Here is a 72,089-nt window from a genome sequence, read left to right as displayed (position 1 = left end):
TTTATCTAGGCTTTTTGTGTTGGTTGGAGAATTCAACATCACTATTTGTTAGTCCTCTATTTCCTCATATTTGGAGATCTTTAATTTCCTCCTATAGGGTTTTGTCAGAAAATTCATCAAAATGGTTCTTAGATTCCTTTTTTTCCCCAGAAGGATTTTGTTGTTGTTTCCTTCCTGTTTTACTCTTTGCACTCACTATTGTGAAACTATAAGATTCCTTGTATGAATGAGATCTTGGCTACTATACCTTAACATTGAAAGGTCGTTACCAAAACAATTGCCCATGTTCTGATCATGGTTAGTGCTCTGTGACCAGATTTCATCTTGGAATTCCAGAGTTACCGAATCTAGGAGAGCACCTGATATATCCATTTTGACAAAGATCCAGGCATATGTGATGTACATTCCCTTTTGGGTTTCCTTCAACAGCTTCACAAAGTAACCTAGTGAATTGTCGATAAATTCTAGATTTTGCAGTAGCTAGTAATCTAAGGGAAAAGAATATAATGTTATCCAAACCAGAATGGAGGTAAATGTTTCTTGATCTAGTGTAAAATTTTCCTTCTTGGGTCGCATCTATAGCATCACTGAGGAAATAAAGTATGGTCCTCTGTCAAAGACCATATCTCTGGCTCCCATGTTAGAAAATACAACCATAAAGAATACTTTAGAACCTCGACTGAGGTCAAATTCTAGCCTGGGTTTCCAGATGTAATGAATTAATATGGCCTTTGTGGGCTTGGGTTTGTGGATTCATCAGCACCAGCTTAGGATTCCTTTTTGACGTAGACTTACAGGCCCCATTTGGGCTTGCCTTTGCAGGACCAGGTCCTTTCTCTAAAGGACCCTTTATCTACTGCATTGGAATTTGCACCATTTGGCTATGCATCCTTTGTTGAATCCACCAAGTGTCTCCTTGTATATGCCCCCCTCACCTATCAGTATGGACCCAAAACCCACATTGGGCTCCCCTTTGATCCAGGTGGATATTGGTGGCCACCCGCTAATTCCACTTGGATCCCCTCTAATGCTTGTTACAACTTTTTTCAGTTTCCTTAATTATAGCACAGTTTACTATTTTTAGCAGTTTTTCGGGTCCTAAACTTCTGGAGCCGTTTTGAGGCGCTAAACGACGTTTTTTGGGAAATCCACCGCTGAGATTTTTCTGATAAAAATCGTCTTTTCCGTCGTAGTCCTCGGAGAGATCTTTCCAACGGGCTATCATGCATGTCAAATGGAGATAGTACGACCAATTCGCGACCCCGGGAAGTTGATGTACCAAGTTACCCAAAACCGGGGCCCACAATGTGGCGTTTCATCTTCTAGGGTTAGGTTTTGGAATGTGAAGGGTTTTCCATTGTTTCTCAACAATAAATAGGCCTTCGAGCCTCATTGTAAGACAGTTCAGAGGCATGTAGCCACCACATCTCTTCTCAGAGATAAGCTACCATCGCCCTAGCTGGTTCATTTCCATTTCTGTTTGTAAGCATATTTCAGTATTTTACAGTAATGAATTGAGGTATTATTTCCGCTGCATATCTGTCTTTATGGTTATCTTTGTATTTTATTGCGTTCCTTTTTAAATCCGGATCACCCTTCCTCTGTCAACCATGACATTTCAATAAAAGGGAGCAATTCTTCCTCCTCCTATTACTGCCATGTAAACTCAAAACTTGCAGACTTTGGATCTCCCACCTTCTCTTGGTGTTCTCCCCCTTTCTTGTAGATTCCATTTATTTCCATTTATATAGTACCTTTTTCTTTTTTAAATTATGACTTTGTACTTATTTCTCCTCTTAGAGTTTAAGGACTCATTAGAAGCATCCTTGATGAATTTTATAGTAATAATAAACTCTCCCGTATGAAGGGTTAGCCATTTTATTACCCTTTTTGACCTATCATCTTGTTAGAGTACTTGCTAATGGAAACATAGAGGGTTATTATAAAGTAATGATATTTCAATATTTTGCTTAATTTATAGGAGATTTAATTATCTATTTAAATCCTCTAGAAAATCATTATCTTTCTTTTTCTCTAAGATCACATGCTTTTAGTTATTAAAATTATATTCTATGAGAATTTTGTGTATGATAAAGTTTAGAGTAAGGATTAAAGGTCTATGATCCACATTAGGCTCATCGTTATGAAACCAACTCACAAGCCAGCGATTTTTTTGATAAAAATCGTATTTTCCGTCGTATTCCTCGGAGAGATCTTTCTAACGGGCTATCATGCACGTCAAACGGAGATAGTACGACCAATTCGCGACCCCGGGAAGTTGATGTACCAACTTACCCAAAAACGGGGCCCACAATGTGGCGTTTCATCTTCTAGGGTTAGGTTTTGGAATGTGAAGGGTTTTCCATTGTTTCTCAACAATAAATAGGCCTTCGAGCCTCATTGTAAGACAGTTCAGAGGCATGTAGCCACCACATCTCTTCTCAGAGATAAGCTACCATCGCCCTAGCTGATTCATTTCCATTTCTGTTTGTAAGCATATTTCAGTATTTTACAGTAATGAATTGAGGTATTATTTCCGCTGCATATCTGTCTTTATGGTTATCTCTGTATTTTATTGCGTTCCTTTTTAAATCCGGATCACCCTTCCTCTGTCAACCATGACATTTCAATAAAAGGGAGCAATTCTTCCTCCTCCTATTACTTCCATGTAAACTCAAAACTTGCAGACTTTGGATCTCCCACCTTCTCTTGGTGTTCTCCCCCTTTCTTGTAGATTCCGTTTATTTCCATTTATATAGTACCTTTTTCTTTTTTAAATTATGACTTTGTACTTATTTCTCCTCTTTGATTTTAAGGACTCATTAGAAGCATCCTTGATGAATTTTATAGTAATAATAAACTCTCCCATATGAAGGGTTAGCCATTTTATTACCCTTTTTGACCTATCATCTTGTTAGAGTACTTGCTAATGGAAACATAGAGGGTTATTATAAAGTAATGATATTTCAATATTTTGCTTAATTCATAGGATATTTAATTATCTATTTAAATCCTCTAGAAAACCATTATCTTTCTTTTTCTCTAAGATCACATGCTTTTAGTTATTAAAATTATCTTCTATGAGAATTTTGTGTATGATAAAGTTTAGAGTAAGGATTAAAGGTCTATGATCCACATTAGGCTCGTCGTTATGAAACCAACTCACAAGCCAACGATTTTTTTGATAAAAATCGTATTTTCCGTCGTATTCCTCGGAGAGATCTTTCCAACGGGCTATCATGCACGTCAAATGGAGATAGTATGACCAATTCGCGACCCCGGGAAGTTGATGTACCAACTTACCCAAAAACGGGGCCCACAATGTGGCGTTTCATCTTCTAGGGTTAGGTTTTGGAATGTGAAGGGTTTTCCATTGTTTCTCAACAATAAATAGGCCTTCGAGCTTCATTGTAAGACAATTCAGAGGCACGTAGCCACCACATCTCTTCTCAGAGATAAGCTACCATCGCCCTAGCTGGTTCATTTCCATTTCTGTTTGTAAGCATATTTCAGTATTTTATAGTAATGAATTGAGGTATTATTTATGCTGCATATCTATCTTTATGGTTATCTCTGTATTTTATTGCGTTCCTGTTTAAATCCGGATCACCCTTCCTCTGTCAACCATGACATTTCAATAAAAGGGAGCAATTCTTCCTCCTCCTATTACTGCCATGTAAACTCAAAACTTGCAGACTTTGGATCTCCCACCTTCTCTTGGTGTTCTCCCCCTTTCTTGTAGATTCCGTTGATTTCCATTTATATAGTACCTTTTTCTTTTTTAAATTATGACTTTGTACTTATTTCTCCTCTTAGAGTTTAAGGACTCATTAGAAGCATCCTTGATGAATTTTATAGTAATAATAAACTCTCCCATATGAAGGGTTAGCCATTTTATTACCCTTTTTGACCTATCATCTTGTTAGAGTACTTGCTAATGGAAACATAGAGGGTTATTATAAAGTAATGATATTTCAATATTGTCCTTAATTCATAGGAGATTTAATTATCTATTTAAATCCTCTAGAAAATCATTATCTTTCTTTTTCTCTAAGATCACATGCTTTTAGTTATTAAAATTATCTTCTATGAGAATTTTGTGTATGATAAAGTTTAGAGTAAGGATTAAAGGTCTATGATCCACATTAGGCTCATCGTTATGAAACCAACTCACAAAAAGATAGAAAAGATAGATGAACGCCATAGAAATAAGCATGTTCGAGGGGGCAACCTCCTTTACATTACAAAAATGAACAATTCTTAGATGATACAAATGACAAGACCTCCTTTATATATATGGGAGTCTAAGGGGTCATAATATAATCAGAGCCAAAATAACATCAATAATGTAAGGGCAAAATAATAACAATAGTGGGCTTCTATGGGGCACAATAATAACAATATGGGGACTACATGGGCACAACAATATAATAAGGGGGTTGTACTAATAACAATAAGGGGTTACACTAGTAGTATAGGGGCCTAACACGCCCCTCTCCTTCAAAAAGTGTTGTCCTCAATGCTTGAGTAGTTCTTAATGCTTTTGTATAAAATTCTTGTCCTCCCATGTGGAATATTCAGCGGGTAAGTTCTTCTACTTGATGAGATACTCTAAAATTGATCGATTTCGTAGCTATTGGGTTCTTGTTTCTATGATTTCTCCAAGTTATAATATGATTTTTCCTTCCTCTTCAAGTTCTAACAATATTGTTTGAATTGGGATATTCTGTAACTTTTGAATGAGTGGCCACACTTCTTCATCCTTCGATTCATCCCTTGGTTTGTTTATCCAATCTGTTTGGATAATAGAAATAGCACAAAAAATTCTTCCACATCCTCATCCTTTCTTGAGAGTGCATCTGCAACAAAATTTTGCTCCCCTTTTCTATAGATGATGCCAAAGTCATAACCCAACATATTTGTGACCCATTTTTTTGGTTTTCTAAACATAATATTTGTTCTAAAAATTATTTAAGGCTATCATGATCCTATTTTACCTTGAAGTGTCTTCTCATTGGGTAAGTTTGCTATTTCTTAAGTGCATGTAGTATTTCCAACATTTCCTTCTCATAAACAACTTGCTTGAGATGTAGCCATAAAAATACCCAATCACCTACATCAAAACATTTTTCACTGTGATGTTGATCTACCTATTGTTTCATTCGATTCTGCACCAAAGTGGAGTTATCCTTTAAAAGTTGGAGTTCTTTTTGTTGATGCTCGATGTGATCTTTCACTGGTTGAACCTTTTTCTTCTTGATATGTCCTTCTATCTTTAGAGTTTGAGGAGTGGTAATTTCATCCAATGCTTTACAAGAGATGGTCGAATTCATTTCTTGATGCTCAATGTGATCTTTCACTTCTTGAACATTTTTCTTCTTGATATGTCCTTCTATCTTGATAGTTTGAGGAGTGGTAATTCCAACCAATGCATTACAAAATATGGTTGGATGCATTTCTTCTTTCTCCATGTCATCTTTCACTTCTTGATATGTCCTTCTATCTTGAGAGTTTCAGGAGTGGTAATTCTTGCCAATGCTTGACAAGATATGGTCAGATTCATTTCTTATTTCTCTCGGGTTGGTTCTTGGTGTATATCCTCTTCTTTTGATGTTTCTTGATCCTTTTCTTCCTCCTCTTCATACTCTATGTAAAATAATTTCTTCTCAACACACTTATGACCTTTAGTGCATTTCCTATCACAATTGTAACAAAGCCTTTTTTCTCTTTTTTCTTCCAATTGTTGTGGTGTAAACCTTGTAGGTTATGGAAGGCTAGGAGAACAAACACTTCCATAATTATAGTCATGAGTAGTTGGATTCCTTGCTTCCGTAATTTCTCTTTCAATTTTTCTTGCCCACCTAAATGCCTTCTCCAATGAATCAGGTTCCCAAAGACGAACCTCATATTGAATGTTATCCTTTAAAGTACCTGTGAAGGAATCAATCCTTTGCTTCTCTAGAATAACATTTACCCTTATATTCAATTTTTGAAATTCCTCAATGTGCTCTTTCATTGAACACTTTTGTTTGAGATTTATTAATTGGGTAAACAAGGTGTTTCTCTTTGTATCCTCATAATGTGCTATCATTTCCTCCGTGAAAATTGACCACGTAACAAGTGGTTTACGAGAACAAAGCCCTTTATACCATAAAAATTGGATTGGTTATAAATAATTAGATGCAATACATACCATTTGTAACAGTGGTACACCATGTAGATCAAATCATTTCTCCATATGTAGTATCCAATTTATCGGATCCTTGCCATCAAACTTCCTCATCTCGCTTTTTCTTGATTTTAGGAGCTCAATCTTGAAATGAATGTAACTCTATACTTTTAGATATTTAAGTTCTGAAATTTTAGTTTGTAATAGCCGTCTGGGTCCTCTTTCCAACTCCGCAAGTCTGATCAAGATTGGATTCTCCAATGAAGAGTTATGCCAAATCTCCTCCGATGACCTGAGTATAGACTTGTTCAGTAGAGCAAATTTGTATGACGTGTCGCAGGTCCCTGTTTTGACCTTTGGATCTAAAAAATACACACAAAAGACTAAAGTTCATTCTCTTTCTAAATCTTATTACAAAAATTCAATCTAATGCTCAGAGAGAAAGTTATGAAAATTTTCCCAAGGTGACCTGTTTGGAATGTAATTTGGGGGTCTACAAAAACCCTAACTTCCTCATATTATATCTCCGAAACTATAGCGAGAAAAGATCTGAAATTCGAAGCCTTATTTTAGACCGATTTCGTCTCAAATGGGTGTTTTTTTAACCTCTGAAACTTCATAGTGAAAGAGTTATAGCGAAACTTACACGATCACCTGTTTTAGAGGAAATTTTGGAGCTTGCAAAACCCCTAAATTCCTCAGATCATATCTCCGAAAATATAGCACGAAAAGATCTGAAATTTGGATGCGAGGTTTAGACCGATTTCTTGTCAAATGGGTTCTTTTATAGCTTCTGAAACTTCATAGCAAAAATGCTATAACAAAAATTCCATGATGACCTATTTAGAGCAGCAAAACCCTAGAATCCAAAGCTCTGATACAAAATGTTATGAAACCAACTCACAAAATGATAGAAAAGATAAATGAATGCGTTAGAAATAAGCCGCTTCAAGGGGGCAACCTCCTTTACATTACACGAATGAACAATTCTTAGATGATACAAATGACAAGACCTCCTTTCTATATATAGGAGTCTAGGGGGTCATAATATAATTAGAGCCGACATAACAATAATAATGTAAGGGCACAATAATAACAATAGTGGGCTTCTATGAGGCATAATAATAACAATATGGAGACTACATGGGCACAAAATTATAATAAGGGGGTTGTACTAATAACAATAAGGGGGTTACACTAGTAGTATAGGGGCCTAACACTCATGCTTATGTAAGATTTAAACATTTATTATTTCGTTGTAAATGAATATATCAAATATCATATAATCTAGGACACTGCTCTAAGCCCATAAATACAAGTTATCCACATGAGTTTCTACCACTTTATTAGAGCATTTCACATTACTAAATTTAGAAAACTCTAAAGCTTGATTATCTAAGGCCCAACCATATTCACAACTAAGCCTTCAAACTATCTTTTGCATTTATAATTAAAATAAGATCTATCTTCATGTACCATAAATGATAAAGGATGGGATCATTGCTTAATTAAATTGCTTGGTTAGTTGTTTTTGTTACAAAAGGTAGAATTAATGTGTAAATTAATATATTTATAAATATTTTTTTAATATTAATATCAAAATTCTCTATTTACATATAGAGATTTTTAACCTATAAAAATGATTTCTAACAATCCCATAGCTTATCAATACCACATGCCCAAAAAATAATGACTCATTTCATATCGAACTTTTATTGATTGAAGTTATAGTTTAATAATAAACATTGATGAATTGGACATGGGATGAATTTTAGTTTTATTGCTCAAAGAGAGAGTAATTGCATACTGGATTAATTTTTATCATATATTCTTTTGCAGCTTGGATTTACCAACTGCCATATTTTATAATTGGATAGTTTTCTTCCGCATATTAAAGAAAAATAACAAAGCTAAGCCATTGTTTTGAAATCCTTTTATCAATTTAAAAAAATTATAATTATAATCCTTACAAATCTATTATAAAAAGAGGTGTACTATTTATGAACATTGCATGGTTTTCTTCTGTGTGGAAAAAAATAAAAAAGTCAGGCCATCGTTTTGAAATTATTTTATCAATTTAAAAATACTAAAATTATAATCCTTACAAATCTATTATAAAAAGACTAGGAATACTAGTAATATTATTTATGAAGATTTTTTGGACTTTTCGGTGCTGGAATTATAGGAACTCCTTTTTTGACTCTATATTTGGAGCACCTAAAAAACCCCTAGGGCATTTCCATGAAACATTTATGGTGAAATCTTGATTTGTGATATATAAATTGTTTCTTTTACTGTATATATGGATTCAGCACCCTGAAAAGCCCTAAAATCTCACTAAAAACAATTGATTGTTAATATTCCATACAAACTATCTCAATATTACATTTATTCTGATCTTGTCATATAGAAATGCATATTGTCTGATATGTGTCTTTGGAACTCTAATAAACAATCTCAAATCCCAACATCCTTGGTAGGGATTTGGATCTGTGGCGAAAGGATCTATAGCAGCAAGTTGGAAAACTGTCTCAGGATAGAAACAATATGAAAATGAAAATGCTATGGAAGATGTGGTGCAACGCATTTGAGACATGCCTCCTCACCAATTGAAAATCGATATGGCAAATCCTATTACCAACCTCTAACATAATATTTTTATATTTAAACTTTTTAAAAACCATTAATTTTAACTTGTCAACTTGGAAGGGTTAAATAAATTTAACTTAAATACAACAACCATGCCCTTCAAGTTTGATTCCTGGTTACTATGATAAATAACCACAGGGAGGAATGTATGCCCAGATAACTAGGAAGGATCTGGATATGTGACCAAATCTACGGCGACACACTGGATAACTATCTTGGGATAATAGCCATCTGCAAATACAACGGGTGTGGTAGATGTGGCCGCAATGCATTTGAGAGATATTCTCGCCCAATTGAAAACCGATATGACAAATTGGGCAACTTGAACTTATACTATTACTGTCATTGATATGCTCCTCTGAAATGCTTATTCTATGCAACCCCATTAAGCTCAATTGCTCCTCCATTGGTAACTTCCCCTCTTTGGTTGTGGGAGGCAACTGCTCCACAGTTATAGTTAAAGTTATGTGTTGACACTGCTCCCCAGCAACTGTGTCTATCTGCTCATTTGGAAATTGCTCCTCGGCAACTCTATCTGTGTCTCCAGTTTGTACGAATTCAAGCCAAGTAGGCACATCTTCAGTATTTGCATCTATTAGCTCATTGTGAGTGACAGTATTATTATCAGTGGGGGACGAGTTGCAGTTGTTGTGCTACTCCTCCTGTGCCGTTTTACTGATGTTGATCTGTTGTTGCTCCCATTGCGCCACTTTCCTAATCTTCGTATTTCATTTTCCATTTTGAAGATAAATTAAAATGAATGGAGTGTTGTTTGTTAAGTGATGAGATGAACAATCGAAGACGTTATGCAATTTCAAAAAGAATAGTTATTTTTATTGATAGACTATGAGACCAGCCCCATCTAGCCGGCACCTTCTTCAGTGTATTTGATTACATTGATACTCCAAAGAGAAAGTTTCTCACAAATCACTAGTTTAAGTGATTAACACGACCAAAATTAGCGTTAGATGTGATATTTTCCAATACTTTGTGATTTTGGAAACGAAATAAATTTGATAAATATCATAAAATAATAGGGTGGGTCTGGATGTGGGTGTGGGTGTGTGTGTGTGCGATGAGATGGTTAAGGATTCAATAAGGGCTTTAGATTTGGAAGATTTCGTTCACTCCATCTGTTCCTCAATTCATTCAATATCTTCGCATCCAAACTTTTTGTTTATGCAATCTTTACATAATGTAGCCTACATATTTGGCATCTGTACTTATATCTAGGTATTAATGATGTTTGGAGTGGGAATGTTGCTAAGAGGGACAAGCCAAATATATTTAAGAGGGGTGAATTTGGAAGCAGTGGAATTATATTAAGGAACACATTTTTTCATGTTCTCAATCATATTTAGTATAATACCAATGTCATGGAGAATAATGTAGGAGATACAGAGGAGGATTTTGGGCTCTACTCATAAGGGTGGATGAAACTTTGGAGTTTGTAATCACCCTGTTTTCCCACCATTCTGAGCTGATTTTGGTAGAAGCCAAGGTTGAAATTGAAGTTCTCTCCCAAAAGGTATGTTAGATCTAAAGATGGATTGTTTAAAACTTGCAAATGATATGCTTGAATTTCGTGTCGAAAATAAGGAATGAAGGAAGGCGCGGTGGTCATAAGCTCATGCACGAGGATGCAGCCCAATAGGAGCAGACTAAGCAAGCAAGAAAATCAGATGGATGAGGAAGAAGGCATCGAAATCAATGAACATGGATTTATTCCAATTCAGCTCGAAGAAATCGATGAACATGTATTCATTCCAATTCAGCTCGAATAAATCGATGAACATGTATTCATTCCAATTCAACTAAAAGCCGTAGCAGAGGATGTTCAAGTCATCTGCAGGATCTTGATTTCTTTATTATTTTATATTTTTGTCATGTTATGTATATTTTTATTTGTTCATGGTGTTTTTTGGAGAGTATACGGGAGGAACCTGTTTCAAAATGTAGTTTGTAATCTAGGGGTTAATTTTGATAGATGTAGTAGAATATTTTATAAAAGGATATGACCTTCAAACTAGGTTTCTCTAATGCCATCTTTGAAGATGGATAAACTGTTGAACATGCCCCTATTTATAAACAATCAATGCCCAATTGATATACAAGCCCCTGACTGCTCACTATTTATGCTTCCTCGATACATTCTCAAACATCGAGATGAGTCAAAATCAATGAGATTTAAGTGTCCAAGGACCAAAACTGCTACGAACTTTTTTTCACAATACAAGATGGAAAAGTAAATGTAGAAATAAATTCAAAATTATTTTCCTTCACAGACATACAAACTTGTTGATTCTGTAAAACCTCACGAAATTTAACCATTGAATGATAGATCAAGAATAGTTTGACAAAGTGATGCAGGAGCATTCAGCCCAAGAAAATCAATGTAATTTAGTAGACATAGGGCTCTTGTATTTTAGGGAAGTTGGTTTTCCAATTATTGATTTAAAGTAAATATTTAGGCTTTTGAGTGATTTTCAATAAGAATAGGAATTAATTAGACATATTTGTAAATGTTCTCGAATGTAGGAGAACATGAGAGGATTAGGATTAGTTAGGAATTAGTTTAAAGAAACTGTTGAGCAACTGTAAAGAAACTATTTCTAATGTATTGAAAAGAAAAAAAAGGAAGAGGTTGGAGGAGTTAGTTAGCGAGTTAGCTAGCTAGCCAGCTAGGGGGAGTGGGTTTGTAAGCCTGTAGGCAAGAGACGGAGAGAGGCCGTTGTAATCAGAAGGTCAGGCCAAAGAGACAGAGTCTCATTGTGTAATCAATTGTGACTTGTTTATATATGGAAGAAATCAATTTTGAGTTCGAATGTGTGTTTGAATGTTGAGTATTGAATGATGTATTGAATTGGAATTCAATATAAATGCGTGTGCAGACACGTCGAGGAAAATCCATAGCGGAGTAAAAGAGGCAGAGGAGAGGAACGAACCGTAGGTTTCAAATGGACCTTTGAATCCATTAAGGGATCAAGAAATGATCTAGGACGAGATCAATCAAAGGAGCATGAGAGAGTAGTCCAAAAGGAGACGTGCAACGAAAACATCAAAGAACAAAAACCATTAAGGAAACCCCCGAAACCACAGAAGAATGTAAGAGATAGCGTAAAATCCCAAGAAAAGAAGCATACAATGAAATGAAGTATTGAGGCTCAGGGATCGTTGGATCTGGAAGATCAACGGTCGAGATTAAATCGCATCGGCAGAGTCCTATCAAAATTTATCAGAACCGAGCCTTAAAGAGTTGCAATAAGCGATCGCTGATTTATCATGGACCGTTGGATCGGGACCATATCAACGGTCCAAATATAATCACAAGTCGCAAGTCAGAGGTGCCCAGGGTCCGCAACGATGACTCAACAGTTATCAAGATTACCTGTATCGCAATCGCTCCTTGTTCCTCCACAGGGTTTTGTTAACAAAGGCCTATTGCATCCGATATGTGACCAACACAATGTTTGATTTCAAACCATATACAATTGTGCTTATAACAATATCAAATCCTTTCATCCCATGTTGCATTTCTCTTCGATACCGATCAGCGATTCATCAACGATCAACTCATCATTTAATCGCTTATCACATTATCATTGAACCATCGTCCATTAACCCTTGGCTTCTCAAATTTCTGATTGCAATTTAAATCATGACCATTGATCTGGTCCCGATCCAACAGTCCATGATCAATCGGCGATCGCTTATTGCAATTGCGCAAGCATGGTTCCGATAAATTTTAAAAGGATTTTGCTGATGCGATTTAATCCAAACCGTTGATTTTCCAGATCCAATGATTGTTGAGCGTTAACACTTCATTTCTCCGCTCTTCCGCTTCACCTAGATATTACGCCTTTCTTAAGTTTTTTGTGGTTTTTGGATGTATTCAAAGGTTCTGCTCTTTTGCCTTCGTTATTCTGCTGCGACTCCTTTTGGCTTGACCTCTCATGCTCCTTTGGTATATATCATCCGAGATCATTTATAGATCCTTCAATAGATTCAAGGATCTATTACGAATCTCTAATTTGTTCTTCTCCTCTGTGCTCCATCTCGACTATGCCTCTTTGTGTTGTTAAATTATCCTACACACACACACATAGATATATATATATATATATATATATATATAGATATAGATATAGATATATATATATATATATATATATATATATATACATATATATATATATATATCTATATATATATATATATATATATACATAGATATATATATATATATATATATATATATATATATATATATAGATATATATATATATATATATCTATATATATATATATATATATATATATATATATATATATATATATATATATATATATATATTACAGCGAATCCCAATTTACTCATCACTCATTATTCCACACTCAAAACACATTTAAATTAGAATTGAGTTATATGTTGTTAATAAACAAATAATTCCATAAGAGACACCGTCGACCCGATCTCTTGATTACTATGGCCTTTGTTTACAAACGTTGCCCATAGGATTACAACCGTACTTTTGCTATCTGTCTAGCCTATCTAAAACATCTAACCTATCTATCCCTCTTTGCCTTTTAGGATTATGTTTATACATAAGGACTCTAAAACCAATTCCTAGTTTAGATCCATGAAATTCTTAACAAATTTCCTAAATCTCCTTCTTGTTCCTAAAATCATGAACTAACTCCTATTCTATGATTTACAATCAATTCTCAATCCCTCAATCTCTCAACTATCATAAATCTCTTATGTTCTCCTACATTCAAGATCATTTACAATAAAGCCTCACAATATTCAATTAATTCCCTAATTTAGCTTCTCTCATTAAAATCACTCAAAACAGTAATAATTACATTTAATTCATTCTTAGGAATCCAACCTCCTTGTTGGAGAGGTAAATCCCCTCTACGGATAGAGGCGATCCCTACTAGCCCAGCAGGGGTCTAGCAACAATCACACAATGCTGCTACGCATGTTCCTAATTACAATTAAACAAGAGGTAAAGAGCACCTACTTGGATTCCTGCGATGTCGTTTGACGAAGAAATGTTGCCTTCGCTCCTTCGCTTCGGCTGGTCACAATCCTCCGCGATCTCCGCGAATAGATACCTGCACACACGAAGAGGAAACAAACACAAGCGTGAAATCTAGTAAAAGCAACCATACATCAGTCAGAAAAGATGTAATTCACATTTAAACATTGCATAGACAAATGAGAATGGAACAATAATAGCAGTCATCTATTATTAATCAGAATAGAGAAGAGTACAACCAAATGTTCTGACGTCGGTAACCTTCTCAGGAGGGGCCAGTCAGCATGTATCTCAAGCATTCACCTTTGAGGATGATTCTCCCAAGACAAACAACTCTCTCTCACACACAAATAGCACAAAACAACCTTCCCTAAGCAATCAATCACTTCCACACCTAGCACACCAAACCTATAGCAGCAATCTGAGCACTACAAGCTCTGTACAATCCAAGCTATTCCAAGCTAAGTCTAACTAGCTGCTCATGGTAATGGTGAGAGTTTATATAGGAGAAGGAGTCTCCTAAAAAGGGGGAAGGATGAGCTTATCTTCAAGGGAAGTTGTTGGAAAGGGTCGAACAGACATGCCATAGAAGGGAGTCGACATTCACAAAGCTAACAACCAAGCCTGGAGTGATCTGGAAGGCTGGTTGTTTGAACAAATTCGCCCAAACTGGATCAGCGCGGATTATTGGGAAACTGCCGCGCTGTTGCCGCGTCTCAATAACTGGGATAGTCATGTCAGCGCGGAAGCACACGGGAAAGGCGCGCTGTTAGCCATCGCAGAAAAGTGATGTTCTTCCGTGCTGGCAGCACACGGAATACACTACAGGGCGCCTGTCATCACGGTTATTTTAGGAACAGACGCGCTGATGAACAAAACTTTGGAAAAATGGGTTTTTGAGCTAGTTCAGGGAGCAAGAACTTGGTGATTGTGAATTCTGGGCACAGCAGGGTGACTGACAGGAAGGCAGTGACAAATTACTGTGTAACAGATGTCCCCTAAAGCATGAAGACCGAGAGAGTGGGAGGGGTGAAATACTTTACAACACACGCCGAACTGGAACGCCACCAGGAAGGACCGAAAATCTCTGACAATCAAGTACATGCAGTCTAGGCATGGGCGCAGCCATCCAAAAGACATGCGAAAATGGTCTGTGGAATGGACGCAGCCACCCAGCTAAAGAGACCAAAAGACTGATAAGGTATGGTCGCAGCCATCCATGAAGACTCAGGTATGGGCGCAGCCATCCATCAATGAGTCATGTAATGATCATCCACAAATCGCAGCCTGGACCGTAACAGACAAGGATCCAGGGTCTTGTGCTCCATCTCGACCCGAACAAAGTACAAGTCCAAGCATGTGAATACAGGAGTTGAAGTCGAACATGCGTGAACATCGTCTGATTACCAGTCAATGATGGAAACCGTTAACAGACGCGAGAGGTACCACCAATAATGACAATGGTCCTCAAGGTACTATAGGTACAATCCGTGGCATGTGAATCAATGAGTTGGTGTCGAACACCCACGGAATCATTCGATCGAAGGCCAATGATGTAAGCCTTGCGTCGAATACGAAGAACCTGCCATTGAGGCATGCAGGCTCCAAGGCACCTGAAAGGAGTCTCTAAGTCACTTTCCCGGATAATGAGTTGGAGTCGACGGGGAAGGACCTTGATCGAAGGTGGGCCATAATGTTTCCCACATCATCGACACGAGACAGAGGTACAATAGTTTGTGTGAGATAGCGAACGAGGTTGTATTGTGGCAGAGGACAACTTCTCTTGAACATATAGCGGCACTGTAACGGGTTTGGCAGTACTTGACATCAAATGAGCAGAGGATAGGGTGATGATGGCAATGAGCAAATGAGAGGCCAAATAGGATATCCCAAACCCATGGAGGCTAGTGAAAACAAGATGAGATGACCCCACCCAGACACGAAACAGCAGAGTGCCATGTTCAAGAGCGACGTACTGCCGACACGACTGTAATCATAGTTCCATTTTCCCCACCATTTCTGGCAGGTACCCCGATTATTTTTGGATGACAAGCTTGACGGGGATAGCATATGCTTGATGTGCGTCATTTCGACAATACCCGATGTCATTGAGTGTTTAATGAGCCTGACAAAGGAAAAACTCGGCCTCTTTTCTTGTTTCGAGAGTCTGAAAATAATGCGGAAAAGGAGACTCCAGGGGGGGCCTTTTTCGTACAGTTGTGTCTCTCGAGCTCGAAAAAGTATAAAACTATGCTCGAAAGAACCACCCGGCCATTACGACCGAGGAGTACTTTTCGTGAATAGTGCCTTCGACCCGAAAAAGTAAAAAAGCGGTCGAAAACACGTCGTTTTAGAGCCGATATCGAGCGCGAAACGACAAACACCCGGCAATCTTTTTAGTTCAACGGTCGAAAAAAGAGCTTAAAATGACCGCCTTTCCTTCCTTTTAACGAGCTGAAAGGAGGCTCGGCTATCTTCTCTTGTTTAATGTCGGAAAAGAGCTTAGAGACGACATATTTGGGGATCATATGAACGGAGGACCGTCATGACCAAGTTGCTTTATCTGAACCTGCACAAGAGCACTACCCGCATAAATCCATTCGATATGTGTAAAAAACATATTTGAAACATGCATTTAACAAATTCAGGGCTAAAGTCATGGTTAAAAATGGCAAAAACCCAAAAATATGGCAATTTATGAGTTTTTACTATAAATAGGGAGGAGTAAGAAGTCATTTTTACCATTTTACTATTTTGGAACGTGAAGGACGTGGAGAAGCCAGAAAGTTGACGGAGCGATTTCCAGCCCGTACGGACACCATTTCTCGAACCGCTTCTTCCAGGTAGGTTCTCGTTCCCTTGCCCTGCATTTTGGTTGTTTTTGGTAGGATTTTAACGATTAAATTTGCCCAATTGGGTGAATTTTTGGTGCATGGATGCACCCTCGGTCAGCGCGGATATCCCACGCGGGTCCGCGCTAACCGAATTAGAACAAAAAGTGGCCAACTTCGGGTCAGCGCGGAAAACCCGTGTTCTTCCGCGCTGACCTTGAAAATTGACGAAGGGCTGCCATGGCCAGCGCGGCTGTTTTTAAAACAGCCGCGCTGGCGCGGAAAAATTATTTTGTTTTAAAATGAACGTAAAATCTCCAATGCTAGCGCTTCTAATTGGTTTCTATGGCTTGTGCAGGACACCATGGCTTTCCAATGGCAGGAAAGAGTGCACGATGTGGAAGATATAGCCGCTTGGGGGGATGTGAATTGCTGCAATGCTATGCGGGCTTGCGGTTTCATGAAGTTCTTCCTCACGCCGCATCTAAGATCTCAGCATGATCTCCTTGAGCTAGTGATCAGGGCATGGAACCCGGTGGACGGGAAATTCACCATCCGTGGTCATGATATTGAATTCGACCATATGGACATCTTCTTTTTGACCGGGTTGTCACGCCGAGGTGCAAGGCCCATCATAGAGGGGCAGCGACCTAGCGGCGGCACTCTAGATGATCTGATGGCTCGGGTATGTCCGGAGGCTGAGAAAGCGCGAAGTGGGAAAGTTTCGATCCCCACGGTGGGAAACATAGTGCTTCGCACCATTCTGTTCATGGTGACCCGGGCAGCAGGTAGTATGGCCAACCACGAGGCCTCAAAGACTCATCTCTTGTTAGCTCTCGATTGCCTTGAGCCTACAGTGTTTGATTGGTGCACAGCAGTGACCAATAACATGAAGAGGTAGTTGAGCAACTGCTGTCGTGGGGAGACGAAGCAGTTTGGCTACGGGTCAATCCTGATCCCGCTCATTCTAGAGCGAGTGCCTGCTATGCGGTTACAGGTGATGGCCGTGGATGCTCCCAAGGATCCTCGGGAGACGAGGGCCTCACGATGGGCTCGTATCATGCCACGCGGAGGTGGCGGCCGGCCACATAGCTGGGGAGCGTTTTTCCGAGACTGGCTAGATCAGCAGGAGATCTTTGTGGAGGACTGGCCATATGCGGGTATGGATTTCCGCAATGACCCTGATCTGGCACTGCCCCCAGGTGAACAGTGGGATGATGCAGGTATAACACTTTGACTTTTGAATTTTTTAATGTTTTTGGATTTTTTATGTACATGTCTTAACAAATGTCATGGTATGCAGATGTGGGGCCTACTAGACCGATTGGCCTGGCTGCCACGACACGGAGGGAAGGACAGGGAGCTGGGGCCTTGGCCTTAGCCCCTCCAGGGGTTGACACGTCAGAGACTGTGGCTCGCAACCTTGAGGGGTTGCTGGAGGGAGTGCCCGACTACCAGGGGGTCGAGGAGGTCCCCATAGAGCATCAGATCCATACAGTGGGGGTGCAACCCAGGGTGCACCGCCTTCTGAGGCGGGTGGCACGAGCAGCCGTGTATTACAGAGAGCATCATCCGGCTCCTTAGTTGTCTAGGTTTTATTTCCACTGTCATTTTGAGACATATGACTCAGATGTACTGAGATTTTGGACATGCACATCTATTTTTGAGCGCCTTAGTGCGCCACACGATATATATATACATACCAGTTTTTTGGATGGGTCATTGTTACATGTGATGATGTGTTGTTTATGTTATGCATTTATTCAATACAATTGTGATCTTATGTATGGATTTGCACGACACATGACCCATGGATTTTATATTTTTTAATGCAAGCTTAAAAGCACACACATGCAAACTATGCTTGAAATGATTTATTTACATATGCTTATGGTCTTACTATGCTATCTATGCTTTCCTGTATAATGTTTATCTGTTGCGCAAATGTCTATCTAACACATGATTTGCCAATGCATCAGTCAACGTATTTAATCGTCTCGGAATGTGTTGATAAGTAATGTAATCAAAATTCCGTTCCAACAATCTTACACGTAGGTACAACCTTAATATGCGCTGGTCTCTGACGGAATATCGCCCGTTGAGTTGATGGACAACCAGCTGGGAGTCCAGTTTCACCACTAATTCTCGGATGCCGAGATCAACTGCTTCGGCAAGTAATTCAATTACAGCGCTGTACTCGGCAACAATGTTAGTGGTACGACCTAGGCAGACACCCTGAAGGTCTAGCAACTCTCCGTGAGGATCGTAGATCACCCACGCCGCTGAAGACAAATTACAAGTGCTACAACAGGCACCATCAGCGAAACCAACATAAGGTGCACTAGACATCTGCACAGGAAAAAGAAAGCATAATAAGAGGCAAACACGCCTTTATACCTAAGCAAAAACGAAACTCATGCACGAAAAACACAAAACACACGTATATACAAAGTGAATGTGCGAAGCTATGCATAGTATTTCTTCAGATACAGCCCGTTGCGGGGCTTGTCAAGAGGATTTCCTTCATAGTCAATCAACTCATATGCGCCCTTTTGTAAAACTCTTTTCACGATGTAGGGACCTAACCACATGGATTCGAGTTTTCCTACCCCTAGCTTATCCTTAGCTTGATCGTAGAGCAGTACTAAGTCTCCCTCAACAAAGGAACGAGGATGAATATTCTGGTCGAAGTGAGCCTTGACTCTCGTCTTCTGTGCTTCGATAGCCAGAGAAGCCAAACGACGAGTCTCGTCTAACCGTTCTAGGTAAAGAAGTCGTTCCTCCACCGGAGTGGTGTTGGGAAGCAACTCGACAGCTAATTTTAATGAAGGAATCTCGCATTCGACGGGAAGGGTAGCCTCCAGTCCATAGACTAGTTGAAACGGAGTGAAACCGGTGGCATCCTTCACAGAAGTCCGGTAGGCCCACAAGGCCAGGAAAAGCATAAGATGCCAGTTTGACTTGTGTGTATTGACGGTGCGTTGAAGCATGGTGATCAAAACTTTGTTCACGGCTTCGACTTGACCGTTAGATTGAGGATAGTACGGTGACGAACTATCTTGGCGCAAGCCTAGCTGGGTCGTTAATTCCGTCATCATATGATTTCGGAAATTCTTTCCGTGATCTGTAACAATAGCATGAGGGACTCCGAAACGAGTGATGATATGATTGAATAAAAACTGCGCCGCCGTGTGACCATCTTCGTTTAATGTAGGCATCGCTTCGGCCCATTTGGTGAAATAATCCACAGCAACGATAATGTACCCATGCCCCCCGGCCGAACGAGGGTTACAGGACGTATAATCGATGCCCCATTTTGCAAATGGACCTACGGTTACGACAGGGTGTAGTGGTGCAACAGGTGCACGCATCTTTCGGTGGTAAACATGGCACTCGTGACATGCACGTACGGCAAGGATACAATCCTTGAAGATAGAAGGCCAGAAATAACCAGTGCGGAGGATCTTCTGAGCGGTAGCGTATCCGGACATATGGCCGCCACAAGCGCCGGAGTGGTAGTCATTCAAGACTCGCTCAGCCTCCTCGAGGGTTAAGCATCGGCGAAGAACAGAATCGACGCCGAGGCGGTACAGGGTATCGCCCAAAATGCGGTATGGTTGAGCTTGGTGACGAATTCGTCGTCGAGCATCTTTCGATGTATTGGGACGAAACGAAGACGTCTGTAAATATACGATAATGTCCCCGTACCACGTGTCGAAAGTGCTGATGAGGAATAACGTTTCATCCGGAATATGCTCCTCTGAACGAGATGGTGCAGACTGAGATGGTAAGGAGTAGAGCAGTTCAGCGAAGACCAGCGATTTCTTAGACTTGGCAGCAGTGAATTCCAAGTCGAACTCTTGGAGGATTACGATCCACTTCGAGTATTTGCCCCCCAGCAACTGACATGACAAAATGTAGGTCATGGGGTTGCAATCAGAGATCACGGTCGTCGTGCGCAACAGGATGTAATGATGGAAACGTTGGACGGCACAGACAGCTGCTAATGCCAACTTCTCGACGTATGCATAGCGAGTTTCCGTATCCAGAAGGTTGCGGCTAAGATAGTATACAACGTGCTCGGTGCCATCATCGTCGTCTTGCACTAAAACCATGCCGATGGTGGTATCGCTGGCGGCCAAATAAAGGGTGTAGTCATGGTGGTAATTTGGAGGTCTTAGGAGCGGAGCTGAGACCAGAAGGTCTTTAAGACGCTCAAAAGATTGTTGAGCGATAACGTCCCAGCGAAAGGGCGTGTCTCGCTTCAATAATCGTGTGAAACCCTTAGCCACCTCGGCATAATTTGGGATGAATCGTCTGAGAAAATTGGCTTTCCCCTGCAAGCTCTGTAACTGCTGTAGAGAGGCGGGGGGAGGAAGATTCAAAATGGCCTCGACCTTAAGGGGATCCAGGCAGATACCCTCCCGGGAGACGATAAACCCGAGCAGTCGGCCAGATTCTACGCAGAAGACACACTTATGCGGATTGAGTCAAATACGGTAGTGTCGACAGCGAAGAAAAATTTCGCGTAAATGAGATGGGTGGTCTTGACGTTTAGCTGAATGAGCTGGTAGGTCATCCAGGTAAGGCTGTACGATGTGTCGGATATCATGAAAAGCATACGACATCGCACGCTGGAAAGTGGCACCGGCATTTTTAAGACCGAAAGGTAGCTTCTTATAAGCGAAGGTGCCCCAAGGACAAATGAAAGCAGTCTTGTGCTGGTCTGCGGGGGCTATGTTGATCTGGTTGTAACCAGAGAAGCCATCCATGAATGAATAAATTTTGCTTCCTGCGCAATCGTCGATAAGCTGATCAATAAAAGGCGTAGGAAAGTTATCTTTTGGACAGGCACGATTGATGTCGCGATAGTCAACACAAACCCGTATAGTACCTTGTTTTTTATTCACAGGGACTATATTAGATACCCACTCCGTGAGAGGAATGGCATAGATGAAACCAGCTCGAAGGAGTTTTTCGACTTCAGCCTTGATGGCTGCAGCCTTTCGAGGGTGCACTGGGCGTAAACGCTGACGAACAGGCTTAGCGCCGGGATAAGTAGGGATTTCGTGCTCCACGATACTGGGGTCAATGCCGGGCATTTCCTCGTAAGACCATGCGAAAACATCACGGAATTCACGAAATAAATCGGTATAAAGTTGAATTTCCTCAGGAGTGCATGTGACTCCAATGTAAATATTCTCGAAAACCCCTGTTTTGATAGAGATGTCGATAGCCAGAGTTTGCATAATGTTACCCATGTTTCCTTCCGAAGACATTTGATATAACTGAACAGGCGTTTGGAGAGGGATAGATGGGACACATGAAGCAAACTACTCGAGACACGTGGCCATTTCCGAATGAGGAGGGAGAAATGAAGAGCGATGGTGGTAATCTGACCAAGGGAGCTCCTCGGGAGACATAGTCTCAATGATAGCCTCGTCGGAGGGAAATGATTCCTTCAGGGGATCCGAAGTGGCCTCTCCTCCCAACCAAGGGAAGCGGTCATGTGAATCGGGAACGCTGCTTGGAAAAGCAGGTTCAGGAGGTGGAGCCGATGCAGCGACTATCTCGATGTAGTTGAGCTCGGCGGGGCTCAACGGCATCATCTCGCCCCAAGAGTCTTCCTGATTCAAGGGAGGGAGAACCCATGGATCAGAATGCACTGTGATCATATTAACGGAGGCGAGATTCGGAGGCGGGAGGGGAAAGACTCCCATCAAGGAGGGATCTTTAAATAATCCAGCACCCACACTCACTAGCGATTTGGAGGTATGCTCTATGAATGGCACATTCCCTTCAGAAGAGGAAGCGAAAAAGGACAACTGGTCCACTGTGACGATTTTCCCTTGATGGGGGAAGCGAATGACACGAAATAAGGAGGAAGCCACGGCTTGCATGGCATATGTCCAACTTCGTCCAAGGAGGAGGTTGTAAGTGAGATTAGCGTCAACGACTTCAACCTCGACTTCTACCGTCTTCCCTTCTAAAGAGATAGGCAATCGTGGGAGGATACCATATGGACGAGATTCTCTTCCATCGAAAGCCTCTAGGGTGGTAGGAGACTGGCTCAGAGCAGGAGAACCAATAGCCTTCCAACAAGCAACCGACATGATGCAGGTTGAGGCACCTTCATCAATGACCGTACGATGGATCGTTTTGCCATTGATGAGAACCTGTATAAGGAAGGCCACCTGGTGAGGCAATCTCTGCGTGAAACCCTCGAGATCAAAAGAGATTAAATCCGAATCTGCCGGGTCTATGCCACCAATCGCTGATAGCAGGGACTTCCTCTGGGAGGGGCAACTCTGGAGGACTTCTAATGCGGACATAGCAGACGGAGCCTGAGCTAAGTCCTCGACAATGCTATAATGCTGGGCAGCACGAGCATTGGGGTTATAAGATGACTTCCTGAGTACACCTTTGGGAGGGGGTCGGGGGATCGTCTCGGTGCTGGGCCGTTCGATGTGAAGGGGACCAGAACTGGACGGAGGAGCGCTGGAGGGAACCTCCGGCTCTTTCCCGACTGAAGATGGATAATCTTTCGCTCGAGTCGTGACATGGATGGGGATGGTTCCAGCCATGAACACTTGAGAACCGAACGAGGAAGAGGATTGAGAGGGATCTGCCACCTGATGCGTCTGCTGGGACGGGAAAGGCTCTTTAAGCACGGCAGGGGACCCTGGAGCACCTTTCAAAAGCCGACTAACCTCGGACCGCCTGGGGCAATCCTTGGTGTAGTGATCCTCCTCGCAAATGAGACAAGGATACTTAGGCTTCCGTTTGGCTCCTTCCTCGGAGGGAGGTTTAGGAGGGTTCTGCTTGGGCTGTCCAGATTTTTCTTTGGCCTTTCCTTTCTTTTTGCCTTTCGAGGATTTGTCTGCCGCGGTGGACTGAACGGCATTTACCTCGGAGGTATTCCCAGGAATAGATTGGCTCTGAGAAGCATTCTCGTTAGAGGCGTTTTGTTTCTGCTTCCCAGGGTTCGCGGTCGATTTCTTACTTGATGAATTTACGGAGCCAATAACCCCATCAACGGAAGGCTTTGGTGGAGCTTTGGTTTGTCCGGGCCTCGGGGCATCTGGCAAATACTCATACAAGGTACCTGACTGAGAATACACTAAGTCAAGGTATTGAGCTCACACGATTGCTTGCTCCACAGTTACACACACCCCCATTGCGATATCTTTGGCAATTTTAGGGACAAAAGACGTGGTAAACCAGTCGATCAGGAGTTGATCAGGAATCCAAAATTTAATCAAGCGACGGTGCCTTCTCCATTCATGTATATGATCGGAGATGTGCGTCACTGTATCCTGTTTTAGAGACGTGAGAAGATGGGTCCCAGTCTCGTACCGAATGGGTAACTGAAAATGAGTTAAAAAGTTCATAGCCAACGAGTTAAAATCTGAAAACATGCCGCGATTGAGTTCGATGTACCATTTAGCAGCTGAACCGGTGAGAGTCCTCTGGAAGAGGCGAAGTCAGATAGAATCATCAAGCCATGAATTAGATGAGCACCAAAGGTGATAAGTCATTACATGGGCCTGAGGATCCTCTCCGGCTTTGCCGTCGAACTTTGGACAGTCACCTGATATTTTGGTTGGAACCGGTGGCCAATATGGATTATGCAAAATAGGGTCGTTTGTTAACTTGGACACGTCCGGTAGTTCCAACGTTGCCAAAAATGGTAGCTGCGGGTTGAAGGACATCTGTGGCTGCGGATTCAAGGTGATATTAGGGTTCCACCCAGATTGGGGTTGCCCCCACGAACTTTGTCCAGACGGGCTCGGCCCAAAAGGACCTGGCGCGTGGGAATTTTGTCCCGATGGACCTGGTCCAAAAGGACCTGGCACATAGGGAGTTTGTCCGTAGGAGTTTTGTCCGTATGGATTTTGGCCATATGTGGACGGCTGTCCCTGTATCTGCCCCCCAGCTCCCCATGTATTAGCAGCTTGCTCGACAGGTTGACCATATTGATAATTTTGATAAGGAGTGACCTGTGGTTGCTGATAATTTTGATAAGGAGCATACTGGTTTTGCCCCTGGGGTTGCTGGTAGCCATATGACTGCTGGGTCCCATACGGAGCCTGATAGGCAGGTTGCGTTTGGTATGAAGGTTGATAACCTGTTTGAGTTTGAGGCCCAGAGTAGTGTCCTTGAACCGGCTGGGGTTGAACCATATGTCCCGAAGGTTGGCTTGGTCGGATTCGAGATGGACCTGGTTGGCCAGCAGGGTAGCCTTGCTGGGCACCAGGTTGTCCATGTGCCACCAAGGGTTGTCTTTGCGGAACGGATGGTCGAATTGGCTGGATAGCTGGTTGACGCCGAGGTTGGCCAGCTTGTCCAGGTTGACGATGAGGGTGGACAATGGGTTGATTGGGCTGTATAGAAGGTTGGCCCGTTTGTCCCCCAGCGTGAACAGATTGAGAAGAGGGTTGGGCTTGCTGTATGGCAGGCTGCCCTCCTTGGTGTATGGGCTGAGCAGAGGGTTGGCCTTGCTGTATAGCAGGTTGCCCCCCTTGCCCAGAAGGATTCATGATTTGAGGGGTAGGTTGGCCCTGTTGAACATAGGGTTGTCCACCCTACCCAGAAGGATTCATGATTTGAGGGGTAGGTTGGCCCTGTTGAACATAGGGTTGTCCACCCTGCCCAGGGAATTGACTAGACTGGGCGGTAGGTTGGCCCTGTTGAACATAGGGTTGTCCACCCTGCCCAAGAGGATACCCTTGCTGGACCACTGGTTGATTTGGAGGATTGTAAACTGAGCCAGTTTGTCCAGAGGGGTACCCTTGCTGGAAACCGAGTTGGCCTTGTTGGAAAGAAGGTTGCTCTGGTTGTCCAGTAGGTTGATTTTGATATGGATATGGCGGACCTCCAATGCCCATGGGTTGTTCCTGGTAAGGTTGACCTTGTGGGCCCCCAGATTGTCCTTGGTCAGGCGGGCCATAAAGTGGTTGCCCCTGGGGGGTTTGCACGTAGAATGGCTGGCCTTGATTGGGTGGTCCTATGGGCTGCCTGGGAGGATCCCGGTTCCATTTGAACATATGAGTAGTGTGATCGTACGTGACATTCAAGGGTTCCTCGTTTTCTTCGAAAGGGCGATGAGGAAGACCTGAGATGCTCTCAAGGAACTCACCGTTTTCATCATAGTAAAAGAAGGGACCTTCGTAATCCGGGTCCGTTATGGGTTCCCCAAAAGCATCATACGGTCCTGATCCTGGAATTCTACCAACAAAGGAACCAGCTTGAGGGTTTTCAGACGAGGAAACCGGTACAGCACTGACAACCAGAGTCGAACGTGCTACACAGACAGTAGGTTGAGTGGGAACTGAGGTGACGGGCGTGTTAAGCCCTGCTGTAAGGGGTGTACTAAGGGGCTGCGAAACAAAAGGCCCAGTGGAGGCAACAAGACTAGGATCCCATATAGTTGTAGAAGTCGTTCTAGCGGCCTACCTATCCCTCACCGATTGATATCGTGGAGGGAGGGGAGAGGAAACCGGGATCGGGGTCTCGATGTCTATGACCACGGGTGTCTCACCAGTGCTGGAAGCTGTCTCATCCATGTGGGAAGAAGACATTGGAGACGACATACCGAGAGGGGTACGAGGGGTACGGGGGGTATAATCGGGCTCCCAGATGGGATTCCAATCCTCTATGTAATCTTCGTCGCCTGGGGCACGTACGTTGATAGGCTGGATACTCGGGACAATGGGAAGAGTACCGCTTACAACTGGTACCTCTGGAGCAACAGAGGATGGAGAACCTTGATCACTTAGGCCGGGAGTTGATGGGTCAGCCAGGATGACCAGACCCCTTAGAAAACCTAAAGGAAACTAACGATAAAACCCTACTCAAAACTATCACACACAAGATCTAAAATAGGTGATGTTATCGTGGCCAAATTAATTTTAAGACACAAGAACCAAACTTGACCTTTTCATGTTTCAGGAGTCGAGAAAAGGACGAAAAGATGACTCCAGTCTCCTTCGAATGTTTAATGAGCACGAAGTGACAAGATGCTCACAGGCACCTTTTCGTTTAGGGAGTCCGAAAAGGATCAAAAGTGATTGCTATGGAACTCTAGGTAGAGGGTGTGCCAAACTTTTTGCAAAACCACAGAATACTTTTTAGGGTACGGGTGGTCAATCTTCGTGAATGTTGTGTTCACTGCATTGCGAATCGTAGGGCGGCCGACTCGGCTTCCTATGGATAAAGGATAAAAGCCTAGTGGGGTCTCCCTATATACGCGACGGTACGTGGGAGCACAGTCCGTGTTAGACCACTATCGAGTCACAGAAGGAGGAATCACCCAACCTAATGTGAAACAACAGTGACTATGTTTAAATACGCCGGAACACGTCTCTAACCTAGACCTCTAGATATTTGCGTTTAGTTCCAATGCGTTTTTAGATTCATTTGGTTCATTTTACAGTTGATCTTGAGATTATTTTTCGATTTCAAGCTCTATCGTATGTTCGCTCACAATTACCTAGATGCAATCTATATGCCAAAGAATTTCGTTTTGTTCGATGAATTCTAGCTACGAGAGGGCAAGGAATTTTTTAATCAAACAAAACAAATACAAGCAAACAAGCAGCTTAATGCAACTAAAGCGAGGAAAGGAAACTTTTCTTTTGAAGATGCAAATCAACGAAATGTTCTTTTCCTTTTCAATTTTTTAAAGCAAAGCTACTAGTTTGATTTCTTTTTAATGACACAAAGCACCTAAATGAATTTGGAGGAACCGGAACACCAAGTAAACTACTTAATGAAAGCACACAAAGTTCCCAAAACACTCAACCAAAGCTTCCAAATCAAAGGAAAACAAAATCCGCACGAGCTATGTGATCTAAGCTCTGCAAGACAAGCAAGGAGAAAGCGAAAAGAAACCACTTGGAAACACAATCCAAAACACTCCAACAATCACTGAACAAGTGTGTGAACAAATCCGAAATTGGCTGGTAAAACAAGCAGACAAGATCCCTACGGTCGGCTTGACACACACACGGCCTCTAGATGTCCTAGGGCTAGAGTGCGAAATCAATAGAAAAAAGCGAACACCCGAAGGACGAGAGTCACAACCAGTCAACTAGAGACGCAACACAATCCAGCAATTGCAAAAGTGATGATGGAAACACGAACCAAGCAACGAAAGCAAAAGGGGAAGGTATTTGCAAACTTAAGAACTGAGCAAAAATGAAACCCTATGGAACCAAGCTCCGCAGTCAAGCAGTTCAAAGTTCAAACAATGAAAAACAAGTCATCAGACAGGTGGAGAGAAGAAGGGAAAGTCACAGCAAGAGGTTCAGGAGGCCAATTTGGTCAAAAATGAATTTTACAGGATCAGCGCGGGTAGCCTTCAGCAACTCGGCGCTGACAGGGGGAAGCCTGTAGCAACTTTGCGACGTCAGCGCGGAAGAACAGGGATAAAGCGCGCTGTCTCGGAAAAACGAGGTCAGCGCGGAAAGAAAACACACAGACGCGATGACAAGAAACACAAAGAAGCGGGGGCGCGACGCCAGCACGGAAGGACACGAATAAAGCGCGCTGTCTCTGAAAACGAGGTCAACGCGACTGTTAGACGTACAGGCGCGATGGAAAGAAAACCAAAGAACAGGGTTGCGATGTCAGCGCGACTGTTCGGAATTAAAATGCACTGAGAGCAAAAAATAAGCAAGGCCAAAATAAAAACTTCCCAAACCAAAGGCAAGAGCCTTTTAACAATAAAGATGTTTCCCAGAAACACCCAGAAAGTTCATAAGCAAAGAGACAATCCCAAAAACTTGAAAAGAGATCAATCAAAGTCAAGCACAAAAGTGGACTCAAGAGACAAAAAGGCTGATCCCCAGCGGAGTCGCCAAATTGTTGGAGAGGTAAATCCCCTCTACGGATAGAGGCGATCCCTACTAGCCCAGCAAGGGTCTAGCAACAATCACACAATGCTGCTACGCATGTTCCTAATTACAATTAAACAAGAGGTAAAGAGCACCTACTTGGATTCCTGCGCTGTCGTTTGACGAAGAAATGTTGCCTTCGCTCCTTCGCTTCGGCTAGTCACAATCCTCAGCAATCTCCGCGAATAGATACCTGCACACACGAAGAGGAAACAAACACAAGCGTGAAATCTAGTAAAAGCAACCATACATCAGTCAGAAAAGATGTAATTCACATTTAAACATTGCATAGACAAATGAGAATGGAACAATAATAGCAGTCATCTATTATTAATCAGAATAGAGAAGAGTACAACCAAATGTTTTGACGTCGGTAACCTTCTCAGGAGGGGCCAGTCAGCATGTATCTCAAGCATTCACCTTTGAGGATGATTCTCCCAAGACAAACAACTCTCTCTCTCACACAAATAGCACAAAACAACCTTCCCTAAGCAATCAATCACTTCCACACCTAGCACACCAAACCTATAGCAGCAATCTGAGCACTACAAGCTCTGTACAATCCAAGCTATTCCAAGCTAAATCTAACTAGCTGCTCATGGTAATGGTGAGAGTTTATATAGGAGAAGGAGTCTCCTAAAAAGGGGGAAGGATGAGCTTATCTTCAAGGGAAGTTGTTGGAAAGGGTCGAATAGACATGCCATAGAAGGGAGTCGACATTCACAAAGCTAACAACCAAGCCTGGAGTGATCTGGAAGGCTGGTTGTTTGAACAAATTCACCCAAACTGGATCAGCACGGATTATTGGGAAACTGCCGCGCTGTCGCCACGTCTCAATAACTGGGACAGTCATGTCAGCGCGGAAGCACACGGGAAAGGCGCGCTGTTAGCCATCGCGGAAAAGTGATGTTCTTCCGCGCTGGCAGCGCACGGAATACACTACAGGGCGCCTGTCATCGCGATTATTTTAGGAACAGACGTGCTGATGAACAAAACTTTGGAAAAATGGGTTTTTGAGCCAGTTCAGGGAGCAAGAAATTGGTGATTGTGAATTCTGGGCACAGCAGGGTGACTGACAGGAAGGCAGTGACAAATTACTGTGTAACACTCCTTAAAAGCACAATGACCCTATGTCTACTAGAATACAATGAGTTTTCTTGGGCTCGATTCTCCTTCATAAAAATAGCTCTCCTAAATTAGTGTGTAAGTTGAGAAATTGTCTCAAGCAAGTGAGTCTAAGATAGACGCACTATCTTAAGACCACTTACTCATGTATTTAAATGTATTATTGAATTTTTTGTATAATGTGAATTACATGAGCATGAGAGACCACATGACGACTCTCTGCCTTTCCGCCAATTTAATGTTTGTGTGTTAATTTGTTGTGCATATGGTTATATGGCTGTGCCATTCTTCTTCAAGTTATAAATATGGATCTAGGATGATTTAATTACTAATTATAATCGATTACAATTACAATTATAACTATTAATTTATTGGTTTTATTTCCCCTATAAACAGGCTATATTGCAAATGAATATTATGGGTCAATACCATGGGTTCTCATAAACCCAGAGCACCCAATAAATTTTTTGTTTTTATTATTCTAGTTGGAAGTTATTTTTATTTTATTATTTTTATTTATAGGAAAGGATAGAACATGACATTATAACATCTCTTCCATACTGGGCTCATATAAAACTCTCTCTTTTCTTCAACTTTATTAATGGCTATCAATTAATTAGTTGTTAATATTACTTTGTGGAGAGGCACTCTTCAACCCAATATGGAAGATATATTGTAATGTCTTAGCCCATCCTATCCTTTTGTCTAAATAAAAATAATAAACAAGAAAATTAGCATATTGGCCCATGGAATATTACATGTGGAATATAAAAATGAAAATAATAATACCTAAGAATAAAAATAATGTATTCACCCATGGTATTTATGTGGAGTATAAGTAAAGGGGAGGACTCTTTAAAGAGGGAGAGAAAGGAAAGATTCATCCTAACTTTGAATCTACCAAAGGATCAAAGGGATAAAATCTCCTTTTACTCTAAATGATATTTGCAACTCAAACAATTTGATCTCTTGATATTGAGTAGATCTAAAAGTAAAATGACTCTAATAAACTAAGGTATATTTTAAACAATTAATAATCTTGATATTGACTAAATCTAAAATTAGAATGGCTCTAATTAACATGTGTAACTTTTAAACAGCTAAATAATCGACATAGATTGGGTTTAACGGCCTAATATGTGACAAAACTTTCCATTACTACAACTAACTAATCTAACTAGATCTAAAATTAAAATGGCTCTAATTAACTAGTGTATCTTTTAAACAACCAACTAATCAATATGGATTGGGTTTAATAGCCTGATATGTGAGAAAAATTTCTTCTCATGTAATGGAATAAAGAAGGCATCGACGAGAAGGGATTAGCCTCATAATTATGAAATTGTGACTCTGTAAGTAAACAACTCATATTTTTCAAATTTCAAAACGTGTGTCATCGTTGATCTCATCACATAACGAAACACGAAGATAGGGAGAATATCTATTGGAGGAGAATAACTAGAGACACACCACCCACTATGGAGCAGTTGGCAGATATAGGGTACCTGTGGAGCAGTTGCGAGATAGAGCTGCAGTGTGGAGCAGTTGCCTAGCAATTTGGCACCTCTGGAGCAATGGAAAAGCATAGTCTCGCTTGCAAAGCAATTGGGAGTAGTTAATATTCAAAGCGACACTTGAGGAACGTATCAATCAGGAACAACTACTTGGCATTAACATTTTAGAGGAGCATGGGGAGGCGGATGTGGGAGAGTGGCAGAAAGCAATGAGGGTTTCCAACTAGGGTTAGGGTTCTGGCATGGACCGCTTCTAGCAGTCCTGTTTCTGGAACAGAGATCAGAGGAAGCCTGAAGCCACTCGAATCTGATTAGAGAGGCGAGAAGCAAAGAGGTAAGAAGTAGTGAGGGGAGTTTTAGAAAGGTAGTACTAACAGAGAAATGACAGATGGGGATGGGAGAGGAGAGATCCCCTCCTACAAAAATGTAGTGGCAGGTGAGACTAGCAGAAACAGGGGATACAAATGTGTTGGAAGGATTAATAAAGATATTCCTATCATGGGTGCTTGCTGGAAAACAGGGTTGGCAAGTAGATGTCTACCTAGAGCAACAAAAAGCCCCAGGTACGTAATTCCAAACAATAAACTGGAAGAATATAGAGAATACATGGCAGATCATGCACTAATTTGTAAGTTTGTGGGAACCTGGCCGTCTGAGAAAGACTTGGCCAAATGGATACAACATCGATGGAATCCCAAGGGACCTATAGACTTAAAACTAGGGGCAAAGGGTTTTTTAACAGTCATTTTCACTAGCCTGGAAGATAAGGAGAGGATCTTTGAGGGTTGAACATATTTCCTGAATAACGTTGGACTATTCATAAGGCACTGGGAGGAATTTTCTAAACCAGATAAGGAGAAAATGCTAACGACACCTATCTGAGTAAGATTGTTTGGACTCCCAATCGAGTTCTGGGATCCATAGATTCTGGAAGGGATAGGAAACATGATTGGGACATTTGTGAAAGTTGCAAAGACCACCAAAAGGGGAAAATACACATCCTATGCCAATATCTGTGTATACATGAATATCACAGAACCGCTACTAGAGTATATTGAATTAGAGTACCATGATGAGATCTGGCAACAACCAGTGGATTACGAGCATATCCCATTTAGATGTCGAAGATGCAACGAATATGGTCGACTTATTAAACAATGCCCCTTGAATGCATCTGGAGAGGTAGCAGAACAGGGGAAGGGGGAACAAAAGGAGACAGAGCCAAAAATGAAAGATGACAAAGGCTTCACGAAAGTGCTTACTAGAAGGAAATCTCAAAAAGGATCAATCCATATAAAATCAACTGCCAAAACAGTAACTAGAGAAAACTAAAACAAGTTTGGAGTACTACAGGAGGAGGAAATGGAATTGGAGAAGGTAGCCAATGAAGAGGAACCAGGGGAACCTACAAAAAGGGCAGTAGAAAAGGCATGATGCAAAATATAGTAGAACAAGAGAAAGCAGGAGAAAACCTGGGAACTCCCCAAGACCTATCCGAAATGGAAATAGCCCTACAAAAGGAAAAAGGAAGTGAATAAGAACAAGTTATGAAGAGACTTCTGCAAGAATGGAATCATCTAGATGATAGATGCATCCCAGAAGAAAAAAAACAATTATACAAGGAAATGTTCCAAAAATAAAAGGAGAAAGGAGGGAGAGCTTCAGAAAATCAACCAGAACAGCTAGGAACACAAGGAGGACAAAGCATGGAAGTGGGAAACACTGGAAAAGTAGGGAGGAAAAGAGGGAGAAGACCTATGAGTGAAACCATCCAAATAGTTGTAGAAATTTTAATCAACTCAGGACGAGTCATACCTCTATCAGAGGTACTCCAACAAACACTTAAATTATTAAAATGATAATAACAATGTGGAATATTAGAGGGTTAAACAGTAGGGGGAAACAGACATATCTAAAGGAGAGGTTGAAAAGAGATAAACCCATTATAATGATTATTCAGGAAACCAAAATAAGTGAACAGAAGTTGAGGGAAATAATGCATAGATATCAACCCCATTATGGAGTAATGGGACAGGATGTTGTCGGTAGTGTAGGAAGCTGGGAAATTATTTGGAATATATAGGAAGTTCAATTTGAAAATTGGGTAAGCTTGCCTTGAATCCTCTCAGACAAATTCTGGAACATAGGTTTGAATGAATGGGTCCTTTTCACTAGAGTGTATGGTCCCCATCTAATAGGAGAACGTAGAAGCTTCCTCTAAAAGGTAGGAACACTTCGAGGTTTATTCCCAGATTTACCTTGGATAGTAGGGGGTGACTTTAACATGACCACTACCCTAGAGGAAAAATAGGGGTGTTTGAGAAGAACAGATCCATACATGGAAACCTTTGGTGATATGATATCAGAAAAATGATTAGTGGACATATCTACCACTAACAGGATATATACATGGAATAATAGAAGAGGAGGTACAAACCAAATCGCTTCAAGACTGGACAGATTCCTACTATCTAAACAAATTCTTAGTAGGGACATATTTCTTGAAGCAAGGATCTTACTAGGAATGGGTTTAGATCACTGGCCAATACGACTAGAAATTGACATTAAGGCATGCTCTAAAAGACACCCCTTCAGGTTCGAAGCTTTTTGGCTTAGGGACCAAAATTTCATGATAAAAGTGGAGGAATGGTGGAACCAGAGCCAACAAAAAGGCAGAAATAGAATGCAGACCTTCCAACTAAAATTAAAAGAGCTTAAGGGGAAAATCAAAAAATGGAACAGGGTAGAATTTGGGAATATATTTAAAGAACAGCAACTATTAGACCAAAAAATGGCAACCCTTCCACTAGAAATAATCATAGAAAGATGAAGTGAGGAAAGAATTAAGGAGGAAGGAATATTAATAAGACAAATAGAAGAACGAAAAAAACATGAGGAGATTTTATGGAAACAAAAATCAAGAGTGAACTGGCTTAGAGAAGGAGAAAGAAACACGAAATTTTTCCATCAAGCCATGATCCAGCACAGACAGAGAAACCGAATTTTTTCCATCACCAATGAAGAAGGAAGACGTTTAACCCAGCATGAGGAAATGGAGCAGAATCTAGTAGATCATTTCAAAGACCTCCTTATAGAACCCCAGGTCAACAGAAGAGCAACTATAGAAAGGATCTGCAATGAAATCCCTGAATTGATCACTAGGGACCAGAACGTAGCCCTCATGAGAGCTACAACCCTAGAAGTGGAAGAGATTGTGAAAGGGATGAAGAAGAATAAAGCTCCAGGACTAGACAGATTCACTATATAATTCTAGCAAGAAGGCTAGAAATTCTTGGGACAAGACATTCTGGAGGTAGTGGAAGAATCATGTCAAAATCAGAAGGTATGTCCTGGTCTTAACTCAACCCTCTTCTCTCTCATTCCCAAAAATGCTAACTCAGAAACTTCCCAGGGCTTTAGACCCATAGCTTTATGTAACATAATTTATAAGATCATTGCCACATTGATAGCCAAGAGACTGAAGCCAATTCTGTCAAGTATTATCTCTCTGGAACAAACTAGGTTTGTGGAAGGAAGACAAATACTGGATGGCCTAGTAGTCTCTCAAGAAGTAGTGCACTCATTGAAAATCAAAAAGGAAGTGGGAATGATGATCAAGTTGGATCTCTCAAAAGATTATGATCGTCTGAACTGGGATTATCTTAAATCAATTCTAGTATCATTTGGTTTCAACAATAGATGGATTAAATGGGTGCAAGATATGATCGCCACACAAAATTTCTACATCCTCCTGAAGGGAACTCCAACCTCGACGTTCAATGCCACAAGAGGGCTAATGCAAGGAGATCCTCTATCTCCTTTCTTGTTTATCATAGCAGCAGAAGGAATTGGCAGATATATCAAGAAAGATCTGAGAGAAAGGAAAATTAAAGGGTTAAGACTTTGGGGCAACAATCTGCTGATCATGCACCAGCAATTTGTAGATGATATTATGCTTTTCTGTGCAATCTCTCTAAGAGAAGTAAAGAGAATGAAAAATATTCTTGATCTTTTCATGGAAGATTCAGGTACTCAAATTAACAAGGAAAAATCTTGTACATTCTTCTTCAACACACCAGGCAATGTTAAATCCTTTTTGACAAGAATTCTAGGCTTCCTCTCTGAAGATTTAGCCACAAAGTATTTAGGGACACAACTAGCCCTAAATCCTCTCAAGATGGCAAATTAGCATCATACTATAGAAAAAATCTAGAATAGACTGTAAAATTGGTCCTTTCGAACCTTAAACATAGTAGGATAAGCAATGCTTATGAGATCTGTCCTACAAGCAATTCCCATTTACCCCCTATCGGCAACGAAAGCTCCAAAGGGGGCATGCGCAAAAATGGTAGAGATATTCAGAAAATTCCTCTAGGGAGGACCACAAAAACATAGGAAATGGGCCCTGATATTGTGGAAAGGCCTAATAAAAAATAAGGAGGAAAGGGGACTAGGACTAAGAGATCCATACACCTTGAATCAAATAATGGGAGCAAAGATGTGGTGGAGATTGATGAAGGGAGGAGGAGACCTATGGAAAAGAATCTGGAAACAAAAATACAACATGCCCACTAAAATTGAAGACCTCTTAAGACTGGAAGAATTTCCAAGAGGCTCTACAATTTGGAACTTGGCCAGTCAAGATAGAGATATAATCTCCAAACATGCATTTTGGGAAATCCGGAACGGGCAATCAGCTAAATTCTGGGATGAAGCCTAGTAGCAGAGTGTTATCACTCAGGTTGTTCCCTTTGACTCCTAAGGGAATACGGCCGAGGTAACCACTAACCAATCTTTGGATTACAAGTTCTAGCCCACCTGCAATCAGAGAGGGTTCTCTCTTTCTGATTTAGCTTTGTTTTGGGGAGTTTTAGGCTAGTTATGATGCACTGAATTTTGTTTAAAGTTTTTTGTTGGATGATATCTTCTAACAGCTGCAATGCAATGTTCAGAGGATTTTAGTCCATTGGGCATTGGAGTCGATGATGATGTTTTGCTTGAGGTGCTTGGTGAGAATGATGATACTGCAGAGCCAGATGGGCATTCATGACACAAACTTTATATTTGAAAATATGGATTACAGTCAGTCAGAGAAAGGAAATTAAGGTTCTTCACTATGCTGGATGGTGGGGAAATGAAATATTACTCGGGAGCAACTTAGAATTCCTGAAATGTATTTACTATGAAATATTTAGTGTAAACGTGAGAAATTAAGAATTTCACATTCATAACTAATTTTGAAGAAAACACAATTAACCACAGAGATTGAGCTTAGGGTGTTTGAATAAACAAATCCTGAACTATTCCTTTTCTCTGATGTTAAGACTATTAAACATACAACATATGCAGATTTGTAAGCGAAGAAAATGTAAAGACATGGTTTTAGAAAACTTATTGTATCACGAAATAATGTAGGAATCCTACAGTAGCAAACAATCTCATCATAACGCATCAAACAAAAGAGTATTTCAGGAACTTCGTCAGCTTCTTGTATTCAAAGTCTGTAATTACAGTGCAGCTCTTCTGAAGAAAAATCAACAACCCCAAGTAAGTTATGCGTGGGGGTATATATACAAAAATGTTTCATAAAATATCTGTAGGATGAGTCATGAACTCATAACTTTCTCACCAACTTTCTACCAATAGCAGCTACAAAAAGTTATTTCTATTAAAGGATTAATAAACAGCTGTTTATCTTTGTCAGAGATCCTTGACTTTGGAACCAACTGGGCCTGCCGACTGATTTTTCATTTATTTCGAAAGTTTTTTACTTTCTTGCCGTCTTGCCACGATGCTGCTGTTGTGGCTGCGTTACTTGTAATCATCTATTTGTGCCTAGTCATCATTTTTGCCACTCAGCTGCACTTCTAGATTTGATTTCTCAGAGGAATGTCTCTATCATGCCTCTCCACCAATCTTCAGTAGGCAATTGGTGTCTCTGTATTTTGATCAGAGTCTCATCGGCTTTAGTATATTTGTAGAAATTTGGAGGTGTTTCAAAAAGGTGCTTGATCTCATGCTCAATAAAAAACAAATTCTCCAATTTCTCATAGAGAGTCTGCCCAGATGGGGGCCCTGCTTCTTCTGGACTGCTAGCAGATGTTGTTATTTGATTTGTTGCATAGTTGTTGACCCTCTTGGCATAATTTTCATGTGATAACAACCTTCCTGCACTAGTTACCACGCTGGGGAGACCTTTGTTATGTAATGCAGTGATTTTTGGAATGAATTCATTTACTTCTGTCTGCATTTCTTGACATCTTCTGTCCAATGTTTGCACATAGTTCCTCAAGGTAAGCACCCTCTTGATTAGTAATATGGTATCAGTCCTGTCTCTGATACCCATTCCTACTAGCTGAAGGCCGGTGCGGTTGTTAAGCACTTGGATCATTCTATTGGATATTTCAGGCATACTTCCCAAGGATGCCCGGGCTCTTTGACCTTCTGCTTTTGCCCTGCTTAGAAGATCCATTTTCTCATGGATAGTTTCAATGGACTGCCATTGATCTGTGATGGATTGACCAATGTTGGCCCATAGGATTTTCTTGACATCACTTATAGTCTTGTCCAGAGTGAGCTCTTTTTCCAATTCCTTTATCCTTTTTTCAAGAGCCCTTACCTCTCTTGTTCTTTCAGCTATATTCTGCTTTGACTTGTCATATTTTTCTTCCAGTGTAGCCAATTTTTCTTTTGCTACCTTTAGTTCTGCCATCGGTTCTTCAAGAGCCTCTAGTTCTTTCCTCATATTTTGCATGTCAAGGTTGGATGCCTGTTCTGATGTTGTTGTTGGTGCTGTCTCTTCTGAAACTGGTGCTGAGCCTGAAGGGAATGCCTATGATGTTTGTCCAGTAGGAGGAACTGCTGAAATGGTTACAGGAGGCACATCTTCAATGGTTGCAGATGTATGCACTAGTTGAGTTGGCAATTCTCCCTATTTTGTCTTTAATGCCACCTCCAAGGCGCCCTCTGTTTCCACATCTTGATCTTTCTTTTGTTCTGCAACCCCTTCAGTTTGAGGGTGATGGGTAGATGGTATTTTAATCTGCTTTCTCAATGCTGCTATATCTTCATCTTTTTTCTTCATCAGTGCCTGCACACCCTTAAGATCATTTGGGTCATTTCCTAGCTCTATAATAATTTCTTCCAAGGACTTGATTTTGTTGTCCTTGGCTTCAGATGAAGCCTTCTTTAGATCTAGCTGGGCAGTAGTGTTGTGTAGAGAATTCTGCAAACAGTGTGCTAACAGAGTTTTATCAACCAATGTAGAATAGAGCATCTCCCCTGTTTGCTTGTGTAGCTCGATCTGGTCCATGGGGTGGATGTATTTGGCAAAGACCTCTAAGTTAGTTCTGATGTAGTCTGCTGCTGATTGAGGTTGTTGCATGGTGGGCCTAAAATGACTAAAAGTCATTTTTCCTTCTTGGATATCATAGGCCGACATAAGCCTTTCTTGATTAGTTGGTGCCATTTTGAGCAGTTGGTTATAAAGTTGGAATCTAACCGGCTCATTTCTTGCTTTTATGTCTGTAAATTGTTTCTTTATGCTAGACTCTGCCTTGGTGCGCTGCCTTGAAGAACTTACTTCTGTCCCTTGCTGTAGTTCTTGCTCTTGCTGTAAAGAGCTGGCTGATGTTTCAATGCTAGGAGGGAGCATAGTATCAGTGGGTCTTTCAGGCATCTCCTCCTCAGAAAAGGGATTCAGCCTTTGTCTTTTCTCACCTTGCTGATATGTTGATGTGGTAAGAGGAGTCTACTCTTGTCTATCTCTTTTTCTTGTTCTCTCCTCGTTTGCAGGTGTCTGTAAGACTGTATTTTCAACTGTCACCTCCTGCCTTGGAGGGATCTGTTCTTGGGTTTGCTGCTCTGTGGAGGCAGGCATTTTAGCCATTTCTTCCTGCTATTCTGCTTGCTTCTCTGCTTGCTGCTCCAAATTGGGAGGTGACTCCTCTTGTTGTACTTCTTTGCCTTTGGTTAGATTTGTTGTTTGATCAATTACTTTGGTAGCCTGCTGGGGAACAGTGGAGGATGAGGCACTCTCTCCAAGATGCTGAGGGGCTGGGGACCAAACCTGTCCAAAATATTACAAGTCAACTGCTTTTTCTATATTTTTAATTGCTATTTCTACTAATTCTTCTTCAGAATAGTCCTCCACTAATGTGCCTTCTTTCCACTCTAGTTTGTTAGCATATTTTTCAATTTGTGGAATGCTAAAGTGATCATAGACAGCAAGCCTATAATTAATTCTTCTGAGGCTTATGAAATGATTAGGGTCATATGGTGCCCAATAGAAGCTTGTTTTCAACTGGAGGCTTTTTAGGATCTTATATGCTTCTTCCCAAGCTTCTTCCCTTTTATTGAAGATAGATGGACCGAGTTGGTGTTTGATTTTCAGCTGTGCTTTTTTATTTCTGCTATGAAAATGAATCATGTCTGCATTTCCAAATTGCCGGAAGTGCTCTAATGCAAAAAGTCTCATGGGAACATACTTTGGCAGTCTATAAGGGGCTAGCTCACAGCCATATATTCTAATTACTGTGTCGTCTTGGTAGAAGTACCAATCTCCAATGCTATAATTCTTTGAAAGCTGGAGGATCTTCTGCATTTCATCGGTGAGTCTAGGAAGAGGAGAACTTTGTAGCAGAGACAAGGCCGGATAGATGAATAGATCAATGAACTCACAATAGTTATATGGGGAGCAAGAGATATGGTGACAGATTGATGACCAAAATACCACTGACCTCCTGTTTCCTTTTGCATCCAACTTTTTCAAGAAAATAGGGAAACTATCAGGTTGATAATATAATATCAAATGATATATATAGGAGGTGTACTTGAATACCCTTTCCCTCTCCAAATTCATGAATTTCTCACGAATCTTGTCAGCAATAAATGTGGCATAATCATACTGGGCAGCAGGGGGCTGCCCTGGAGTGAACATGGATAACATTACCAAGGTTGTTTCATCCACAAACTCACTGGTATTGAATCCTAGAGTGCAGGATATCATATCCGCTAGCCGTCTCCCTGTTTCATTGAACCCGACATGTAGATAAGGAGGAGGTTGTTGGGGCTGATATTCTAGCTTCATGAACAACTCGCCAATCTTTGTGACCTCTGAGCTGGGCAACTTGGCAGCATTTTTGAGCAGAAAATTCATAGAAAGGGGCACTAGAGGTTTAGTTGGGTTAAAGTTCAGCATCTGATTTATGGATTGAGGAGTGATGTGAAATAAAATATTCCCAGATGAACCTAAAATTGCTCTTTGTGAGGGTTCATAGTGTTCACAACACTGATCGATGAGGTCTGGGAACACATTGACTTGGGGTAGGTAATAAATGGGCAAGTTAGACTCCCAGATACCTATGTCATCATCACCACTCATGTATTTCTTCTTCAGATCACAAACAGTGTGTATGTGACATTTGGTACTTATCTCGACTGTTTCTTTGATTTGATAATCCCGGTCAGCAAGGGCCAACCATTCCAGGTTCCTCTGTGGGGCATTGAGAGGAGTAATATTCAATGTCACAAGGGTTTCCATTGCTTATTTCTTACTTGAGGTTGAATTTGTGCTTTCAGTTTGGCAAGACTGACAGTGAACAACAGATTTTTGTCGATGGGATGACTTGCAGAGGTGAACAAAGGAGGAGAATTGGGCTAACAGAGAACAACAACTTGTCGAGAGGTTGAAAGTAATCAATGCTGGGGGTAGGCGCTGCCTTTTTAGTGGACTTTGTCTGCCAGTGATTTTTTAGTTGCAAATGTGCAGGGAGCTGTGGGAATTGAATAAATTTCAGAGCAGGAACCCTCTTCAGATGAACTTCGGGTTGATTTGGTAATTACATGGGCTTGGTACGCAGGTAATTAGACCAGTTGTTTAGAGTTTTTTACCGTAGAAAACTAGGAAGACCAGGTTACACAGAGAAAACGATAAATACCTGGTGATGGTGAGGCCGAGGGTGTCGAGAATTGGTGAATTTGCAGCGGCGGTAGCTCAGGAATTGAATTTTGGAGTTGGCGGAGAAACGTCGTAAAACAGCATGCAGGGAAGCACAGCACTCGTCCAATAGAAATGTGAAAAAATCACAATTTTGCGCGAAAATATGTGAAAAATGGGATTTGGCGCCTTTTTTACGAATGACGTCACTGGTTGGGCCCGGGTACGACAGGGATGATGTGGCGATGTATGACTAGGATGACATGGATGGATGACGCAGCGGCCATGTCAGATAATGGTCTTACGGTAGTTGACGTGTCTGATGACGTAGGCGATGACATAAGGGCGGGAAGCCGACGGTGGTAAGCGGTATTATCGGACCGCTTTTGGTACGGGCCCGGTAATGGTCAGAAGCCGCCCGATCCAGTAATATATGGGCACGCGTCCCTGGCCCTACGTCATCCTCTGATAGATTTCGGGCGCTAGCAGGTGGACAGTACAGGGGTTCTGAAATGCCCGATGACCGTCGGATGGGAGGGCCCGGATCCAACGGCAGACGAGAGGACGAGCCGTAAGTGCGATAGCGGCGAGACCCGAGTATTAAAAAATTATTTCTTTTGATACCGCGCGTAGAAACAGAACTTTGGTTAAATTGAAAATGTTGGTTTTCGGGAACATTTACACCAGTGATAAAGAAACGATGGATTTTATCATTGAGGGGGGGATAGCGGGTTAGGGTTATTAAATTAACCAGGTGTTAATTCAATTCCCAGACATAGGTTGGAGAAATACACATGAAAGCCTTAGATTTCCTCAGGCTTCCCCAAACTTTGAACTATATGGCTATAATGCCCAAAGGGGAAGGGGTATGTACATATTTTTGGGTTTTTGTATAAAATATGATAATAGTAGGGGGAGGGGAATACTTAGGGAGTTAAATAATAAGGTTAGAAGTTAATATGATTTGGATATGTTAGAGGGGAACAGGGAGCTAAGTTTTTGAGGAGTAAACTTAGATTAGGAGCAGATGAGAGTAAGCAACAATTTTACATAGAAAATGTGGCTTTTTTGTGTGATAGAAACTAACACCTTGGCTTATTTTTCACAGAAGGTAAAGTGATGCTTAGGACTTGTTGAGTGATTTCCAAGGGTTATTAGAGGGATGTTAGAAAAAGATTTCCTGGGAAAGAGGGGAAGTTAGACATGCTTCCATCTTTTGTTATCAAATACTGAGTAACAGTTCTATTCTTGCTGATATCAATTTTCTTTGTCAAGCTTACTCATGAAAGAAATCAGGCTTTGGCAACCCCTGACTACCTACCCATCTTAGTTCCTATCTTTTTTTGTTACTTCAGGGAAGGTGCACTTAGACTTGCAAACCATCAATTGATCTTTCTTTTTCTTTTCCAATAATTTTCTAGCTAAACTACCCTTATCACTTCCAAGGGACCGGATTAAGCAGTTGGGCACCTTTGTTCTCTACCTAACTACCAATCTGCCAAGCTTAAACTGTTTGGACAGACTTCTCTTTCTCTAGTCCAAAACAGGCAATTTAAAACGTAACATGGCCCAGCTTGCACTGCTGGGCCATCTATCAAGATAGCAATGGCATTTTGGTTGGCCATTTTCCTGGTCTTTCTTTGGGGTTCATTTCACTTTATTTTTTCTGACCAATTCATTTTTATTGCCTTTTGATTATTCTTTTAAGGCATGCCCTCTTTTCATTTTTTAACTCTCTGTCTCCTTCACAAAAATAGAACCTTTGTGTCACCCAAGATGAACATTTTTGGCACTTCCACTGTCAATCATGAAAAATGAAACCCTATTGGTATAGGAGGCTAACCGTGGCTCCACTTGGGGATGACTTTTCCAGATGAAAAGTCAAGGACAGCAAATCATATTGTCTTGTTTTTCCCCATCTTGTTACAGTCTGAATCCTCCTTTTTGTCAAAGACCACTTATCTGAATCTGTAGGAGGTTATATGAAATAGACTGCAATATGATTTGCTATGAAGTTACAGCTCTGTTCTTACTTGTTTGTCTGAGTGTTGCTCATCACCTTAATAGTTTCCATGTGTTTTCTCTTGCTTTCCAATAATAGGGTCAAAATGTATATCAAAAATGGTGCAGCACCTTGGTCCTTCTCAAAATCAAGTTCAATTGGACCTTTATCTATCTGTTGTAAATATACATACTGAAAATACAAATGTTTATTTACAATGTGGTTCTGTAGTATTTACTCAATGGTGGTCAAAATAATGCTTGAGCATCCTCCCATTAACTGGGCCTTCCTCAGTGTTTGAGCCATCCAAACTCTTTAAAAAATAAGTGTTACTACCTTGTACAGCATAAATGGCATATGGTCCCTTCCACAAGGAATCAAATTTTCCATGCTTTCCTTTGTCCTCCCTCCTGGAATCCCATCTCAGCACTTTGCTTCATATGAAGAATTCTTCAGCTTTGGTTCTTTTGTTGAATATTCTTTTGAGCTTCTCTTGCAGTATTTGGGTTCTGTGATAGACTTCCTCTCTTGTTTGCTGTAGGTGAACTGTCTGATTGATTCTTCTTTGAATGTCATTTGTCTCAGCTTGTATTTCTTGTAGTAACTTGATTACAGGGATTCCCAAAGATGAAGGAAATCTTGCTTCCATTCCATAAACAAGTTCATATGGGCTTCTGCCAATGGATCTTTTGGTAGTCAACCTATCTGCCCATAGTGTATTTACCAACTTCTTATGCCAATTATTTTTGTTCTCCTCTAAGACTTTCTTGATGATGTTGATGAGGTTTTTATTGGAAGACTCAGCTAGGCCATTGCCTTGTGGGTAATAGGCTGTGGAATGACCCAAGGTCATATGATATTTATGGAAAAAGTTGATCATTTTTTTGGACTTGAAAGCAGCAGCATTGTCTGTAATAATTTTATCTAGGCAGCCAAACCTGGACAAGATGTTGGTTTCTAGAAATTGTATAATGATGGAATCATTGGCTTGCCTACAAGGGATGGATTCTATCCATTTGGTAAAATAGTCTGTAGCAGTCAGAATCCACCTATGCTCACCAAAGGATGAAGGGTGGATTTCACCAATGAAGTCTAAACCCCATCGTTGGAATGGTCTCTCAGTTGAAATAGGCTTAAGTGGTAAAGGCAAAAAATTTCTCTTGCCTTCAAAGATTTGGCATTTGTGACAAGACATTACAAATTCTCTCACATTAGTAAACAAGGAGGGCCAATAAAAACTAACCCTTAGGATCTTATCAGCTGTGGATTTCCAGTATAAATGTCCTCCACAGTCACTTGCATGAAATTGCTTAAGGACATTGTCAGTTTCATCATATGTTAAGCATTTGAGTAAGATTGCTTCATGATTTCTCCAAAACAAAACATTATATATTATACAAAACTTTGATGCTTTCATTTTCAAGAACCTTTTCTTAGTTCTGGACAACCCTGGAGGAGCTTGCAGGTTTAACGATACAAAACATATATCAACATACCAAGGAGATTGCAGAAAGTTTTGGTTGATCTGTGGAGTCGCCATCTCCTCTTCGTTGTCCAGTTCATTAATGTCAAGGGCTTGAAAATTGGTTTCAATCATTAGCTTTGCTATACCTTGCCCTTTTATCAGTTTAGTAGGCTTGATTTCAATGTCATATTCTAAGATATTGGCAATCCATTTGCCCCTCCTGCCTTCAATTCCTTCTTGAGTTAAGATGTCCTTAACCACTGCATTAGGGACATAGGCAATTATGTGTGAATATAGAATATAGATTCTAAAGTCTTTGATGGCTTTTATCAGTGCATAGGCTTGCTTTTCCATGATCTGATATTTCAAAGGAGCATCTCTAAGGGCTCTGCTAAAGTAAGCAATGGGTTTTTCACAACCATGGTCATCTTTTTGTAATAGGACTGCAGCGATTGTATGCTCAGATGCAAAGGAGAAAATGATGAAGTCTCTATCAAACCTAGGACTTGTTAGGACTGGTGTGTTTATCAATGCTCTTTTGATATCCTCAAAGGCCTGTTTAGCCTCCATGGTCCATTTGACCTTAGAATCTTTCTTCAACATATTGTTCAACAGTCTTATTAACTCAGCCATATTTGGAATGAACCTTCTCAAGAAATTAATCTTTCCTAAAAAACCTTGCAATTCTTTGATATTTCTTGGATGGGGAACCTGAAGGATAGCTTGAATTCTGTCCGGATCAATCCTAATACCATCTCTTGAGATTATGTTCCCTAGGAGTTTACCTTCCTCTAGGCAAAACAGTGATTTTTTGGGATTCAAAGATATGCCATATTTTCTACAAATTAAGAAAACCCGTCTCAAGTGTACTAAATGTTCCTGGTCTGACTTTGAAAAGGCAGTAAGATCATCCAGGTAGACCACCAGAAAATCATGGATTTCCTTGGTGAAGGCTATATCCATTGCTCTTTGGAATGTGGCCCCTGCATTCTTAAGCCCAAAAGGCATTTTGACATACTTAAAAGTTCCCCAAGGTGTTGTGAAGGCAGTTTTGTCTTGATCACCAGGGTGTATCAAAATCTGATTAAATCCAGAAAATCCATCTAATAATGAAATCCTAGAGGCTCCCACTACCCTTTGCAAGATATGATCCATTTTTGGTAAGGGGTAATGGTCTTTGAGAGAGGCTTTGTTCAAATTCCTTAGGTCAACACAGAGTCTAATCTCTCCCGTCTTTTTCCTAGTAGGCACTAGATTTGAAATCCATTCTGAGAACCTGATTGGAGCAATGATTCCTACTTCATACATACGTTTTACTTCTTTTTCAGTGAGGGGAAGGAGCACTGGGTTCACTCTCCTAAGCTTTTGTTTGAAAGGTTTTTGGTTTTCCTTTAAAGGTATGGTGTGCTGAATGACTGAAGTGTCATATGCCTTTAGGTCCTCATAACTCCAGGAAAACATATCTTGGAACTCTCTAAACAATTCAATGTAATTTGACCTTTGATCAGCTGGTAATGCCTTAGATAATTTTATCATTTTGGGGTTTTCTGTAGTTCCAATGTTACAATCTTCAATTTCCGCATTCAGTGGTTGCATTTTTGGTTTTCTTGAGATATCATTTGAATCAAACAGATCCTCCAAAGGGGTTAAACCTATGGGCAGGAAATTATCCTTTAACTCAATTACCTCAGCTTCTGTTTCAGCTATTTCATCCACACCTATTTGACTCAATTCTTGTATATTTTCATTGTCAAAGGTGGTAGGGTTCAAAACCAAATTTGCTCTTTGAGCTGACATATTTTTCTTGCCTGTGTCAGCCTGTGGTTGTTCATCCATAGTGCTGGTATCAATGTTGAGGCTTGAAAATTCTTCTTTTAGAGTGAGCAAGTTGTTTATTTGTGTGTCATTCTCAAAGACTTGCCAGTTCTTGATGTTGTCTAGGACTGCAGGTCTATGTTTGATTTCAGTAGTGAAAGTGTGATTGGTTTTTAAAGGTAGCTTGCAAGTGTTGGCGAAAGTTGCCAAGCTGTGAGCATGTAAGTTAAGTTCTCTGGAAATTTTAGTTAACTGAGATTCTGAGAAGGTATCCAATACTTGGACGGATGCTCCTTTATAAGCTCTTAACCTTAGATCATTTGTGATAAAGTTTCCTTTCATCTGTTGTATAATCATATCTGAATCTCTTAAGACTGAAATTTTGGTTGCACCTAGATTTTTTATGAGTTTGAGCCCTAACAAAAGGGCCTCATACTCAGCCATATTATTTGTGCATCGAAAGTTTAACCTATATGCATGACCTTCAACTTGGTCATTCTACATATTGTGGATCCAGACTCCTGCTCCAGCTCCTAACTTGTTTACAGAGCCATCAAATTCTAAGTACCATAAGGTGTCATGGTCAAGATTTGAATTGAGATGTTTAGAAGGTTGGATCATGGGCAGATTGGTTTCTTGCAATTCACTTGATACATCATACTCCTTTGTTATATCAACTGTATCAAAAGTCTTTTGGTCTAGAGAGGCAATTTGTTCATTCAACCCCTCTGTCTGTGCTACCACTAGTAGTTTAGAATAAGCGTTTTTGCACATCTCAGCATTATAGAGAATAAATGAATCTATGTCAGAGTGTACTGAATACATTAGGAAGTTTTGGGGCTTCTCTTGGCTGCTCACCACATATTTCATTAGTGTCTCACGGTATAATCTCTTTGGCTGTCCAAAGACTGAAATGGTGGCATAGGACATGTCTAGTTGCAAAGATCCTTGATGTTTGGCCCCCGAAGATCTGGACAAGAGCATACCATACTTAGGAGGTATGTCAGCTACCACTACATCCATCAAAATTGTTTTGGTTGGGTATTGGACCAGGGAGACACACAAATCCTTAATTAGGCCTAGACACCTGACTTGACTTGAATCAAATGAAAATAGATCTTTATAAGGTCTTGTGATGTCTAGGTCTAGTTTTTCCATTACAGACTTGGGCATTAAATTGTGTGAGGCCCCGGAATGAAACATTATATTGTGTAAAACCTTGTCATGGATGTTTAACCTGACATAGAAGGGTGGAACCCCTCCATTAGATTTTTTTCCGTTCACCTCAGGACCAAATAGTAACTCAGGTTGGTCATCAAGAACATTCACAACATCTTCATTGTCGGATACTTTTAGTGACCTGTTAATCTGTTGTCTATACACTTGATGCTTGGCCAATTCAGAGAGAGGGACAACTATCTTTAGCTTACTAATTTTTGTTTCCAAATTGAAGGGCTTTTCCATTTGGGTCTTGGCATTAGGTGCAGCAGATTTTTCCTTTTGAGTTGGGTCTTTAGTAATCCTTTCTTCATGATTGGTTTGATGTTGAGTGAAATTGGTACTAAATTTGCTCTCAGGGGGAGTGTTTGAACTTGCCTTCCAAGGGTGAGGCATGGCCGGGTGGTTTTCAGAGGGCTGTTGTTCTGAGATATCCTCCACAGTGACTTCGGTGGTATGGGGCTTTCAGTTAGCAGCAGATTGTGGAAGGACAAAATTATCCTTGTTCTTTTTTGGCTACTTACTGTCCTTTGGTTTTGGAGGTTCAGATAAATCTATGGTTCTACTCCTCAGTTTGTACTGTTTATGTACCTCATATACCGCTGCATCATAGCCTTCCCTAAAGTCAAAAGACTCTCCTGATTTAGTTTGAAATTGATTATAATCATAGGCCTCTTGATCTTCTTCGGTTAGAAAAACCTGCTGCTCATTGTCCAGACCCATTAGGTTGATGTGAGGGTCCTCGGTAGGTTCACTAGATGTTGAGGCCTCAGTGAAATTTTCTTGAAAAGGGGGCCTAATGTGCTGGTCGGGATCAACCCTTCCAACATTTGGATTCTGATTTTTTCTAAAATTTGGGTTTCTAGCAGTAGTGGGTTGACCTTCCCATGATGATTTCCTTTCTATTGTTTCTACCCTGTCCCCAAGTCTGTCCATGCCTTTGATGATTGCATCTAGCTTTTGCTCAAATGCTGAGGGTTCTTCCTTAAAAGTGGTCCTTCTTTCAGCTCTTTCCCGGTTTCTTTTGGCAATCAGATTTGCCTCTACACTTACAGCTATGTTTTGCATGTCTGCTAGGGTTGCAGGGGCTCTCTCCCTCAGTTGATATGCCATATCAGCATCAAACCCATCCGGGAATTTGATTAAAGCTAAATCAGGTGGAGGCCTAAGATTCTGAGGAATAGCATCATAAACATTGTTAAATCTGGCACAATAATCTAGGACAGTCTCCTGTGGGCCTCTCCTTATAGTGTCATACTCAGATAAAATATGTAGAGGGTCCTTTTTCTTTTCCCATCTGTTCAGGAAGGTTTGGTAAAGAGAAGCCGAATTAGGTATGGAGTTTGTAGCAAGTGCTTTGAACCAAGTCCTCACTTCACCTGTTAAGCTTTGGACAAAAATTTTCATTCTCACATCATCATCATCTATTTCATAATTTTCAAAGTAATCTTGCATTTTCTTGGTATGCTGTAAAGCAGTATATGTACTGGTTCCATCAAAATAGGTAATCTTACTTTGGTAGTCCTGAGGCATAGCCCCAGGATTACCAGGTAGCTGAAGGGGGGCATAACGATTTGCCATATTTACAGGGATCAATGGGACAACAGGTAGAAGGGGGACAACTGGAACAACAGGGACAACACCAACAGTTTGTGTATTGGATGGAGGTGTGAGTAATATGTTTTTGGAAGTAGATGAGGAAGAGGGGGAACAGTGGGTTATGAGAGGATGAACTGATGGTTTAGCAGGGGTTGGGATATAACTTTGTTGAACTGCCTCAGGGCTAGAATCAGCAAATTCTTCTGGTTCCTTTTGGTTCCTAAGAACTTTGGGAATCAAATTAGGATTATCGAAAAAAGGTGGAGGATTTGGGTCAGGATTTGACCTGGTATGCCTGGTTCTCTTTTTAGGAGCCAGCTTCCGAATCTATTTTTGGTATTTTGGAGAATATTTTTAGAAGTATCAAGGAACTGCTCAAATTCTGGAATAGCTATCTTCAGCAGACAGCTGTTGAAAAATTTGTTCTTCCCCAGTGAAGTCGCCAATTATGTTATCACTCAGGTTGTTCCCTTTGACTCCTAGGGGAATACGGCCGAGGTAACCACTAACCAATCTTTGGATTACAGGTTCTAGCCCACCTGCAATGAGAGAGGGATCTCTCTTTCTAATTTAGCTTTGTTTTGGGGAGTTTTAGGCTAGTTATGATGCACTGAATTTTGTTTAAATTTTTTGGTTGGATGATATATTCTAACAGCTGAAATGCAATGTTCAGAGGATTTTAGTCCATTGGGAATTGGAGTCGATGATGATGTGTTGCTTGAGGTGCTTGGTGAGAATGATGATACTGCAGAGCAAGATGGGCATTCATGACACAACCTTTATATTTGAAAATATGGATTACAGTCAGTCAGAAAAAAGCAATTAAGGTTCTTTCACTATGCTGGATGGTGGGGAAATAAAATATTACTCAGGAGCAACTTAGAATTCCTGAATAGTATTTACTATGAAAGATTTAGTGTAAACGTGAGCAATTAAGAATTTCACATTCATAACTAATTCTGAAGAAAACACAATTAACCATAGAGATTGAGCTTAGGGTGTTTGAATAAACAAATTCTGAACTATTCCTTTTCTCTGATGTTAAGACTATTAAACATACAACATATGCAGATTTGTAAGCAAAGAAAATGTAAAGACACGGTTTAGAAAACTTATTGTATCATGAAATAATGCAGGAATCCTACAGTAGCAAACAATCTCATCATAACGCATCAAACAAAACAGTATTTCAGGAACTTCATCAGCTTCTTGTATTCAAAGTATGTAATTACAGTGCATCTCTTCTGAATAAAAATCAACAACCCCAAGTAAGTTATGTGTGGGGGTATATATACAAAAATGTTTCATAAAATATCTGTAGGATGAGTCATGAACTCATAACTTTCTCACCAACTTTCTAACAATAGCAGCTACATAAAGTTATTGCTATTAAAGAATTAATAAATAGTTGTTTATCTTTGTCAGAGATCCTTGACTTTGGAACCAACTGGGCCTGCCGACTGATTTTGCATTTATTTCAGAAGTTTTTTGCTTTCTTCCCGTCTTGCCACGATGCTGCTGTTGTGGCTGCGTTACTTGTAATCATCTATTGGTGCCTAGTCATCATTTTTGCCACTCAGCTGCTCTTCCAGATTTGATTTCTCAGAGAAATGTCTCTATCATGCCTCTCCACCAATCTTCAGTAGGCAATTGGTGTCTCTGTATTTTGATTAGAGTCTCATCGGCTTCAGTGTATTTGTAGAAATTTGGAGGTGTTTCAAAAAGGTGCTTGATCTCATGCTCAATAAAAAAAATATTCTCCAATTTCTCATAGAGAGTCTGCCCAGATGGGGGCCCTGCTTCTTCTGGACTGCTAGCAGATGCTGTTATTTGATTTGTTGCATATTTTTTGACCCTCTTGGCATAATTTTCATGTGATAACAACCTTCCTGCACTAGTTACCAACCCGGGGAGACCTTTGTTATGTAATGCAGTGATTTTTACAATGAATTCATTTACTTCTGTCTGCATTTCTTGACATCTTATGTCCAATGTTTTCACATAGTTCCTCAAGGTAAGCACCCTCTTGATTAGTAATATGGTATCAGTCCTGTCTCTGATACCCATTCCTGCTAGCTGAAGGTTGGTGCGGTTGTTAAGCACTTGGATCATTCCATTGGCTATTTTAGGCATACTTCCCAAGGATGCCTGGGCTATTTGACCTTCTGCTTTTGCCCTGTTTAGAAGATCCATTTGCTCATGGATAGTTTCAATGGACTGCCATTGATCTGTGATTGATTGGCCAATGTTGGCCCATAGGATTTTCTTGGCATCACTTATAGTCTTGTCCAGAGTGAGCTCTTTTTCCAACCCCTTTATCATTTTTTCAAGAGCCCTTACCTATCTTGTTCTTTCAGCTATATTCTGCTTTGACTTGCCATATTTTTCTTCCAGTGTAGCCAATTTTTCTTTTGCTACCTTTAGTTCTGCCATTTGTGCTTCAAGAGCCTCTAGTTTTTTCCTCATATTTTGCATGTCGAGGCTGGGTGCCTGTTCTGATGTTGTTGTTGGTGCTGTCTCTTCTGAAACTAGTGTTGAGCCTGAAGGGCATGCCTCTGATGTTTGTCCAGTAGGAGGAACTACTGAAATGGTTACAGGAGGCACATCTTCAATGGCTATAGATGTCTACGCTGGCTGAGTTGGCAATTCTCCCTGTTTTGTCTTTAATGCCACCTCCAAGGCGCCCTCTGTTTCCACCAATCTCTTATGTAGGGTCAAGAGTAGAGCTACCACATCTTGATCTTTCTTTTGTTCTGCAACCCCTTCAATTTGAGGGTGATGGGTAGGTTGTATTTTAATCTGCTTTCTCAATGCTGCTATATCTTCATCTTTTTTCTTCATCAGTGCCTGCACACCCTTAGGATCATTTGGGTCATGTCCTAGCTCTATAATAATTTCTTCCAAGGACTTGATTTTGTTGTCCTTGGCTTTAGATGAAGCCTTCTCTAGTTCTAGCTGGGCAGTAGTGTTGTGCAGAGAATTATGCAAACGGTGTGCTAACAGAGTTTTATCAACCAATGTAGAATAGAGCATCTCCCCTGTTGGCTTATGTAGCTCGATCTGGTCCATGGGGTGGATCTCTTTGGCAAAGACCTCTAAGTTAGTTCTGATGTAGTCTGCAGCTGATTGAGGTTGTTGCATGGTGGGCCTAAAATGACTAAGAGTCATTTTTCCTTCTTGGATATCATAGGCCGACATAAGCCTTTCTTGATTAGTTGGTTCCATTTTGAGCAGCTAGTTATAAAGCTGGAATCTAACTGGCTCATTTCTTGCTTTTATGTCTGTAAATTGTTTCTTTATGCTGGACTCTGCCTTGGTGAGGTACCTTGAAGAACTTACTTTTGTCCCTTGATGTAGTTCTTGCTCTTGCTGTAAAGAGCTGGCTGATGTTTAAATGCTAGGAGTGAGCATAGTATCAGTGGGTCTTTCAGGCATCTCCTCCGCAGAAAAGGGATTCAGCCTTTGTCTTTTCTCACCTTACTGATCTGTGGATGTGGTAGGAGGAGTCTGATCTTGTCTATCTATTTTTCTTGTTCTCTCCTCATTTGCAGGTGTCTATAAGACTGTATTTTCAACTGTCACCTCCTACCTTGGAGGGATCTGTTCTTGGGTTTGTTTCTCTATGGAGGCAGGCATTTTAGCCATTTCTTCCTGCTACTCTGCTTGTTGCTCCAACTTGGGAGGTGACTCCTCTTGTTGTACTTCTTTGCCTTTGGTTAGATTTGTTGTTTTATCAATTACTTTGGCAGCCTGCTAGGGAACAGTGGAGAATGAGGCACTCTCTCCAAGATGCCGAGGGGCTGGAGACCAAACCTGTCCAAAATATTCCAAGTCAGCTGCTTTTTCTAGATTTTTAATTACTCTTTCTGCTAATTCTTCTTCAGAATAGTCCTCCACTAATGTTCCTTCCTTCCACTCTAGTTTGTTAGCATATTTTTCAATTTGTGGAATGTAAAGTGATCATAGATAGCAAGCCTATACTTGATTCTTCTGAGGCTTATGAAATGATTAGGGTCATATGGTGCCCAATAGATGTTTGTTTTCAACTGGAGGCTTTTTAGGATCTTATCTGCTTCTCCCCAAGCTTCTTCCCTTTTATTGAAGATAAATGGACCCAGTTGGTGTTTGATTTTCAGCTGTGCTTTTTTATTTCTGCTATGAAAATGAATCATGTCTGCATTTCCAAATTGCCGAAAATACTCTAATGAAAAAAGTCTCATGGGAACATACTTTGGCAGTCTGTAAGGGGCTAGCTCAGAGCCATATATTCTAATTACTGTGTGGTCTAGGTAGGAGTACCAATCTCCAATGCTATAATTCTTTGAAAGCTGAAGGATCTTCTGCATTTCATCGGTGAGTCTAGGAAGAGGAGAACTCTGTAGCATAGACAAGGCTGGATAGATGAACAGATCAATGAACTCACAATAGTTATATGGGGAGCAAGAGATATGGTGACAGATTGATGACCAAAATACCACTGACCTCCTATTTCCTTTTGCATCCAGCTTTTTCAAGAAAATAGGGAAACTATCAGGTTGATAATATAATATCAAATGATATATATAGGAGGTGTACTTGAATACCCTTTCCCTCTCCAAATTCATGAATTGCTCATGAATCTTGTCAGAAATAAATGTGGCATAATCATACTGGGCAACAGGGGGCTGCCCTGGAGTGAACATGGATAAAATTACCAAGGTTGTTTCATCCACAAAATCACTGGTATTGAATCCTAGAATGCAGGATATCATGTCCACTAACAGTCTCCCTGTTTCATTGAACCAGACATGTAGATAAGGAGGAGGTTGCCGGGGCTGATATTCTGGCTTCATGAACAACTAGCCAATCTTTGTGACCTCTGAGATAGGAAACTTGGCAGCTTTTTTGAGTAGAAAAATCATAGAAAGGGGCACTAAAGGTTTAGTTGGCTTAAAGTTCAACATTTGATTTATGGATTGAGGAGTGATGTGAAATAAAATATTCCCAGATGAACCCAAAATTGCTCTTTGTGAGGGTTCATAGTGTTCACAACACTGATCGATGAGGTCTGGGAACACATTGACTTGGGGTAGGTAATAAATGGGCAAGTTAGACTCCCAGATACCTATGTCATCAGCACCACTCATGTATTTCTTCTTCAGCTCACAAACAGTGTGTATGTGATATTTGGTACTTATCTCGATTGTTTCTTTGATTTGATAATCCCGGTCAGCAAGGGCCAACCATTCTAGGGTCCTCTCTGGGGCATTCAGAGGAGTAATATTCAATGCCACAGGGGTCTCCATTGCTTATTTCTTACTTGAAGTTGAATTTGTGCTTTCAGTTTGGAAAGACTGGCAGTGAACAACAGATTTTTGTCGATGGGATGACTTGCAGAGGTGAAGAAAGGAGGAGAATTGGGCTAACAGAGAACAACAGCTTGTCGAGACGGTGAAAGTAACCATTGCTGGGGGTAGGCGCTGTCTTTTTAGTGGACTTTGTCTGCCAGTGATTTTTTAGTTGCAAATGCGCAGGGAGTTGTGGGAATTGAATAAATTTCAGAGCAGGAACCCTCTTCAGATGAACTTTGGATGGATTTGGTAATTACAGGGGCTTGGTACGCAGGTAATTAGACCAGTTGTTTAGAGTTTTTTACCATAGAAAACTAGGAGGACCAGGTTACACAGAGAAAACGGTAAATACCTGGTGATGGTGAGGCCGAGGGTGTCGCGAATTGGTGAATTTGCAGCGGCGGTAGCTCAGGAATTGAATTCTGGAGTTGGCGGAGAAATGTTGTAAAACAGCATGCAGGGAAGCACAGCACTCGTCCAATAGAAATGTCAAAAAATCACAATTTTGCACGAAAATATGTGAAAAACGGGATTTGGTGCCTTTTTTACGAATGACGTGAGCATGACGTCACTCATTGGGCCCGGGTACGACAGGGATGATGTGGCAATGTATGACTAGGATGACGTGGAGGGATGATGCGGCGGCCATGTCGGATAACAGTCATACAGTAGTTGACGTGTCTGATGACGTAGGCGATGACATAAGGGCGGGAAGTCGATGGTGGTAAGCGGTATTATCGGACCACTTTTGGTACGGGCTCGGTAATGGTAAGAAGTCGTCCGCTCCAGTAATATATGGGCACGCGTCCCTGTCCCTACGTCATCCTCTGACAGATTTCGGGCGCTAACAGGTGGACAGTAGAGGGGCGCCGAAATGCCCGATGACCGTCGGATGGGAAGGCCCGGATCCGACGGTGGACGGGAGGACGAGCCGCCAGCGCGATAGCGGCGGGACCTGACTATTAAAAAATTATTTCTTTTGATACCGTGCGCAGAAACAGAACTTTGGTTAAATTGAAAATGTGGGTTTTTGGGAACATTTACACCAGTGATAAAGAAACGAGGGATTTTATCATTGGGGGGGGGTATAGCGGGTTAGGGTTATTAAATTAACCAGGTGTTAATTCAATTCCCAGACATAGGTTGGAGAAATACACATGAAAGCGTTAGATTTCCTCAGGCTTCCCGAACTTTGAACTATATGGCTATAATGCCCAAAGGGGAAGGGGTATGTACATATTTTTGGGTTTTTGTATAAAATATGATAATAGTAGGGGGAGGGGAATACTTAGGGAGTTAAATAATAAGGTTATAAGTTAATATGATTTGGAGATGTGAGAGGGGAACAGGGAGCTAAGTTTTTGAGGAGGAAACTTAGATTAGGAGCAGATGAGAGTAAGCAACAATTTTACACAGAAAATGTGGCTTTTCTGTATGATAGAAACTAACACCTTGGCTTAGTATTTCACAGAAGGTAAAGTGATGCTTAGGACTTGTTGAGTGATTTCTAAGGGTTATTAGAGGGATGTTAGAAAAAGATTTCCTGGGAAAGAGGGGAAGTTAGACATGATTCCATATTTTGTTATCAAAATGCTGAGTAACAGTTCTGTTCTTGCTGATATCAATTTTCTTTTTCAAGCTTACTCATGAAAGAAATCAGGCTTTGGCAACCCCTGACTACCTACCCATCTTAGTTCCTAGCTTTTTTTGTTACTTCAGGGAAGGTGCACTTAGACTTGCAAACCCTCAATTGATCTTTCTTTTTCTTTTCGAATAATTTTCTATCTAATCTACCCTTATCACTTCCGAGGGCCCGAATTAAGCAGTTGGGCACCTTTGTTCTCTACCTAACTACCAATCTGCCAAGCTTAAACTGTTTGGACAGATTTCTCTTTCTCTAGTCTAAAACAGGCAATTTAAAACATAACATGGCCCAGCTTGCACTGTTGGGCCATCTATCAAGATAGCAGTGGCATTTTGGTTGGCCACTTTCCTGGTCTTTCTTTGGGGTTCATTTCACTTTATTTTTTCTGACCAATTCATTTTTCTTGCCTTTTGATTATTCTTTTAAGGCATACCCTCTTTTCATTTTTTAACTCTCTGTCTCCTTCACAAAAATAGAACCTTTGTGTCACCAAAGATGAACATTTTTGGCACTTCCACTGTCAATCATGAAAAATGAAACCCTATTGGTATAGGAGGCTAACACAGAGAGCAAAATTGAAAGAATTGGAAGGCCTTAGGAATACATGTCAGAGAGCGAAGGAGGAAAGAATGAATCATGTAAAAAATTACTGGCATGAAGGAAGACAGGAGGAAACTTGGAGAACTTGGAAGGACCCAGAGGTGTGGGATAGAAACATAGATTCCAAACAAAGAGAGATATACACAATAGAAATGAAGTCTCAGAGAATAATCATTAAAACAGGTCCAGATATATTAAGATGGGGTAAATCTACAACAAGAGTCTTCACAATTAAAGAATCCTACCATCTAACCACACAGCAAGGGCAAGAGGAAAATGCTTCCATATGGAAACAAATATGGCAGAGCCGCTGGTGGCCAACGATAACCATGTTCTTATGGTTGGTTGGAAAAAGTTGTATCCTAACATAGGACCAGATTCATAAGCATGGAATCTATGGACCCCCTAGATGTTGCTTATGCAAGAAAGCCCAGGAAACTTAGGGACATCTGCTAAACTCATTTCCTTTTGCCTAACAACAGTGCAATAAAATCAACAAGCTATTTGGTAAGAAAAATAGAGATCCTCAAAGCATAAAAGAAACTATCAATCAATGGGGGTGTGGCCAATTCTTGAGCCCGGTAGTAAGAAGAGCCTGGAGTTTAACGATGGGCTTAAATATCTGGATGATATGGAAAGAGAGAAACCGAAGGATATTTCAAGATAAAGAAACCCAGAATTGATATGGAAAAGAACCCAAACTCACATAAGAGAAACTATCTTAATGGAAAATTGGAATCAAGAAGATTGGGAAACAACTCTGGAGGAAGGTAAGATCCTGACATACCTCAATCTAGAATAAGGAATGGTTCACCCCCAAAAATATAAGGATCCGGTAACGATTGTTAGTAGCCTAGCCAACTTCAGATGCCCTCGAGACGACTTCATCAAACTTAATTTCGATGGAGCCTCTAAAGGAAATCCAGGGCCAGTAAGATTTGGTGGAATTTTTAGAGACCATCAAGGAAGGAAAAGATGGGTGTATGCAGACCATGGAGGCATTATGAGCAACAATGAAGCGGAATTAACAGCAATTCACTGATTAGAAATGGATACAATAATTTGGAAATAGAGGGGGACTCAAAGGTAGTGATAGAAATGCTGAGAAAGTTGAACAACAGAAAGGACTGGGAAAAAGTAGTGTAGAGCTGGAGGATAGTAGGCCTAATTCAAGACATGGAAGCACTCATGAAAAGAATAAGCTATAAGATGATCAATCATACCAAAAGAGATGTCAATAAGGCAGCAAATTTCCTTGCTAACAGAGGATGTAATGAACAAATAGGGAAGTGGATAGTATATGGCTGATGCATACAGATGATCAAAGGTGGGAGTCCCTAAAAGCAATTATCAACCATGACAATAATACAAACACGATCTCAAGACAATAGTTAAAAGTGGCCCCCAATCGGGATGAGAGATGGGAAGATGACGTGGGAACGGATCATGGAGGGGAATGGATGGCAGTGCTGGCCTCCCAACATTCCCATAATAAAACAGGATGCGGGGGAGGCATGCAGATGGGACAGCCGCCCGAGGAATAGAGCTGACAAGGGAGTGGGGGAAGAAATAGCAGAAATCAGCGGCGCCAGATTGATTAGACGTGGGAAAGTTGATAGAAGGAAAATAAGAGAGGATAGGGTAATGAGGTTGGTCACAAAGAAATGATGGAGGAAGAAAGCAGAAGCGAAGGACAAGCTAGTTTCACCAGAGGCGACGCACAGGTCTGGGTATGTTTTCGTAAAGCCAAATCCTGTAATTTTCTTAACTGTTGATAGTCTAATGGAAGAAGAGGGAGAGCTAGGATTAGTAGAGAAAGGGAGAAGTATACCAAAGGGGGTTAAATCCTTTAAATATTGTAGTAAGGCGGAGGAAGGAGGGTCGAAGGAAAATTCAAGGGAAGGGCACAAAATGGGAGGAAATCGAGGCAACTAGGGCAAAACGCCTCTAGATTTATGTAAGGTAGATGATTAGGGACTGCTTGAGGAGGACAAAGAAATAATCTGGGAAATGGGGAAGACTATAAAGGTTACCCAATTATCTGGGACAAGGGGAGGAAGGATTGAGAGCAGTCTGACCAGAGGGAGAAATTTTAGTGTGGAAGGCCAATTCATGGGAATGGGTACTCAGGAGAGGAGAACAAAGGCAATGGCAGAGAATCTAACCTTCTCTGTTGGACAGGATACACAGGCAACACTAAGAGGCAAAACGGTGTAGACGGGATGGGGAAGGGGTGTGGTGGAAGGGGCTGGTCTAACCAGCCTCGCCGCAACAATAACACAACCTCTTCGATGGTCCCACCGAGACGCAACTAGAGAACAATGAGGAAAACCATCTAGGAGGCAGAAAGGGCATATAAAGAAGGCACAGATGAGGACATATGCAGACTAATCAAGGAGCTAGAGGAAAATGTAATGGAAGATGACTTAGAGCCAGAAATGGAAGAGTGGGGGGACCTCATCCTAGACTCGGGTAACACGAGAGGTCACATGACCCTATATAAATAGGCCTTGCATGTTTACTAGGTGTTGAAACACCTACTGGCAAGGGCGCTGGAGCAAGTTTCAGGAGAAATGGTGGAACTGGCCCAAGGCATACCTAACATGAAAAAAGAAATGAAGAACCTGCAAATCACCATGATCATTCAAGATAGTAAGCTGGATGAAATCCAGCAACAGTTGAAGCATCTCATTACAACACAACGAGCAGAGGTGATACCACCCAACGGTGGGGAAGAATGACCCTTAAGCCAAGCTGCTACCTTCATGGCTAGATTTTGAGGACAATATTTCAACCTTTTTGCGTGTTTTCATGACTACTGGATATATATTTAGTTTTTTCTGTTGTGAAGTATACTTAGCATGGATTGATAGACTTACCCATTTTTGTTACTGGATGGCATATTTTAATTTGAGATGGCCAACAGACTCGGTTTCCCATTTGGGTGGGTTGAGGCCACCAAAACGATGTATATGGCTTAACCTGGATTTATATGAATAGAAAAAGAAAGCCACTACCTCAACTTACAAAAAAAAAACATTTCAAAGGAGCATATAAGTGATAATAATAGTATCACTTCAAGTTGCCGAATTTGCCATATCGATTTTGAATTGGGGGATGAGGACACTTCTCAAATGCAGGGCGGCCATATCTACTATACCAGCTACATTTCCACATGGCTGCGATCACAGAGTACTTGTCCAGTTTGTTGCCGCTAATTCTGATATTGGAGAAACATATTATATATATTAAAAAGTTGGCACAGAATCTTTTCAGTTTTAAAATATATAAATAATTTAATTTGATGTTATTACCTGTGTATTAATGTCTCTCTCGCTTTAAGTTAGAAATATGATTTCAATGGTTATTGATTGAAAAGTTGATTAAGAAGATAATACTGATTCCTTACAGTTTTAAAAACAATACTATTATGGAGCAAATATCATGAATAAATTTATTATAGTTGTTTTTTACTTGTTGATTTCTCACCAGGGGTGAAATGTAATATATAATTTTAATACCACATTTAAAAAATACGTTTTTATTATAATAAATATTTCAAATTAATAAATATAGTCTCAATAACATATTTAATAAATACGTTTCTACTCAATTGGTGATGATGGTGGAAATGAAGTTTCAACAAACCGGAACCCTTGGGTTCAAATCTTGTGCTATCTCCTAGTGAGAAGTTGGACATCATGAACACTTCACAAATAAGAGAACACATATACAAGGTCTAAGAAAGGTAAGGAGTTGGACTTGATGAACACTTCACAAATAGGAGAACACATATACGTGGACTAAGAAAGATAAGGAATTGTTTAAGTCTAGGCATGGATATGACCAAAATTGGTGTAATAAGCAATGCTATTCTATAAAAATTGGTTACCCAAAAAAATTACTACTAGCACAGTGGTAACCATAAAGAATGAAAATATTAGATAGTTTTCACTTAGGATTTTGCAAAGATTTTCCAAGATCCCCTAGGCATTTCTAGACTTACTTTCAAGAGTATTTTCCTCTTGGTTCCAATCCTTGTAAATCTCATTGAAAGAGAGGTGAGTGATGCAAGATGTAGATATTTTTATGTTTTGAAAAAAAAAAGAGCGTCGTAATTTTCACACTAGACCCTAGTCATCTAGTTGATAGGAAACTAGCCTAGATCCATCTTAACCCCTAATATATTAAGCTCCAAGAGGGATCAAATCACTCAAGGTGCCAAAATATATTTTACAGGTTTGCACCTCAAGAGATTTGACCCCTCTTCCATATTGTGACCTTTATATATTATACGTTTTTATTTATTTCTCATGATTATAGAATTTGAAAAAAAAAGCTATTTATAAAATTATAAAATGTTAACATGTGTATAACATCTTTTGTCTACATCTGTTGAGATTTCATATATGTGCAACCATGAAATTCCTTTTTCCTAGCACAAAAAAGAGTATATTTTAGATCTATTAGTTCATTAGAGTTATTTGCACCTTGTTCCTCTTCCTTCAGATGGAATTTCTCATACATCGTCATTAAGAAATACCCAACATGCGCCTTTTTGAATGGTGGTATCTAGGTGAGATTTTGGAAGCTTATGAGGGGCTCTGAGTGAAAATGTCCAATATGGCCATATGTTATATAACATAATAAGTGATAGAGAGTTCAACATCTTCAAACAAAGAGTGATTCCCAATGATCCAAATGCCCCAAGTGATTATTGAAGGGAGGGATTTGTAATGTTTGATGTGATGGTTATCCAACTAGGATATCAAAGCCACTTCAAGTGAAGTTCCTTCTCAACAGTAAGGAAGCCATACAGAATTTTGGGTTTTTATCAGGCTGTGTGATTCTTCTTCATGTTATAAAGATAGATCTAGGTTGATTTAATTACTAATTATAATCAATTACAATTACAATTATAACTATTAATTTATTGGTTTTACTTCTCCTATAAACGGGCTATATTGCAAATGAATATAATGGGTCAATACCATGGGTTCTCATAAACCTAGAGCGCCCAATAAATTTTTTGTTTTTATTATTCTAGTTTGAAGTTATTTTTATTTTATTATTTTTATTTATAGGATAGGATAGAACATGATATTATAACATATCTTCCATATTGGGCTCATATACAACTCTCTCTTTTCTTCAACTTGATTAATGGCTATCAATTAATTAGTTGTTAATATTACTATGTGGAGAGGCACCCTTCAATCCAGTATGGAAAAGATATTGTAATGACTTATCCCATCCTATCCCTTTGTCTAAATAAACATAATAAAAAGTAAAATTAGCATATTGGCCCATGGAATATTACATGTGGAATATAAAAATGAAAATAATCATACCTAAGAATAAAAATAATGTATTCACCCATGGTATTTATGTGGAATATAAGGGGAAGACTCTTTAAAGAGGGAAAGAAGAGCAAGATTCATCCTAACTTTGAATCTACCACAGGATCAAAAGAATCCAATCCCTTTTTACTCTAAATAATATTTGCAACTCAAAAAATTTGATCTCTTGATATTGAATAAATTTAAAAGTAAAATGACTTTAATTAACTAAGGTATATTTTAAACCATTAATAATCTTGGTATTGAGTAAATCTAAAATTAGAATGGCTCTAATTAACATGTGTAACTTTTAAACAACTAACTAATCGATATAGATCAGGTTTAACGGTCTAATATGTGAGAAAACTTTCCATTACTACAACTAACTAATCTGTGTAAATCTAAAATTAAAATGGCTCTGATTAACTAGCGTATCTTTTAAATAACCAACTAATCAATATGGATTGGGTTTAACGGCCTGATATGTGAGAAAACTTTCTTCTCATGTAATGGAGTAAAGAAGGCATCGGCGAGAAGGGATTAGCCTCGTAATTATGAAATTGTGACTCTATAAATAAACAACTCCTAATTTTCAAATTTCAAAACGTGTGTCATCGCTGATCTCATCACGTAACGAAACGAGAAGATCAGGAGAATATCTGTTCTACGAGAATAACTAGAGACACACCATCCGCTATGGAGCAGTTGGCAGATATAGGGTACCTGCGGAGCAGTTGCGAGATAGAACTGCAGTTGTGGAGCAGTTGCCTAGCAGTGGCGAAGCATAGTCTCGCTTGCCGAGCAATTGGGCGCAGTTAATATTCAGAGCGAAACTTGAGGAACGTATCAATGAGGAACAGCTGCTTGGCATTAACACTTCAAGTTGCCCAATCTGCCATATCGATTTTGAATTAGGGGAGGAGGACGCTTCTCAAATGCTGGGCTGCCATATCTACCATATCAGCTGCATTTCCACATGGCTGCGATCACAGAGTATTTGTCCATTTTGCAAAGATTTTCTAAGATCTCCTATCTATTTGTAGTTTTAATATCAAAATTCTCTATTTACATATAGAGATTTTTAACCTATAAATATGATTTCTAACAATCTTATAGCTTATCAATACCACATGCCCAAAAAATAATGATTTATTTCATATCACACTTTTATTTATGGAAGTTATAGTTTAATAATAAACATTGATGAATTAGACATGGGATGAATTTTCTTTTTATTGCTCAAAGAGAAAATAATTGCATACTGGATTAATTTTTATCATATATTCTTTGGCAGCTTGGATTTACCAACCACCATCTTTCATCATTGCATGGTTTTCTTTTGCATATTAAAGAAAAATACCAAAGCTAGGCCATTGTTTTGAAATTATTTTATCAATTTAAAAATATTAAAATTATAATCCTTACAAATCTATTATAAAAGACAAGGAATACTAGTAATATTATGACTTTTGGGTGTTGGAATTATAGAAACTCGTTTTTTGACTGTGTATTTGGAGCACTTAAAAAATTCCTAAGGCATTTCTATCAAAAATTTATGGTGAAATCTGGATTTGTGACATATAAACTGTTTCTTTTACTGCATATATGGATTCAGCACTCTGAAAATATATGGATTCAGCCACCTGAAAACCCCTAAAATCTCATTAATATTCCATACAACCTATCTCAATATTACATTTATTGAGATCTTGTGATATAGAAATGCATATTTTCTGATATGTGTCTTTGGAACTCTAATAAACAATCTCAAATCCCAGCCTCGTAATTCGTAGGATTTGGATCTGTGGCGAAATGATCTGTAGCAGCAGGCTGGACACTTATCTCGGATAGCAGCAATATGAAAATGCAAATGCTATAGAAGATGTGGCACAACGCATTTGAGACACACCTCCTCACCAATTGAAAATCGATATGGCAAACCCTATTACCAACCTCTAACATAATCGTTTTATATTTAAACTTTTTAAAAACCATTGATTTAACCTGTAAGGGTTAAATAAATTTAACTTAAATACAACAACCATGCCCTTCAAATAAATAACCGCCTGGAGGAACGTATTGCCAGATAACTGGGAAGGATCTGGATCTGTGACCAAATCTACGGCGGCAGACTGGACAACTATCTCGGGATAATAGCCATCTGCAAATACAATGTGTGTGGTAGATGTGGCCGCAACGCATTTGAGAGACATTCTCGCCCAATTGAAAACCAATAAGGCAAATTGGGCAACTTGAACTTATACCATTACTATCACTGACATGCTCCTCTAAAATGCTTATTCTACGCAACCCCATGAAGCTCAACTGCTCCTCCGTTGGTAACTGCTCCTCTCTGGTTGTGGGAGGCAACTGCTCCACAGTTACAGTTAAAGTTATATGTCGCAACTGCTCCACAGCAACTGTGACCGTCTGCTCATTTGGCAACTGCTCCTCAGGTACGGGGCCATTTGGCAACTGCTCCTCTGCAACTCTATCTGTGTCTCTAGTTTGTACGAATTCAAGCCAAGTAGGCACATCGTTAGCATTCGCATCTGTCAGCTCATTGTGAGTGACAGCACTATTATCAGCTGGAGGACGAGTTGTAGCTATTGTGCTACGCCTCCTGCGCCCTTCTACTGATGTTGATCTGCTGCTGGCCCCGCTGCGCGGCTCTCCTGATCTTCGTGTTTCGTTTTCCATTTCGAAGATAAAATAAAATGAATGGAGAGTTGTTTGTTAAGTGATGAGATGAGCTATGGAACACGTTATGCATTTTCAAAATGAATAGTTCTTTTTATGTATAGACTATGAGACTAACCCCATCTGGCCGACGCCTTCTTCAGTGTTCTCGATTACATTGATACTCCAAAGGGAAAGTTTCTCACAAATCACTAGGTTAAGCGATCAAAGCAACCAAAAGTAGCGTTAGATGTGATCATTTCCAATCCTTTGTGATTTTGGAAACGAAATAAATTTGATAAATATCATAAAATAATAAGTGTGGGTGTGGGATGAGATGATTAAGGATTCAATGAGGACCTTAGATTTGGAAGATTTCGTTCACTCCCTCTGGTCTTCAATTCATTCAATATATTCGCATCCAAACTTGTTGTGTATGCAATCTTTCCATAATGTAGCTGCATATTTGGCATGAGTATTTATATGGAGATATTAATGATGTTTGGAGTGGGAATGTTGCTAAGAGGGACAAGCCAAATATATTTAAGAGGGGTGAATTTGGAAGCAGTGGAATTATATTAAGGAACACAATTTTTCATGTCCTCAATCATATTTAGTATAATATCAATGTCATGGAGAATAATGTAGGAGATGAGGATTTTGGGCTTCTATTGGCAAGGGTGGATGAAACTTTGGAGTTTGTAATCACCCTGATTTCCCACCATTCTAAGATGATTTTGACAGAATCTAAGGTTCAAATTGAAGTTCTCTCCCAAAAGGTATGTTAGATCTAAAGATGGATTGTTTACAACTTGCAAATGAGATGCTCAAATTTTGTGTGGAAAATAAGGAATGAAGGAAGGCGCAGTGGTCATGAGCTCATGCATGAGGATGCAAACCAATAGGAGTAGACTAAGCAAGCAAGAAAATCACATGGATGAGGAAGATGGCATCGACATTGATGAACATGGATTTATTCCAATTCAGCTCGAAGACATCGATGAACATGGATTCATTCCAATTCAACTCGAAGCCATCGTCATGTGTAGGATCTTGATTTCTTTATTCTTTTATATTTTTGTCATGTTATGTATATTTTTATTTTTTCATGGTGTTTTTTGGAGAGTATATGGGAGGAACCTGTTTCAAAATATAGTTTGTAATCTAGGGGTTAATTTTGATAAATGTAGTAGAATATTTTATAAAAGGATATGGCCTTGAAACTAGGTTTCTCTAATGCCATCTTTGAAGATGAATAAACTGTTGAACATGCCCCTATTTATAAACAATCAATGACCAATTGATATACAAGCCCCTGATTGCCCACTATTTATGCTTCTTCCCTACATTCTCAAACATTGAGATGAGTCAAAATTCGTGAGATTTAAGTGTCCAGGGACCAAAAACTTTTTTTCACAGTACAAGATGGAAAAGTAAATGTGGAAAGAAATTCAAAATTGTTTTCCTTCACACACATAAAAACTTGTTGATTCTATAAGACCTCACGAAATTTAACCACTGAGTGATAAATCAAGGGTAGTTTGACAAAGTGATGCAGAAGCATTCAATGTAATTTAGTAGACATAGGGGGTCATTTGTTTTAGGGAAGTTTGTTTCCTAATCATTTAGTTAACGTAAATATTTAGGCCTTTGAGTGATTTTCAATGACAATAGGAATTAATAAGACATATTGTAAATATTCTCGAATGTAGGAGAACATGAGACGATTAGGATTAGTTAGGAATTAGTTTAAAGAAACTGTTGAGCAACTGTAAAGAAATTGTTTCTAATGTATTGAAAAGAAAAAGAAGAGAGAGGTTGGAGGAGTTAGTTAGCCAGATATCTAGCTAGCCAGCGAGGGGAGTGTGTCTATAAGCCTACGGCAAGAGAAGGAGAGATGTCGTTGTAATCAGAAGATCAGGTCGGAGAGACAGAGTCTCATTGTGTAATCAATTGTGATTTGTTTATACACAGAAGAACTCAATTCTGAGATCGAATGTGTGTTTGAATGTTGAGTATTGAATGATGTATTGAATTGGAATTCAATATAAATGCGTGACACGTCGAGGTGAATACATAGTGGAGTAATGGTGGCAAAGGAGAGGAACAAACAGTAGGTTCGAAATGGACCTTTGAATCCATTAAGGGATCAAGGAATGATCTAGGACGAGATCAATCGAAGGAGCATGAGAGAGTAGTCTAAAAGGAGATGCGCAACGAAAACAGCAAAGAACATAAACCATTAAGGAAACCCCAGAAACCATAGAAGAATGTAAGAGATAGCGTAAAAACCCAAGAAAGGAAGCGGAAGAGGAAGTATTGAGGCTCAGGGACCCTTCGATCTGGAAGATCAACAGTCAAGATTAAATCGCATCGACGAAGTCATTTTAAAATTTATGAGAACCAAGCCTTAAAGAGTTGCAATGAGCAATCGTTGATTGATCATGGACCGTTGGATTGGGACCAGATCAATAGTCTAGATCTAATTGCAAGTTGCAAGTCGGAGGTTCCCAGGGTCAGCACCGACTCAGCAGTTATCGAGGTTACCTTTATCGCAATCGCTCCTCGTTCTTGCGTGGGGTTTTGTTAACAAAGGCTTATCGCATCCGATATGCAATTAATGCAATGTCGGATTTCAAACCTTATACAATTGCACCTATAACAATATCAAGTCCACTCATTGCATGTTGCATTTCTCTCCAGTCCCAATCAGGGATTCATCGGCGATTGACTCATTGGTTAACCACTTATCTCATTATTGTTGAATACTCGTCAGTTAACCCTTGGCTTCTCCAATTTCTGATTGTGATTTAAATCGTGACCATCGATCTCGTCCAGATCGAACGGTCCACAATCAATCGACGATCGCTCATTGCAACTGCCCAAGCTTGGTTCTCATAACTTTTAAAAGGACTCCGTTGATGCGATTTAATCTAAAGCATTGATCTTCTAGATCCAAGGGGTGTTGAGCAATAGCACTTCATTTCTTCACTCTTCCTCTTCACTTAGATTTTACGTCTTTCTTAAGTCTTTTGTGGTTTTCGAATTTATTCAAAGGTTCTGGTCTTCCGCCTTCACTGTTCCGCTGCAACTCCTTTTGGCTTGACCTCTCATGCTCCTTTGATCTATGTCATCCCAGATCATTTACAGATCCTTCAATGGATTCAAGGATCTATTACGAATCTCTGATTTGTTCTTCTCCTCTGTGCTCTGCCTTGACACTGCCTCTTTGTGTTGCCGAATTATCCTATATATATATATATATATATATATATATATATATATATATATATATATATATATATATATATATATATATATATATATATATATATATCTATATCTATATATATATATATATATATATATATATCTATATATATATATATATATATTATACAATGAATCACAATTTACTCATCACTCATTATTCCACACTCAAAACACATTTAAATTAGAATTGAGTTGTATGTTCTTAATAAACAAATAATTCTATAAGAGACACTCTCGGCTTGATCTCCTGATTACTATTGCTTCTGTTTACAAACTCTACCTATAGGCTTACAACCACACTTTTGCTATCTGTCTAGACTATCTAAAGCATCTAACCTATCTATCCCTCTTTGCCTTTTAGGCTTATATTTATACATAAGGAATATAAAACCAATTCCTTGTTTAGATGCATGAAATTCTTAACAAATTTCCTAAATCTCTTTCTTGTTCCTAAAGTCATGAACTGACTCCTATTCTATGATTTACAATCAATTCTCAATCCCTCAATCTCTCAACTATCTTAAATCTCTCATGTTCTCCTACATTCGAGAACATTTACAATAAAGCCTCACAATATTCAGTTAATTCCCTACTCTAGCTTCTCTCATTAAAATCACTTAAAACAATAATAATTACATTTAATTCATTCTTAGGAATCCAACTTCCTTAAAAGAACAATACCCCTATGTCTACTAGAATACAATGAGTTTTCTTGGGTTGGATGCTCCTTCATCAAACTAGCTCTCCTAAATTAGTGTGTAAGTTGAGAAATTGTCTCAACCAAGTGAGTCTAAGATACACACACTATCTTAAGACGAATTACTCATGTATTTAAATGTATTATTAAATTTTTTGTATAATGTGAATTACATGAGCATGAGAGACCACATGATGGCTCTCTGCATTTTCTGACAGTTTAATGTTTGTGTGTTAATTCGTTGTGCATATGGTTATATGGTTGTGTGATTCTTCTTCAAGTTATAAAGATAGATCTAGGTTGATTTAATTACTAATTATAATCAATTACAATTACAATTACTAATTATAATCAATTAGCATTTCCACATGGCTGCAATCACAAAGCACTTGTCCAGTTTGCCGCCGCTGATTCCGATATTGGAGAAACGTATTATATTTATTAAAAATTTGGTGAAGAATCTTTTCAGATTTAAAATAGATAAATAATTTAATTTGATGTTATTCCCTGTGTATTAATGTTTCTCTGGCCTTAAGTTAGAAATATGATTTCAATGATTATTGATTGAAAAGATGATTCAGAAGATAATGTTGATTCCTTATAGTTTTAAAAACAATACTATTATGGAGCAAATATCATGAATAAAATTATTATAGTTGGTTTTTACTCGTTGATTTCTCACTAGGGGTGAAATGTAATATATATTTTTAATACCACATTTAACAAATACGTTTTCATGAGAAGGAATATTGCAAATTAATAAATATCGTTTTAATAGCATATTTAATAAATAGGTTTCTACTCAATTGGTGATGGCCGTGGAAATGGAGTTTCATCAAACCGGAACCCTTGGGTTGAAATCTTGTGCTATCTCCCGGTGAGAAGTTGGACATCATGAACACTTCACAAATAAGAGAACACATATACAAGGTCTAAGAAAGGTAAGGAGTTGGACTTGATGAACACTTCACAAATAGGAAACACATATACATGGACTAAGAAAGATAAGAAATTGTTTAAGTCTAGGCATGGATATGACCAAAATTGGTTACCCAAAAAAATTACTATTATCATAGTGGTAACCATAAAGAATGAAAATATTAGATAGTTTTCAGTTAGGATTTTGCAAAGATTTTCTAAGATCCCCTATGAATTTCTAGCCTTACTTTCAAGAGTATTTTCCTCTTGGTTCCAATCCTTGTAAATCCCATTGAAAGAGAGGTGAGTGATGTAAGATGTAGATATTTTTTTGTTTTGAAAAAAAATAGAGTGTGGTAATTTTTCATACACTAGACCCTAGTCATCTAGTTGATAGGAAACTAGCCTAGATCCATCTTAACCCCTAATCTATTAAGCTCCAAGAGGGATCAAATCACTCGAGGTGCCAAAATATATTTTGTAGGTTTGCACCTCAAGAGATTTGACCCCTCTTCCATATTGTGACCTTTATATATTATATGTTTTTATTTATTTCTCATGATTATAGAATTTGAAAAAAAAAGGGTCTTTATAAAATTATAAAATGTTAACATGTGTATAACATCTTTTGCCTACATCTATTGAGATTTCATATATGTGCAACCATGAAATTCCTTTTTCCTAGCACAAAAAAGAGTATATTTTAGTTCTATTAGTTCATTAACATTATTTTCACCTTGTTCCTCTTCCTTTAGATTGCATTTCTCATACATCATCATTAACAAATACCCAACATGAATCTTTTTGAATAGTGGTGTCTAGGTGAGATTTTGGAAGCTTATGAGGTGCTTTGAGTGAAAGTGTCCAATATGGCCATATGATATATAACATGATAAGTGATAGAGTGTTCAACATCTTCAAACAAACAGTGATTCCCAATGATCCAAATTCCCCAAGTAATTATTGAAGGGAGGGATTTGTAATTTTTGGTGTGATGGTTATCCAACTAGGATATCAAAGCCACTTCAAGTGAAGTTCCTTCTCAAGAGTAAGGAAGCCCTATAGAGTCTTGGGTTTTATCCCATATAGCTATAAACATGGTTTTGTTGGATAAAAGAAGAAAGATAAATATTTTTTACCTTCTTGGGTAGTGCACCTTCCAAATCCCTTTTTCCCACTTAGGGGTATCAATATTGATTTCTTGAGTAAGGGCACTATAGTAGAGTTTGGGGAGTTACCCACCAAAGGGTTTAAGGGACCAAATAAATTTATCCTTTTGACCTAAGAAGGTGACAAAGGAAATTTGATGTGATTTTAAATATTTTAACCACACTAGGCCTTGGTCTTCTTGAAGCCTAAGTTCTTTCCAAGAGAAATACTGAGTTTGTTTTATGATGGTATCTCTTTGCTAGATATAATTGGGGGAGAAACCCCTACCTATTAAGTTTAGGTCAAAAGGTAGGTTCTAACTATCAGATATTTTGAGAAGAGATATATGTTTTTTAGCCCCTAACCTCCAATACCCTATTGGGGATGTGCTGCATTCTTTACTCAAATAGCTCCATGCATAATTGGTTGCACTGGAAGCATGCAAGGAGGTCACAAAGAGGGTGAGTCCTTTTACAAAAAAAGTGTGTGGTCTCTTGCATATGTTTTTGGTATTCAAGTACACATTTTTTTCTTTTGTGAGTTTTATGAAATGGCATTTCAACTCGTGGTTTTCCATTTTTTAGTTAAGGAATTAAGGTTGTAATCTAATTCAAGTTAATGGAATAGGAATTTTGGATGCCACAAAATCATACATATTGTATTATAAAGGTTGAAGTTTATTGATGATAAAAATTAGAAGTGTGGCTCTAGATAGTTTGTTGGTTTTCCTAGTTTTGATTTCCAAGATAAATCTTTATGTAATATGTGAATTTCATTGTTTTATTTTTCTATTTATTAATAAGCTTTGTATGCATTACATTATAGTGTAAGGTTTTAAACTTACATTTGGTATTAGAGTGATTATTATCTTCAGGGAGACACCTTTGTAGTTAAGGATCTAGTTATCTTAGCTCTATAATAAACCTTATTTTGATGGGAGTTTTGTAGTGGTGATTATTATGATGGAAAAGAATGGTGGAAATTTTGAAATCAAAGATGGAGAAATTTAAAGGGGAAATTTTTGTGCTACGAAATCTCAAGATGGAAGATATTTTAGTAGATAGATTAGTCAGTTGATGTGGATCTAGATAGTGCACATATGGGAATGTCGACAGTAGACTAGACAAAGTTGAATTAGAAACTGAAGAGCACAAAATAGTTGTGTTTTTCATATTTAGTAGATCTAAATGGGA

This window comes from Pinus tabuliformis, chromosome 5_1 (genome assembly GCF_031772625.1).
Source record: "Pinus tabuliformis cultivar Carrire ecotype Pingquan chromosome 5_1, CPIR1, whole genome shotgun sequence".
Classification (NCBI taxonomy): domain Eukaryota; kingdom Viridiplantae; phylum Streptophyta; class Pinopsida; order Pinales; family Pinaceae; genus Pinus; species Pinus tabuliformis.
Note: the sequence above shows the minus strand (reverse complement) of the source record.